This window comes from Hesperophylax consimilis, chromosome 28, assembly GCF_061612785.1.
Source record: "Hesperophylax consimilis isolate HC1 chromosome 28, BYU_Hcon_1.0, whole genome shotgun sequence".
In the NCBI taxonomy this organism is placed as follows: Eukaryota; Metazoa; Arthropoda; class Insecta; order Trichoptera; family Limnephilidae; genus Hesperophylax; species Hesperophylax consimilis.
In genome coordinates, this window is record NC_142863.1 from 22289217 (window position 1) to 22341993 (window position 52777).

Here is a 52777-nt window from a genome sequence, read left to right on the forward strand (position 1 = left end):
AAATATAAGATATAAGCTTAAGTAGACTAATGTTATGGGAGATACAAGTACATTCAAAATATAAGATACAAGCTTAAGTAGACAAATGTTATGGGAGATACAAGTACATTCAAAATATAAGATACAAGCTTAAGTAGACAAATGTTATGGGAGATACAAGTACATTCAAAATATAAGATACAAGCTTAAGTAGACAAATGTTATGGGAGATACAAGTACATTCAAAATATAAGATACAAGTTTAAGTAGACAAATGTTATGGGAGATACAAGTACATTCAAAATATAAGATATAAGCTTAATTAGACCAATGGTATGGGAGATACAAGTACATTCAAAATATAAGATATAAGCTTAAGTAGACTAATGTTATGGGAGATACAAGTACATTAAAAATATATGATATAAGCTTAATTAGACCAATGTTATGGGAGATACAAGTACATTCAAAATATTATATACAAGCTTAAGTAGACTTATGTTAAATTTATATTGATTTAATAGATTTGATAGGATAGTTTTTTTAACCTACCTTCGGTGCAGTTAAACAGATCCAAAACATCTGCGTATCTATTACTAACGTCATGTAATATAGGTACAAGCGAGTGTTTTAAATGCTCAGACCTGGTGTTGTTACATCTAAAAAGGGTTTCATTAAATTATGGCTGTCTATAACATCGTTAGCCGAATAAACTCACCGGCAATACAGGCCACAAAAATATAGACAATAAACAACAATGCTCGTTTGCCAGTGATTTGAATTAATTTGAGCTGAAAAAGTAAGGGCCAGCCCTGATTCCGTGTTGAATGAATAAATTAATAAACAAATAATGGAGTGGCAGCCCTGACGCCCAGCCCATCACTCCGCTCGTTGAACAAACTGATGGACAAGATTGATTCGAGACAGAGTACAGTCTATCCAATAGGAGGACATAATAAACTTTCATTTAATTAATTTGTTTTTTTTATGATTGACGTTTTTTAGACCACTCGTCGCTTTAGTTGGTAATATTTTTAATTAGCGGGACTAATTTTTGGGTTACTATGCCATGTTGCGCTTGCTATTTCTTAAGCTAACGTTTTGGATAGCGTAACAATGTCCATCGCCAGGACATATAAAAAAAAATAATTATTTACTACTTGAAGGTTTTTGCATATTCCTATTGTTATATGTAAGTTGGGTTCCATGATAATTTAACATAGGGACAATTCAACACACCTTTAAAAAGTGATTAGGAACGATGCAAAAAAATTTAAACCTAAACTAACCTAAAGTTTTTGTTTCATCACTTTCCATGACTTTACATAACTTTTTAAAGATGTGATGAATTATCATTTTGATGATTTACCCGGTCACCGTAAGTTGTTCAGGAGTACAATAATAAGTGTATAGTACATAACGTAATCAATTGAGTGTGTACCATATTTCAGGTACAATACGAGCTATCATAGAAAGTTCTGTTGTACAAAGGAGTTCAATAATTGTATATAATTACAAGGTTATAAAATAAGGTACTACAAAAGTAGTTACAGAGCAATGTGTAGTAACTTTGTTGATATTTATTGTTGTGTATAAAGCTTCGGGCTTTTAGACACAGATGGCAGTGCTCTTAGTTTTAGCCTCCGACGACAGAGGGCGTCTCAGCTTCAGGTTAGGTTTCATTTGGAATCCCTCTGGCAGACCGAATCTAGCGAGTTCCGATAAAGGTTGACCAACGCGGTTGTATTGTACACGCGATATTCTGAATAAACCAGTTAATAACAAGTAACCTATCTTATTATATCTTCCATCCAAGGAGTGTTGGAAGTCTGTGGCAAGAAGTCCACGGCTGACTACCCTGAAGGGTAGAACATCACATTTATAAAAATAAACACAAACAGTTTGTTGTAAAGCATGTTTATATTTAGCATAACTTTTTTACACCAGATTTTCGAAATATGATACGGTTAAATATTACTGAAGGGGTCGGGTCAGATTAGCTTAGTGGTGGAGCAAAGCCCCGGCAAGGCTGAGGTCTTGAGTTCAATTCCCGACCGATATGCGACCGAATCTTTTTGTAATTTTTCTGTTTCACATTTTTCATTTGAGATTAGAAAATATTGTTTAAATAGGTACATTTTAGTGTCGGAAAACGGAATTATTATTTTACCTTGTCACCTTGTTTACAGATTCAGTATTCAATACCATGTCTTTAGTTAAATAATACATTTTGTTAATAATTATAATTTTTCGCTTTCTTTTGCTGCCCGCATCCTCGGATGATCCGGGCCCGCGGGCGGGCGGATAGGGGGGTGCTCGGTGGGGGGGCCATTATAATAATATATATAATAATATTATATATTTAATAAGCACAATATTCAATGAGGTCCCGGCCCCTGTTTGCTCGATCGGGTCCGTCCAGAGTGACGAGTGGTGCCCATGTTCAATTACCAGTCAATAAACACTTGTCTTGTTCAATTACTCGACCATTTTGGGAGATTACGGAAATATAAACACTTATCGTATGAAATTACTGACAATTTTGATAGATCACTGTTGTCTCGATCAATTACTTGACCATTTTGGGAGATTACAGAAAAATAAACACTTGTCTCGTTCAATTACTCGACCATTTTGGGAGATTACAGAAATGTAAACACTTATCATGTTAAATTACAGAAGCAATTTGAAAGATCACTTACACATAAACACTTGTCTTACACAATTACTTATTGTTAGAATTTTCTGTAGTGGATTTCTGGAATATCAATAATAACTGTGATAAGTTACCGAACTACTAAAAATTGTCATTGTAAAATTGACGAAATGAAAAACTATCACAGGGTTAAAATACATTCAATTTATGAGCTTCAATAATTTAATACTAATAAATTGTGTCCAGCGCTCGGCAAGTTAGGCTTTTGTTTTGGAAATTTCCTACCTTCTTTAAAAAAAATCACAAATATCTGAATTTTATCATGAAGACATACAGACTGATTATAGTTCTATTTAGCCAATGCATTCACCTTTATTTTGGCATTTATTACGTATTTTTAGGATTTATAAAAATATAGTTAAAATCACAAGCTTTATAAACACGCAAAATTTGAGTACCTATCACTTATTTTGAAATTGCCGTACTTAACACTTATTTGGGTCAACGTTGAATATTTTCTATTTCTGTATATTGTTTATGGCCTACTTGATAATCACAGATACACATATATATATAACAAGTCTTAATTTTTAAAATTTACTCAAAGCTTTGTATAAAAAAATATTTTAAAGAATTTGTGTCAATTTGGGTTCACGATCTTTCAAAATTGAATTCACTAAATTAGGATATTAAATACTTTCTCCACAAAGAACTGGTATTGCTTTAGAAACATACGTTCACTGTATATGATTTTCAGTAAGAATAGTCTCGATTCTTGCTTTATTTACAACGATAAAACGTTTTATGCAGACAGCCATTTACATTGCATTTGACAATCGAAAAAGTGGCAGAGAATTCACACTTTGATTAGATAAACATCGAATAAAAACTTTTTCACGTAAGTTAAAAATTCGTTAGCTAGATGGGTTATTCAATTACAAATTCACTGGTGTGTAAATATGTGATATAAATTTAATAAAACAATCATTTGCATAATTTTGAAAGCCAGCGTTTTAAAAAACCAAATTAGAATGAATAATGAAAGAAATATAAATATACGTTTCCTAGAACTGTCTACTTCAGGCTTCAAACAGCAAATTTCAAACATCTATTAATAAAATATGAAAGCATTATTTCAGCTTTCTACCAATGATATACGTAGAAATATTTGAAAAAAATCAATTTAATGTTTTACAAGAGCCAATGGCATATTTTGACGTGCGATCACTCAAGACGTTTTGCAAAACTTGGCATAATGTGCCGAAAATCACTCGAGAGTGATTTATTCCAGTCTTCATTTTCCTTGTATTCGTCTATTTAAAGTTTCATTGAGTGTTGTTCGTATTGTTTACGTATTGATTAATTTTTAAATGTGTCAGTATTTTGTGGTTCCAGGGTATCTAACACGGTAGATCGATAAAAGATTTATCGATAATTTAGAGAATTTCACATCATTCGCGAGCACGACTGCAGATCGCTAATAACCGTTGTTTGTTCGTTGGCAATCTGCAGTCATGCTTGGGAACGATTTCAAGTTACCGACATTATCGATAAATCCTTTATCGATCAACCGTGGTAGATACTCTGAAGTGTTAAGAAGTCGGGGGCGTCCGAGGCAGACTTAACGCATTAGCTGGAATGAGATGCGGAGTCGAATTAAAATCGACATAATGTAGTTTTTTAACAGTAACAATGTGGATTTTATAATACTACATGAAGTGAATGATTGAAAAAGTCGGAGATGTCCTAGGAAAACATAGAGACCACAACAGAGAAAGGTAGGAGACTGTATGACTTGAAAGAGAATGATTGAAGACATGGCACGATCAAGTGAAACAAGAACTTATTAAAATACAACAATATTGTTTCCACCTCAAGGCGATGCACTACGTCGTTTAATATTTTAAATTGAGCCGCTATCAATAACAACCCTTACGTAGATGGCGATAAGGTTTAAATTCCCGCCTAACACCATCCGCCTGTTTTGATTTATGCAAGAAAAAAACATGGCCAAAAAGTGCCTTTTATTTTATTTTGTGGATGTTCAGGCATAAAGATTTTTTTTTTCGATCATTTTATAAATAACTTAATTTTTCACATTATACAATAAAATCATAACCGAAAATGGGTTTGTAAGTAGGAGATTTTTGAACTTTAAAACAGTTTTCATGGGCCTTTACATTATCTTTTTCTGGGCTTATAAAAAGACTTATCTAAAAAACACTCGATTATTTCAAAGGCCAAGATGTATTCTACTCGCAGTATTTAATTAAAGCATCTGAAACATGTCTAGGCGACCAAATTTTCAAACCAAAAACACATGATTTTGAATTACTACGTATGGCATCGCCTTAAGAACGCACCCAATTGACAGGCACTCTCGAATTAACAATTTAAAAACTTTACCCCGAACCATTTAAAAGTTCCCGAGCGACGCCGGGTACAGTTAGAACATATTAATAATGACTTGAAATATTTACATACTTTTATAACTAATAACACGTCATTGAGCGCACCTCAAATGCTGTGTTTATTGATTTACACGAACTTTGTAAATTACCTTAGCGTGGGCCGCATTTCACCAATGTAATAACTGCAGGTCAGGGTTCAAATACCAGCACTGCATATATTTATTAAATGTATTATTTTTATTATTTGCAGTATATATATTTTTGAGGTGTGGAGATTATCACATATTCATGACGTAGATACTCGTATCTATTGCAGTTGTTATATTGATGTAGTATTAGTACTAGTTTAACTACCCGGTTTCCTCCGAGATTCAAAACGTTTGTCATAGAACAGTTGAAAAGATTTGAAACAAATTATATGTTTTGCGAGACGAAAACGTTGCGTAGTTTTTATTACGACAGAGTTCGCTGTTCTAGAATATTCGCTGATCCTGAAAACAAACGTACTTCCATTTTTTCTTTAAATTATATACATATTTATCACTTTTATCAAAGATGTAATATAAATATGTTATACTTTCTCACTGCAATATACTACATAACATGTTCCTATTGTTAAATTTATTATTAGTTACTTATTGTTGTGTTCGTACAAACAGGTCTCCAACTCGTTTTGAAAGGAGTTTATAAATAAATGGTTCTTTTAGATTAATCAGGGATTTATTAATACTCCACGTATTATAATGGTGACTCGGTAGTCGACCTAACTAGAAGCTTGCTAATTGGAATCTGAAACAGTAAGTTTCTCTAAGAGCCTTACCACTGACCCTGGCGACTACTGGCCACTGGCTCCATCTTGCGGACTTCCACGCAAACTCTATGCACTGCCATCTGTGCGTGCATCTATGAAGCTCTTACTTCCCAACACTTATAACTAACTACTATAATGTACTTTACACTCCTCTTGCAACCACAAGCTTACGATTCCATATTATACCATAATTATAAAATCATGATAATAATACTGAATAAGTGGATCATATAATTATAACTTCTCAATAATTTCAAAATTACCTACAAAAATAGTCATCTCTTAAATTTATTTATTATTTTTTTTTTGTTTTGATACCAATAATGATAATAATTTTTAAGTAAAACTAGTATAGGATGTCTCTTGACGTCCTATCTTGCGATGATCTGATCCTTGGACATTTTTTTTATTTTTTATTTATTGCACGAGAGATAAATCATAAATTTACAGTACCTATATACAATGTACAAAATTTCTTATTTTAACCAAAATTTATAGAAATATTTTTTCTCAAAATTTATAGAACCATTCAAAATATTTACCATTGACACATTCTTCAAGACAATATCAACAAATTATTAATTTGGTGTAATGAAATAGACTTTACTTAAATATCTCAAAATGTCAAATAGTTAAATTTTCTCTCGAGACAATAACACAAATCAAAGACTTTCAATCAAATAAATATCTACTGTTTTAGAAAGTTCAATTCAATAGCACCATTCCTCTCGTGCTAGAACAATTTTTCTGCTGTGTGGTATCTTGAACAAGTCGTGGAGACGACTACTGCCTAAGTTTTCAGTCGCGTACATGTATTATATATATGTGTGTGTGTGTGTTTGCGTGAAAATCCAAAAACCGCATTGTCCATTGTAGCATAGTCAAGAGCTGTTTCTTTATTTTTTAGTATTATGCCTTATTGCGTTTCCTCTTTCTTTAGCGTTACATTATCAGGGTAGGTATATAAGGGTTCCAAGGAGTGTCAGTAATATCGATAACTTTACAAATTCGGATCAATTTTGATACTGCAATAAATTTATAAAAAAACTACTCCCGACCCTCTGGATATCTATCCTAAACTCAACAGTAGAATGCGCTTGCGATTTACATAGGGTCAGCTAACGAAATTAGGCTAAAATCGGTCGAAGAGTGGAAGATTAATAATGCATTACTCGTATTACAATTGGATGGAACTTATCTCCTCTTGAACCATGTCCATTGCAAACAAGCACGGGGGTACCCGAAGGTACCTGTTGTTACCCGGTGGTACAGGTGGTACAGTGTAGTACCACCCAGCCATGGCCTGGTGGATAATGCGCCCGCGATAACATATAATTTCATTAGAGAGGCACTCTATCGCTCAACCGCAGTTTGATCTTTGAAGGAGAAACCCAATACTGTGCCACTCCATAGCGATGCTAATGCTTAAGGTAATTTTTTTAAATTCCACATAATATAGTACAGGATTTTCCAATAAGAGGTGTTATTTTGAATAGCCCGCTATTTCGGTAGATGTTATTTATGAAGCTGTCATTTTTTGACATTTGACAAGTAGAAACTACGCCATTAATAAAAATGGAACGATACACGCTTCAACAACGCTTTGAAATTATTAAAAATCACTATTATTAATTATTAGAATTCCATCGAAAAATCATCTTGAGTGATGAGGCCCATTTCCACCTCGGTGGCTTCGTCAACAAGCAAAATTTTCACATCTGGGGTTCGGAAAACCCAAGAGTTATTGTTGAAAAGTCTCTTTATTTTCAACGTGTGACTGTTTGGTGCGGTTTATGGTCCGGCGGAGTCATTGGACCTTACTTTTTTTGAAAATGAGGCTGGAGCAACAGTTACGGTGAATGGATTGCGCTATCGAGAGATGATTAATGATTTTTATGGCCGTAATTGGATGATATTGATTTGGACAACGTTTACTTTCTACGTGCCACACAAGCAACGAAACCATTGATATTTTACGATTGAATATCAAAATAACACCTCTTATTGGAAAACCCTTTATATATTCTAATCGTTTCCATAACTTTTCGACACTGTGCAGTGACTTCAATCGGAAAACTGATGAATCTACATCACATTTGGAGTCGGTTTAGTTGTGTACTTTTTAAATTTATTAATTTCAATGGTAAAGTTTGTACATGATGTAGGTATAGAGTATAATATAATAATGTTGGTAAGTAGGTTAGCTAAGAACTTCACAGATGCACTCATAGAGGGTAGTGCAAAGAGCTTGCTTGGAAGTCCACAAGATGGCAGCTAGTAGTCAGTAGTCGGTAGGGCCAGTTAGGCTGCTTCAAGACAAACATGGTGTTTGTAGATCTCATTTAGCCAGCTCCTAGTTAGATCGACTATCGAAGTCACTCTTGTAATACGCGAAGTATTAAATAATTCCCTGATTTAATATAAAGAACTTATTCTCTCAAATCTCCTTCCACGACGAGTTGGAGAACTGTTTGTGGGAACACAACAAATAATAAATTCATTTTTTTCTCAATCCTCCTCACTAGGGGTTCCTTTTCTGTAGTTTTTTCGTATTTAGTTTCGAGTTCTCTTTACATCGTCTTCATAATGTTTGTAAGTTGGTCACTTTGTTCTCTCAGTCATGTTTTTACTTTTGTTTTAAATATTTTCATTTCCGTTATTTTTTTGGTTTGACTTGGTAGAGCGTTGTATAATTTCGTAGCATAGAATTTTATATTTCTCTGTAACCAGTATATTTTGGCTTATTTTAGTAGTTGGGTATTTATGTTGGGCAGTGGAGTATTCAGATTTTTTTTTCAAATGAAATATTTTTTTTTATAAAGTTTTTGTATATTGTAGACTTGGAAGTTTAGCTTTCATTTTCTGATAAAGTGAGTCCAAAATTGGATTTTTTTAAAGTAAAATTTGAAAAAGTCGGTCGCCAGGGGGTTAATATATTGGGGTGCATCGAAGCGCATATCTGTCTCCATAAGTTTTTATTTTAAAATGAAAAAAAAAATCATAGTGCTTTTGTTTCTCTAAGTGATGTAGATTTATCAGTTTCCCGTTTTGGTCTAGGAATTTCCGGACACCGCGCATAGTGAAATATTATTAATTAAACTTTTTTAAATTGGTGACCGGATAACTCATCAAAATGACATTTCAACACATCTACAAAAAGTTATATAAAGTCATGAAAAGTGATGAAAGAATGTAACTATTTAACTAGTTGTTGTTCCATCACTTTTAATGACTCTACATAACTCTTTGTAGCTGTGTTGAATTGTCATTTTGATGAGATATCGTGAAAACACTAAAATTATAATAAAATACAATTTAACGTACATTATAATTTCATCTATTTACCTGTAAAATAATTATAAACGTGTTTTAATCAATTTTAATTAGAATTGTTTTGTTGTGTTTTAACTCGATTGCGTATTGCCTGTAATTTATTTTGCGTGAACCGTATTCGGTAAATCCTATCAAGATGGGTTGTGGAGAACCTTTGTTTCTCCATATTTCGCATTTCGTCAAATCATGATGATCAACACTAAGCGAAGTCTACTGTTCACAGGTGTGCTAGTACAACAAATGTTAATTTTTAATTTTTATTAAAGTTAACACTTGCAACACTATACACGAGCGCCGTGCCTTACCGAACAGTTATGCAATATTTATACAAGATTGACCCCGGTCGATTATCTCCGCCAGCTGTCGCTATATGAACCTACCCGCTGCATGTAGCGTAGGCGTATCATTACTGTATATAGCTATACCTATAGCAGGCACTGTAGCCAGACCAAGCATGCAGGCTGTAGAAGCTAGCGGCTAGAGCTGGATAGTGGGTAGTGCATTCCCCGCAGCTGTTTGTGTTAAAAATACCAAATACCTCCCTGTAGTTATGAACTAGTAGTTCTATAAACAGTTTAGACCTCTCGTGCAAATACAGGGTTTTCCAATAAGAGATGTTATTTTGATATTCAATCGTAAAAGATCAATGTTTTCGTTGCTTGTGTGGCACGTAGCGCCGTCTCGTTGAAACTAAACGTTTTCCAGAACAATACCATCCAATTCCGGCCATAAAAAATCATTAATCATCTCTCGATAGCGCAATCCATTCACCGTAACTGTTGCTCCAGCCTCATTTTCGAAAAAGTAAGGTCCAATGACTCCGCCGGACCATAAACCGCACTAAACAGTCACACGTTGAGGATAGAGAGGCTTTTCAACAATAACTCTTGGGTTTTCCGAGCCCCAGATGCGACAATTTTGCTTATTGACGAAGCCACCGAGGTGGAAATGGGCCTCATCACTCAAGAAGATTTGCATTTGATTCACTCAAGTGAATTTTAATCATTTCAATGCATTGTTGAAGCGTGTATCTTTCCATTTTTATTGATGGCGTAGTTTTTACTTGTCAAATGTCAAAAAATGACAGCTTTAAAAGTAACATCTACCGAAATAGCGGGCTATTCAAAATAACACCTCTTATTGGAAAACCCTGTAGTATGTTTATAATTTTCGCTTAGTCAATAAATCGAAACAAAAAATTTCTTCTGACATGGTAAGACTTTGTGAGTGGGTACTTAAATACCTACGTACTTAATAATAAATCACTAGCCGGCGTTGCTCGTGGACTTATAAACGGTTGGGGTAAAATTCTGGAGTACCTGACAACTGGGTGCATTTTTGAGGGGAAAATAATATTAATGTATTGTATATTGTATTTGTTTCACTTGATCGTGCCATGTCTTCCTCGGGCGTCCACGGCCATTTCATCCATTCACTTAATAGGAAGCTACAAGCCAAAAATGTGTATATTCTTGGTATACCTTATATCGTAGGTAATAATAGGCTTTAAAATTGCTTGACAAAAGGAGTCTAGAAACGTTCGATTTCAAACAAAAAGCTGTTTTTTATTTATTTGGTAAATAATTTTATAAGAAAGCAAAAAAGTTAATCAAGTGAAACTGTCACAGATAATCTTAGCTATAATACTGTATTTTTTTAAAGTTGTTTCCTTTACGCGTTCATACATTTCTATTTATTTTTATTTTTTATTATTTAATAAATGTTTACATATTACATTTTTTTTACATTTTTTTAACTACCATACTAGGCTAATGCCCGTGTTGTGGTAGTTATATATGAAATAATAATAAAGATAACATAAAAGAACAAAAAATAATATTTTATAGAAACATAAGTAGACAAGTATGAATCATATATGAAATAATAATGAAAATAACATAAAAGAACTAAAAAAAATAATTACTATTTTATAGAAAAATATGTATGCAAGTATGAATCATACATGAAATAATAGTAAAAACAACTTAAAAGAACTAAAACATACTATTTTATAGAAACATAAGAAAGAAGTAATGAAAAAAAACAAATTTAATGATAAATAAAACTAAGAACAAATATATTAAAATTAATAATAAACTGAAAAATAAAGAAAAATTATATGTATATTTAAAAAGATACAGATAAAAATTTAAAATATTAAACATTAAGATTAAAATTATAAACATGATTAAAATAGATTGTTTAATGCATATAATTGTTTGTGTGAAAGTTTATTTATCATAGGTATTATCTATAAGACAACATGTTTATGTTCAACACTTAATTTTAATTTTCGTGATATGAGACAAGTTGGAAAGAAGTTTTTATATATATATATATTTTTTTTTGTGTTAAGAACTCATATAATCTTTAAAGAAAGGTCGTCCCCTTTCAAATATCCATTGATGTACACGAGCAGTCAATATGGATATAGAATTACTTGACTTTAAGTCGGTACTCAATGCATTGTATATTTTAGGCGCGATGAACCAGAATTGCCGTTGAGCGAAAGAGGTTTTAGTTTGAGGAACCACGCAACCCAGGTTTGATGAAAAGCGGGTGTGAGCTTGGTGTTGTGGAGCCACCAGTAGGTTATTTTTTCGTATGTAACAAATGCTTGCCTTAGTAAATAACTGTCGTATATCTAAGACCTTGATTTTAGCAAAGAGTTCATTAGAGGAATGGGTAGGTTGACATTTAAATATAATTCTCAAAATTAGTTTTTGAACTGTAATAATAGGATTAATAATGGATTCTATATTAATCATGTTTATATTTTAATCTTAAATTTATTGAAAAAATATTTTTTTTAGTCGTTTGCATTTATATTTTTTATTGAGTAATTCATTTTTTTTATTTGTATTCTACTCAAGCGAAACGATAGGAAGAACTTCAATTTATCTAAAGCATATTTTTTTGTGTTCATAATGTACACCAATTCGTTATAAAGATTAATCAAAATAGTGATTTAGCATTAAGCTTCGTCTTTCTTCGTTCTATACTTACGTCTCATTTACCACAAACAATTATTTCATTCATGTCTTCCTTGGGCATCCCAAACTAGTTCTACCATTCACTTCAAATAGTATCTTGAAATCCACATTGATACTGTTAAAAAACTAAATTATGCTAACTTGAAATCGACTCCGTATCTCTTTCCAGTGCAGAGATAATGCGTTAAGTCTTCCTCGGACGTCCCCGACTTATTTTACCATTCAAACCACTATCTTAACACTCCTAGCAATAATAAGAACAAATTTTGAAATTTCAGCCAAATCGGATGATTCATATAGGAACACGTGCTGAACAAATAAAGGATCAATCATTTTTATATACATAAATATTTAACTGTCTTTGTATAAGAATTTAAATTTGAAATTAAGTCACTCACGTATTAGCGGACAAACATTTATTAAGTTATAGTATTTTATTATTATTATTATTTTAAGATGATGTATAACCACAAGACCTAACCTAACCTAAAAGTAAGATGTTGAACATGAAAAAATAATAATATTTTCATTCAAACACGTCGTAACATTAATTTGTAGTTGGTTTTATGTCAGAGAAATTTGACTGGGTTTTTTGTCAGTCACGATCAATGCAGGGGTCCACAGCCAATTATTTAAATTAACTGAATTTAAAGTTTATGTTTTTTATACAAATAGAACGGCGCATATCCTCAAAATTTTTACCTCATATGGGTGATTAAAATGTAACCTGGCTATTATAGACTTAGAAGCGTTGTAGTTTCTCGGCAGCGAAAAAGATTTCTACCTAAAAACCCTACTAAAATTGCATGTTTTGAAGCATCATATTCTTCAGCTTCAGCGAATTCATCTGTGCCTTATTATAGGGATAGAGATTCGTTTTAACATATTTATATAACTCAATGAAGAATTACGTACGATGTATCAGAAAGGAAGGTTATTTTCTTTTAAATAAATTTTTATAAATAATAAACAAACAATTATTCATTTTTTCATAATACGCATGTGATAATTGTTATAAAATTATTCAATCCAGATTTAGTATGATAATTGGGCAAGGAACGTGAGAGACGTATGAAGGAAAATGAGGTGATTAGAGTGTAGAATGTGGTGTTATGATTGAAATTTATTGCAGCTGTAAGGATCTATAGATTTATTTGTGTCCTGAAAGAATGGGGTTGGGTTTCAGTTTTTAAGTCATCAGGGAAAAGGTTGAAGATTTTAGGAGCTAAAATCGTCTTTGCACTGATGTAGTATAAAGTTTCGATACATAGTAGTGTGGATTGGTTATGTTTCTGGTGGCGTGATATTGTTTTTTATTGTGTTTTTAGAAGAAATGTGTTAGCATAAATTTTAGATGGAGATGATATGTATTTAAGACATTATACTCGATGAAGAGACGTATGGAGTAATATTTTATCTGTCGCTTGTTGATAATACGTATTACAATTTTTGTGCTTTTTTTAGAAGTTTAATAGAAGTTAGATCACACTTACCCCAAATGACGATGTTTGAACAAGGATAATTCTAAGAGTTCGAAAACATACGTTAGCTAACGAATGCAAAAATTGACAAAATCGTTACTGGGGCAGTTTGCCTATATATTAAAAACATAAAAACTGTATATTTTCACAATATCTGCGAAAAAGCCTGTAAAAATAACGTTAAAAATTAAATAAATTAATAAATAATAGAAAATGTTGTCGATACCTTCACTGGGCACGAGACAAAATTAGATATGTGATTCTGTTGTATTGACAATATTCCCAAACTTCAATTCATTTATATATGTCAAGAAATCGGGCCCTGTCCGGGGGGTCCAGGGGTGGAGCCCCGACCTGAACGAGATGGATCTCTTTTACATTCATAAGTTCTTTACATCAATATAATTCTTTAAAAATTATTTTCAATGTTTTTAAAAGTGATATTAAATGGTGAAAGTTTGATTTCTTTTATTTCTTGTTACACTATTTTAATATGATATCTGAGTGGTAGATACTTTCAGTATCGCCCTGGTAAAATATCAATTCAAAATCTAAATGTTGCTTGAATTGACTAAAGCCGTGTTTGCTGACCAAATCTGAATAGCAGTTACTACCCAACTTCCTCTACCCCATATACTTCCCCTCCCCATTATTGGTACAGAACAATATGAATATAGTCGATTTATTAAAACCGGTTTAAAAGGGGATTTCAGGCCGTTTCTTGTTAAACTTTTAGTGCAGGTACTAATATAGGGTTTTCCAATAAGAGGTGTTATTTTGATATTCAATCGTAAAAGATCAATGGTTTCGTTGCTTGTGTGGCACGTAGCGCCGTCTTGTTGAAAGTAAACGTTGTCCAGATCAATACCATCCAATTCCGGCGATAAAAAATCATTAATCATCTCTCGATAGCGCAATCCATTCACCGTAACTGTTGCTCCAGCCTCATTTTCGAAAAAGTAAGGTGCAATGACTCCGCTGGACCATAAACCGCACCAAACAGTCACACGTTGAGGATAGAGAGGCTTTTCAACAATAACTCTTGGGTTTTCCGACCCCCAGATGCGACAATTTCGCTTGTTGACGAAGCCACCGAGGTGGAAATATGCCTCATCACTCAAGATGATTTGCATTTGATTCACTCAAGTGAATTTTAATAATTTCAATGCGTTTTTTAAGCGTGTATTGTTCCATTTAATTAATGGCGTAGTTTCTACTTGTCAAATGTGTAAAAATGACAGTTTCAAAAGTAACATCTACCGAAATAGCGGGCTATTCAAAATAACACCTCTTATTGGAAAACACGTGTTCATGTATCTGCCTTTGACCTGATAACACATAATGAAAATACAATGATTTTTATGCCGAAATCTAGATAATACTTTCCTTTTTTACTCAAAGTTTGACAGGAAACCTGTCAATGCATCCGTTAAGCGCCTGCAGTCCCGTTTTTAACCGGATTATGAATAATTTGAAGAGATTTTTAACAAATTAGCGATATTTTATATCGGCAAGTTTTCTCTGTATGGAGCAATTGGGACTCTTGTGTGGTTTAAAGGCGGATTGCAGGCCGTTTCTGTTAAACTTTCAGTACATTCCTGATATATTGGAACGCGTGTTCGTGTATCTGCGTTTGACCTGATAATACATAATGATGAAATGAGAAAATACAATGATTTTTATGAACATCATGTGTTCCGAAATCGCGATAATACTTTCCTTTTTTACTAAAAGTTTGCCAGGAAACCTGTCAATCAGTCCCGTTTTTAACCGGATTATGAATAATTTGTAGAGATTCTTAATAAATAGCAGTTGGGACTCTTGTGCGATACTCACATAATTTAGTTTTTTTTTATTTTCCCAGAATACACCCATGTCCATGGACCTTGGATGATGAATGATGAATGATGGGTAAGAGGAAGGGCGTGGCTGGCGGGGATGACGAGACAGTCTAACAGGAAATGATGCTCCAAATCTCTAATACATATTATAATACATATTCAAATTTTTACAAAACACCACGATATAGTACATTTGATCAACAGTTTTTAGATGTTTTGTATTATTAATTGTTAAATATTTAATTTCAATGTAATATTGTTTTATTTTTCTGTGTCTTATTCTGTTTCGTTTAGAATTATTAGAATTATCTTCTTCTTCAGTAATTTATTACATTGATGAACATGATCTTCAAAAGAAGTTTCAAAAAAAAAGTGGGTGTGTCAAGCCTACGCAAGACAGAAGTGAAACTTCTAGTATTCCTCTCTCTCTATTTTCATTTCATCATCTCTATTTTCTCTCTTAGGTTAGTTTGAAAATTAGAGGTTAAATAATTCAACGACGAAGCATGGATTTGCTTTTTCTAATATTTTCTTATAGATGAATGACGTTCGATTAATGTATAGTTCCAAAAATTTTCAATTTATTCACAAGTATACAATATTACATAAATAACAATATTACAATTAAAAATTACAAAGAAATTACAATGACAATTTACCAATCATGTGCCATTTTCATTGTCAATTTCATGAATATCATTTCCTAATGTCGTGATAATTGGGTTATGGTAACTAAAGTGCGAGATATATACATGAGCACTTAAATCCTTAATGAATCGTGCAAAAACTGCATCGATTGTTGTCCCGTGTCTAGTCGTGCTAGTGTTCCTATCATTAACAATATCCAAATTGAGGGTGTTTTTGAAAAAGTTCAATAACTCTACAGATTCTTCCCTCGCAAAATTAACATTAAAATCTCCCGAAATGATCATAGGAATTTCGTGATAATTCTTATTCAATAGCCTCGAACCACCCTCTGTGTATGGCAGAAGCACATGGTGGATAAAATCTTTGATATCAGTAATCGATTTAGTAATTGCTTTGATTGTAACGACATTCCTACATCATATTTCACTGTTAATATAATCTCGCCAATATATTAAACAATCCTATTCCAACAATACTACTATATTGTGAAATATTTATCAACTCTTATAGGTTATATTTACCTTATGTTAATGTCATCACTGTGTGAATCAGACTCTCCTCTTCTTTGGTGATTCTCAGGGGATATTTCCTCTTGTGCCACTGATGTGTTCATCACCTCTATCTCGTCACTACTCATTTTTAACACTGAAATTCTGTACCAAACCGTATGAACCACAATCAATTACGTATTTCACTCGTATTACACTCACGACGCAGTATACTAACCAAGCAGCTGATGCTTGGCGTGGCGCAGTTCGCTGGTGTCTGAGAGAGAGGAAAGAAGAGAAGAGAGAGAACGTTCGTGAGCGGCTCCCCCACCTCAACAAGCGCATATGGTGAGAGAGGGACAGTGAACGGTGAGTGGTGGTGGGGGTACCCGCATTTTCGTGTCGATCCTGACTCGGTTTTACTCCGTCCCCGAAAATCCATTACGCGCCTAAAGAAGTTTCACTTCAATAAATTGAATATTTATTTAGACTTTTAGAAAAAGTCTATAGGTGTACTATATTGCAGTGTCTTGCAACACTGTACAAGCGGTTCGGAAGTGCTCGGGAAGGCCGAGCACTTCCGAACCGGTCGCATTAACTACAGACGCTGGCGGAGCAACGCCAGACGGAAAACCACCCCACTAGCGAGCACACGTTACCAACTAATTTTGTACAGCTCTGTTGTAATTGCTTTTATCGTAATAAATCTGTAAACGAACCATCAGAGTTGTCAATCATCTAACAAGCCTTGAGCAACAGAAAAGTGTAGTAAACAACAAAAAACACTACAATATAAATAAAAATCGGATAAGTTTATTCGAGACACTCTCTATGTTACAAACGAATTCTTTGGAAATTTGTAATCATTTAATATAATGGCTGCCAAAAAACGGGGGAAATTAGTTGCAAGATGATATTCTTAATAATGTATTAGAAATATGAGATCGACAAAAATGACGAGAGGTTAAATAAGTTGTCCCGGTAAGTTAGAGATTCTGATTTCGATTACCAGTTGAGAACTTAACCTTTTTATTTTTTCTGTGTCATGTTCTGTTTCATGTTTCGTTTAGTTTTATTAGTATTATCTTCTTCTTAACTACTCGAGCGATTGGTGTCATATCATGCGAAACAGCTTACTGCAGTTTAAAGAAAACAAATCCACCTAGATTTCAACGTTCATCCCATATTTTTAGGTTCCATAAATTTAGCACATTATGGCAAGCGATGGCTCAAAACGTTTTGCAAACTTGGCATAATTTGTCATAAATCGCTCGAGTTTTTAAGAGGAAGCTACAAGCCAAAATGTGTATATTCTTGGTATACCTTATATTGTAGGTAATAGGCACTAAAATCGCTTGAAAAACGGAGTCTAGAAACGTTCGATTTCAAGCACAAAACCGGTTTTTATTTATTTTGTAAATAATTTTATAAGAAAGCAAAAAAGTTAATCAAGTGAAACTATCACAGAAAATCTTAGCTATAATATGAAACCGAACACCCCTTGTTGCACAAATTCAAGGGTGTTGCAGATTGGAGGTGGCTGCCAAATTCAACAGAGTGGCGTAATAGCAATTTATACAGGGTCAGCAGTTGTTTACTATCTGCGGGATCAGCGGACCCTCTATATTACGCCCAGCTTCTTTTATTTATTTATTTATTTATTTATTGTTTGAAACATTTACAGAGTGTTAACAATTATTACATTTATATTGTTTCGGTGGTAATGTGCACATATATTAACACCCCAATTAAAAATGTTCACAGCATGCGTAAACAAGGTTTAGTTGATATTAGGCGGAGATGCTAGTGGTGAAAGAAAAAAAAATACAAATATGATAATAATTAAAAAGAAATATAAAACATGAATATTAAGTATGAAATATAAAATGTAGTAAATGTACAGAGAAAGGATAAGGAAGAAAAGTAAAGAAAATAATAAAGCAATTATATAACTGTTCTCCACAACATATCATGGTAGAAGATGGTTGATTTGTTTTTTAAAATATGCGAGACTGTTTGCGAATATATCTATAAGGTCACATTCAACTGTATTGTACAGACGACACATTCTAGATAGTGGATTGAAATAAGCAATATTATTATTAAATATATCAATATGGAATATATTTTGGCTCCTTAAATTATGTCTATTAGGGACTTTAATATGAATATTGCTCAGACAATTAGTGGTAATAAGTTTATCATGAATAATTTTATATAAACATATTAAGTCTGCAAATTGTCTTCTTTTTTCCAATGTCGTAAATTTGAAGTTTAGTAGACGTTCTTCATAAGATTTGAGTGAGGCATTTAATCCAAGTTTATATGATAACAGTCTTAGGAATTTTTTTGCACAGATTCAATACTTTTAGAATATTTTATATAATGTGGGTTCCAGATAACACTCCCATATTCCAATTTGCTTCTGACCAACGAGTTGTATAATGTTATAATGGATTGGGGGTATTTAAATGGTTTCGATATTCTATGAATGAATCCAATCATTTTCATTGATTTACTTATAATATCATTTATATGTACATCAAACATAAACTTTGAATCAAGAGTGATTCCTAGATCTCTTATAGTGGTGACTGCATTTAATCGTACATTATTAATGGAATATGCAAAATCCTTTCGTTTTCTGTTACGAGTAAAAGTAATAATGTAACATTTTTCAATATTTAAAAACATATCGTTTTGAATGCACCAGCTATTTAGTGTGTAAAGGTCTTCTTGAAGCTTAACATGATCAGAATCAGTGGAAATTTTGCGGTAAATCTTGAGATCATCGGCAAATAGAACAAAATCACAGCGTAACATGGGGCCAAGGTCGTTAATAAAGATTAAGAAAAGCAGTGGGCCAAGATTGGACCCCTGGGGTACGCCTGATGTTACAATTATGGGAGGTGATTCGTACCCATTAATAAGTACTAATTGTGTTCTATTTTCTAAGTAAGACTTAAGCCATCTAAAAAGATCACCGTGAATACCTATTCGATCAAGCTTCTGTAGTAGAATAGAATGGTTAACTTTATCAAATGCCTTTTGAAAATCAGTGTAAATGGCATCTACTTGAGTTCTTTCATTGAAAGCATTACAAACATAATCACAAAAGTCAAGAAGATTTGAATTTGTAGATCTGCTGGGAACAAACCCATGTTGATTGATGCATAATTGCGGTTTAAAGTGTGAAAATACAGAAATATATATTATAGATTCAAAGACTTTCGCAAAACAAGATAAAATGCTGATTGGTCGGTAATTTTTCACAAAAGATTTATCACCAGATTTATGTATTGGAACAATATGTGCATTTTTCCACAAGTCTGGGAAAGTTCCTGAAGATAATGATTCATTATATATTAAAAGAAGTGGGTTAATCAGCGCGCTGGAACAACATCTTACAAACAAGGGAGGTATTTTATCAGGTCCTGGGCCTTTGGATGTATCGATTTTTTCTAAACAAGATTTAATGGTTTCCTTGCTAACATTAATTTTTCCAAGATTAAATTGGTTGTTTTGTGAAACTTTTGGCATGGCAGTATATAACAAGGGATTAGATTGAGTATAATTAGAGAAAATTTGAGGATGTGAAATAATTAGAGAAAAGATTGGCAATGTGTTGTCCATTATCTGCAGATATAGAATCCATGTGCATTAATTTAGGAATGCAATTGGTAGTACGCAACGATTTTGAGTATGCCCAGAAAGCTTTTACATTTACTTTTATGCCTTGTTCAACAGAATTTATATATGATAAATAGCATTCTTTTTGCATTTTTTTCGATCTTTTTCTTAGAATACCAAACTCAGCATAGTCTAGCGGGTTTTTATATTTATTGGCCCGCAGTCTTACTTTATTTTTCTCTTTGAGGAGCTTAATAAGAGACTGACTAAACCATTTGGGGTAGTGATTTCTTATTTGTGTTTTTTTTTTCGGGATATGTTTATCAATAATATCCCACAAAGTATCGTAGAATAATCGTACCTTATTGTTGACATTCGAGTTACTGAAAAGTGAGATCCAATTAACATTTGACAGATCTAGACGACAAGCTTCATAATTTCCTTTCTTAAAATTGTATTTAATAGGGCTATGATTATCTTTTAAGTATTTCAGTTTTTCAAATTTTAAAATCATTTCGAAAGGGGGATGATGATTGTCGACTTTTGATAACCCTGTTGTTCTAGACAGATTAATATTAGTTTCATCACAAAAAAGTAGGTCAAGAATATTAGAATTTCCATTAAGAATATAATTGAATTGGTGAAGGTTACACATTGAGGCCAAGTTGACAACACAGTGAGCTTTATGACTAGTGTAGTTGGACGGAGCTAGTGTTTTGTTGTTATATGCTATGTCAGGTGTCCATTTAATCTCAGGTAAATTAAAGTCGCCGATAATTATAAATTTAGATTTCGGATTACTATGTTGTAGATAAATATCCTGAATATTCTTGATTCTATTACAGTAATCATCAACAGATAAATTGGGAGGAATATATAATACACAAATGTAGATAAGTGAGTTAGAATATTCGTGCGGTTTTATTGATAACCATAAATCTTCTCCATCACTTTCCCAAGATGATTTGCGTGTTGTTATTAATTTTTTATCGACTGCTGCTAAAACTCCACCGCCTTCTCTGGATGCTGAACTAGTGGATTCGCGATCTCTTCGAAAAACTAGGTAACGCTCGTCAAACAATTCATTACTAAATATTGATGAATTTAACCATATTTCAGTGAAGCAGATTATATCGTAATTGTTGATTGAAATTTCATTTTTTATGTCATTTGTTTTAGTTTTGACTCCTCTAACGTTTTGATAAAAAAAATTCACTTCCATTTTGTTTTGTTAAGATTTTGATAGATTATACATTCTACAGATAAATTAAATTGGGAAATTTAGGTGAGAGAATCCAAGGAGTCATGATCGCGGATCAACAGTACGTGAGCAGAGTTTTCATTTTTTCGTACAAAGATCCGTCCATTTCGGATCCATACGAATTTATGATGTGTTTCTTTGGCTTTCATCCTAGTAGCTGCATACAGGGCCTTATTTGCGGGAGAGAGATGTTCACTGACGTAAATTGGTGATTTCGTGCCATCGATCCCTATGTGTGTAGAATTTAGTTTGTTCGTCTTGTTTTTTTTATTGAAGTTGGCAACTGCAGCCAGAACTTCATTCTTTACCCTCACGCTTGGAAGCTTCACTATTATTGACTTGGGTCGGCTGGATTCAGGATGGACCTTGGGGACCCGATGTAAGTGAAGTATTTCAGATTCAGCAATGGGACGGGAAATTACGCTTCCAAGTTGTTTGATGATGGATACTAAGTTCTCAGATCTATTTTCAGGAACACACTGAATCTCTACATTGGTTTCTCTGGCCATCTGTTCAATTTGGGATACGCGCGTGTTAAGATTACGCATTTCTGTGTGAAGCCTCGTATTTTCGGCCTGTAAGCTTTTGATGGTGGCTAGTGATTCCGAGAACATTTTTTTTAGGTCCTCGTATTCAGCGGAGATGAAGTTTACGGACTTTTTTAACTCCGGTAGAATGTTGAGTTTGTCGTGAAAAGATTCGAACTCTGATGCAATACATCGTCGAACTATAAGCATTATCTGCTCGACATCCGGGTTCTGAGGCGACTTCATACCGCACGCAGGAGAAGCAGTAGACACTCTGTTCCCGCTCGAAGATTGGTTGACTTTCAGATCATCTTTGCAGTCAATACAGGTCCAGGTATCACGCTTAACACCCATCTTCCTAAAGTTAGTTTCTTTCATGTTCACACAGAAGAAATGGTAGTTAAGCAGACATGAAGAGCATTTAATGCCATCACCGGAGAGTATTTCACTCTTACAGTGTTTACAAGACATATTTATATAAAATAATTTATTGACACGGGATGTTTAATTTTTAGCGCCTGTTGGTTGGCAAACTCCGCCGCACCTTTGATAACTGATACCGACGCCTGTTGGCGGGCAAGCTGATGGTAAGTTTATTTAAAAAAGTGGGTGTGTCAAGCCTACGCAAGACAGAAGTGAAACTTCTAGTATTCCTCTCTCTCTATTTTCATTTCATCATCTCTATTTTCTCTCTTAGGTTAGTTTGAAAATTAGAGGTTAAATAATTCAACGACGAAGCATGGATTTGCTTTTTCTAATATTTTCTTATAGATGAATGACGTTCGATTAATGTATAGTTCCAAAAATTTTCAATTTATTCACAAGTATACAATATTACATAAATAACAATATTACAATTAAATATCTCGTCACTACTCATTTTTAACACTGAAATTCTGTACCAAACCGTATGAACCACAATTTATGAATGTGGGTTCTGTTGGTTTGTCGGTTTCTTACCTTTGTCGTCTGCGCCTCGAGCCGGTACAGCCGAGATGTTCCTGGTCTCGAGGAACTGTCTCACCTTACTGCAATTGCTTTCCTCGAAGGTTCTATCGGAATTATCCACATTTTTGGAGGCAGCACTACTCACTAAAACCAGCAGCAGCAAGCTGAACGCACAACACGTATATTTACACGGCATTTTAAACATATTTTTTAAAGTTTATAACAACTTCCTCGACAGTAAACAATATTTATATACTGGAATACGAATGGAACGGCAAAGCGCGCGACGCGAGCGCTCTCGACGGACGACTAAACCAGACTGAACGGCGGACGGACGGTACAGGAAAGCCCTGTCCACGTCTGTACCACAGCTAAGGCATGCGCCAAACAAAATTATACTACCGAGTAAAAAAGTACTTAAATAAAACACATAAAAACTTTTATGCGCATGCTAATGATTTGTTGCTTTTACTGAAAACAGTGAACGGTGAACGGTGAGCGGTGGTGGGGGTACCCGCATTTTCGTGTCGATCCTGACTCGGTTTTACTCCGTCCCCGAAAATCCATTACGCGCCTAAAGAAGTTTCACTTCAAAAAGACGAGATATTTAATTGTAATATTGTTATTTATGTAATATTGTATACTTGTGAATAAATTGAAAATTTTTGGAACTATACATTAATCGAACGTCATTCATCTATAAGAAAATATTAGAAAAAGCAAATCCATGCTTCGTCGTTGAATTATTTAACCTCTAATTTTCAAACTAACCTAAGAGAGAAAATAGAGATGATGAAATGAAAATAGAGAGAGAGGAATACTAGAAGTTTCACTTCTGTCTTGCGTAGGCTTGACACACCCACTTTTTTTTATATCTTGTCGGTAGAGAACCGGAAAAAAAATATTATAGGGCGGAAGCCCTCGCAAAACACTATCCGCGAACTTAACTTTTCGTACTTAACTTGTAATAAAAATGTATAAACAAACTGAAATATGCAGAGTGAGAAATAACGCAGCCTATGTATCAACTGACGAACTAACTCCCAGTTCTGAGAGACTAATTTGACTTTGGCTTCGATGGAGTCGCCGTGCCTGAGATGGGGTCTAGCACGGTCAAATCGATAACTTAACAATATCGAATCGATGGCCTTAACTGACAACAATTTTATATCGACATCCCGAGCGCGGTTGCGCTGTCGGTAGCCAAACCGATATTGACGCGTAATAAATGAGATATCGAATTACGATAGCAACACTGACGGGTATTGTCGATGGATCCACGTTCCTAAGCGTCGAGCATCAACATTCCACGTAATGATGCAAATAATTAACAATTTGGAATTGAAATATTCACTTAAAGCGATGCCATACGTAGTAATGCAAAATCATGTGTTTTTGGTTTGAAAATTTGGTCGCCTAGACATGTTTCAGATGCTTTAATTAAATACTGCGAGTAGAATACATCTTGGCCTTTGAAATAATCGAGTATTTTTTAGATAAGTTTTTTTATAAGCCCAGAAAAAAATAGTGTTAAGGCCTTTAAAAACTGATTTAAAGTTCAAAATCTCTTACTTACGAACCCATTTTCGGTTATAATTTTATTGTATAATGTGGCAAATTAAGATATTTATAAAATGATCGAATAAAAAATAAATATTTATGCCTGAACATCCACAAAATAAAATAATAGGCACTTTTTGGCCATGTTTTTTTCTTGCATAAATCAAAACAGGCGGATGGTGTTAACCGGGAATTTAAACCTTATCGCCATCTACGTAAGGGTTGTTATTGATAGAAGCTCAATTTAAAATATCACACGACGTAGTGCATCGCCTTAAATATACATTGGATTTCCGCATGTACTTCTTGATACTTCTTCTTCTTCTTTCGTATGGTGGGGGGTCAGAGGGGGACATCTAGGTCTGCGAGCCAGTCTAGGGCCTCAGACGTCGCCATGTGAACCTCATCAATCCCGCCGGGAATTAATGGACCGGGTATTCGTTTACTACATGTTCGGTAGTCTGCACCGCACCACATTCACACATCGCCGACTCTTTAAGGCCCCATCTGTGCATCATGTGGACACAGTGGCTATGGGAGCACCTTAACCTATTGATGGCGGACCAGGCAATGAGAACCCAGGCTGTCTCTTGGTGGGGTCCTGTATGAGATGGGCATTTCCCACGTTGGCCGTTTGCCACTCAAGTTTCCACCTATCTTCTGGGGTGAGAGATAATCGGAGGAGCTTCTCTCATTCCGCCCAGAAGGACTTTCGGGACTTCAAGCGGCATGCCGTGTGGGAGACGACATTTTCGTGCAAAGGTATTGCGCTTTTTTGCAGCGCCTTCTTGTATTCCCTCAGTGTTGCAATTTCTCGCCTAATGTTTGGCGGGGTTATGTTTGCAAGTACGGGGAGCCAAGGAAGAGAAGTAGATTGCATTATACTTGATACCAAAGAAGCAGTAAGGTCTTTAGCCATGCTTGTGATATTTTAACAACTTTCGTTGCTCAAAGCTAGAACGGAATCAATTGATCGCACAAACAACTTCTTTCAATTTTAATAGCTTCGTTCATTAATAAGCCAGTAGTATTGCATAACAAATGACATTTATTAATCAAAGAGTTTTATATATTGACAGTTAACTGACACTCAAGGCCAGGCGGTTTTCTCTGCCGACTGGCGGAATCATCGTGCTGACCGTGCCCGCAAATATCGCCAACTGACCATAGATGACGGATTTAGTCAATATTGTATTGATCTAGGATTTTATCGATAGACCGTGTTATTTGACCTCTCTGGTCGCTTAGTATTACATAAGTATACAATGGGAGTCATGTTGGGAAGATTGCTTTTGTTACTGATACAGTTCGGATTGCTTGGTTGCCACAGTGTTACGTTTTTCTAATCAATAACTACTGGTTTCTAATTACTGGTACAGTTTGGTTTGTTTGGCTGGCTGGTTGACTGGTCGGTACAGGGTTCTCTTTTCCTAGTCAATAACTACTGGTTTCTGATTGCTGGTACAGTTCGGAATGTTTCGTTGTTTGCTTGGCTGGCTGGTTGACTGGTCTTTACAGGGTTTTGTTTTCCTGACCTATAACAACTTGTTTATGATTACTGGTACCTACAGTTCGGATTATTTGGTTGTTTATTTGGCTCACTGGTTAACTGGAGGTCTGGTGTAGGGTGCAGACATTAGATCGTATAGCCACATTCATGAGATGTGTCCGAAGCGCTGTGATCTTAGTGTGTCATTGATGGATGTCCATTGTCCATCGAGCCGGAGGGATGCTGCCAGGTTGTAAGTTTTATTACCTTCGTAAACTTCATATTTTACGTAAAATGGTTATTTTATCTATAACCAAAAACTATAGAGCATTTACAATATAACACCTTCAACTTCTGACATTTCCCATACATTCTGATGGCAACATGCTACACTATCGCCTCCTAGCGGGATGAGTCGTGAGACTTGGTTTACTCATAAATTTTAATGGATTTGTGCACGATTTTGCCACGCTACTACACTAGCAACCCTAGTGGCCAGAATTGCAATCCAATACCTACAAGTAAATACTGCCAATATTTTACTGAAGTTGGAAGTATTATTAATATTCTGTGGTATTTGCTATAACTAAGTACCTACCAAATGTATGTATTTGAATTTTTTGGTTTTAAAAATTTTTATTATCATATTTGTATCCTGCTATATAGCATTCGAATTTAAGTTAAGGGGGGAATTTACAAGACATAAGTGAGATGTAGGTATCTAATCCCAATTTCAAAATTTGATATCTCAACAAATAAAAATACAAGTAATTAATGCAAAGAAAATATGCATTAGTTAAAAATAAAAGACAAGGAAAAATAAAAATAAACTCAAAGTAGGAATAAAGAAATAAAAATGAAATTCATATTAAATTTAGGTATCTGTATTTTTGTAGGTATATGTGGTTAAAAAAATAAAAAGTAATATTAGCCGAAAAAAATAAACAGGGCATAAAACCCCAAAATAAATCATGATAATAATTACAAGTGTCATAATTCAGGAGAAAAATGAGTATGGCTGATTTATTGAAATCTTGTAATAAACGTGATTGCAATCCATTCCCTATATAAAATAAAAATATATCAGAACACGTGTTCACGCGTATGTCCTTTTCCTAATAAATATAGGGAAGAAATTTGACAATTTTATATTTTTTATGAACACATCTTCCGACATCCTAATAACATATTCGTAGTGTTTTACCAACAGATTATTAGGAAACCTGTCAATTCATTCGTTTAAGGAATACGAATAATTTTACTACATTTTTAATAAATTATCATTAAATTTTCTTTGTTCCTAAATATAACATAAAAACAGTTCTATTACTTATTTCTAAAATATGAAAACGAAAAGAGTAAAAGTATTTTTTATTTGATGTATGCATCTACTCTGATTTCTTTGCAACAAATTATTACGATTACGATTCTTAATCGAGTAATAACTTATATTTAATAATACGTTAACATAAATGATAAACTATATAAAATTAATCAAAACATTTTAATAATTCCTGGCAACACCGATCCGCAGTTTTCCCGCTAAAATATATCCGATAACTTGTTTTTTCCTCAGAGTTTTTTTCCCTCCAAGCCATTCTTCACGGTCCCCGCGACAGGCGTGACGCGGCCGCTGTTTTTCTGCCGCCGATGCCAAATAAATACACAAAAAAACACCGATTTGCGATTTTGGAAAAAAAATCGATCGCATAAATTTACCAAATGTGATATAAATGATGGCGATCGTTGGAAAGCGCGCGAAAGGCTCTCTCGAAAAACTTCGACATTTTTGTGTAGGTTTTTCTGATTTCTAATAATAATGGGATAATTTGAATAGCGCCTTTTTATGTACAAACAGAAACGTACAAGTTACTGAACCTGAAAATATCAAATGATAGTGATTTATTTTTTAGGGTTTTATGCCGTGTTGCTTCCCCCTTATTTAGCCAGCATTTCGGTGGCCAACATGAAGATTCACATCTTCTCGGATGATTGACAATGTAACGCTGTCCGAAACGTTGGCTAAAGAAGGAGAAGAAAATAAATTACGATAATATTTTGGCATTCAAAAACTCACTTTTTCAAATCATCCCTTTTTTAATGTATGAAAAAACTATTGAAATAAAATGATTTCATTTTTTTGTATATATGTTTTTCATTATCTACCGTCGACGCTATTGGCTGAAACATAAGCCGCCTTGTGATTGGTCGGCTCGATAAGCCGCACGCTGAATGGTCGACGTGTCGCGGCGGATGTCAACTGTCACCTGTCACCTGTCAGTTGTCAACTGTCAGACACGATTGAGAGTGGTGGCTACCTGCTACTAATCTCAAGGTGATAAACACAAACAATAACATTGAAATAATTAAATATCAGTACAGACTTCCTGAAAGTTTCTGTAACTATGTAATCCTCGATGTTGGTAATGTTTTGAAAGGAAATGACAGTGGATGAATTATGTAGGAAGGTTGGGAGAGGCTTGATATTTAGATCAAGTCCAAAGGCCAAATTCAAAATACACATCTGTTATCTATTATCCTATATATCCCATATTGTAATAAAATAGAGATAATGATATCCTCACTGGGATCTCCTGTGCTGAGGATTTAATTTACATATTAATAAAATTTTGTAGTATTTATAATATAAAGTAATTTTAAATAAATTACATGGTGTTTTTTTATTCAGTTGAGTGGATTTAGTTTCATTGTGTATTTGATGTCAGTATATTATCTATTTCTGATCTTTCCATGTTATGTATCGAGCTTTTTATTTGAGATTTAAACGTTATAGTATGATTGTGAGTTTTGAATGAGAGTGGGATTTTGTTATAGATTTTAGTAACAGTATAGGAAGCTTTTTTGCCCGAATGATTTTGGTTTTTGCCCAAATTTGTAGTTGCTTGTTGTTTGTGTTTTTGACCCTGAAATTTATTGATTCTAATTTACGTGTTAGTTGTTATTGCTAGTATTTTGTATTTGTATGCAAATTAAAAAACGCAATCCTAATTATTGACATGACGTTATTATTATTTTAAAACCTTCTATTATGAAAATAAAACTACGAAATGGATAGGTACATTCAACTCTATAAGGTTATCTGTGCAGGCTATCAAATGAAGAATTAAGAGGAAGCTACATGCTAAAAAATGTGTATATTCTTGGTATATCTTATATTGTAGGTAATAGGCATTAAAATCGCTTGACAAACGGAGTCAAGAAACATTCAGATTAGTTAACTAGTTTAGATAACTAAGATTATGGGAGCAAGTATCTTTCTCCAATGGTCTTCAATGCTCGATCCTGAAGTCAGACGGGATTCTATGATGAGATTATTTCTGCAATGGTTTATCCTTCCCCTCAGTCCTACAATCCTGGTTCTTAACAGAGCTTTAAATCCTGGAACTCGCCCTTCTGTAAACATTAAGGAGGACTGCAGTGCCTGGAAAGTCTGAACATCAATCGGTATGCGTTTAAATTTGAGTTTTTATGTATTTTTGGATGTAAAAATTAAAAAACAAAATTTTGTTGATAACACTTCAACGGCTTCATCTATCGGGTCCAAAACATCATATATTTAACGCTGGAATCAACTACATAAGTTGACAAAATTTCATTAAAATCCGTTGGGCGGTTTCGGAGATTAGCGTGTACGAACACAGTGACACGTGATTTTTGGATTATCGGATATGTAGCATAGTTTCCTACCTGTTGTAAGTATTTATTTGTTTATTCATCGGATAAGCTATCAAGAAGATGGTGAAATATCCCCTATGTATTATAATATTATAATGTTTGACATTTGGTGCAGCGTTATAGGTTATAGTAGAGTAGATTGTATCATCTGCTACGAAAAGCGGCCGCGTGTTTGTTTGGCAAAACGAAGAGTGCTTCTTTATTGGTCACGAGCGGAGATCAATGCTCATTCAGACCGCGAGGAGAGACTATGTATTCGTGGTTGATGCAGATGAGAGAACAGAGATTAGCGTGGAATTAATTGTTTATTAGTTCGGGGGGGGGGGCGGGCAAAAAGGTATAGTTTATGCGTGATTTTTATGCAATTTCACTTAAGAGGAAGCTACAAGCCAAATGTATATTCATATATCTTATATCGTAGGTAATAGACATTAAAATCGCTTGACAAATGGAGTCTAGAAACGTTGGACTTCAAGCAAAATACTGTTTTTTTTAATTTATTTTGTAAATAATTTTATAAGAAAGCAAAAAAGTTAATCAAGTGAAACTGTCACAGATAATCTTAGCTATAATACTGTATTTTTTTTAAATGTTTCCTTTACGCGTTCATACATTTCTATTGAAAAATAAATTGTTTAGTAGTTTACATTTATATTTTTTATTGAGTAATTTATTTTTTTATTTGTAATCTAATCAAGCGAAACGATAGAAAAACCTTCAATTTATCTAAAACATATTTTTTAGTATTCATAATGTACACCAATTCGATATAAAGATTAATCAAAATAGTGATTTGGCATTAAGCTTCGCCATAAGGCGAAGCACTACAAAGAAAAGAAAAATGTGTTTTTTGTTTGATAATTTGATCATATTTTATCACAATTTATTTAACACAAACATACCGAGCATTTATTATTGAGCATGGGCAAAACAATCATAAAATGCTTAGAAAAAATAAACAGAAAAAAAACTGCTCTAATGTTCAAAATCTCGTAGTTACCAACTTACTCTCGGTTATCGTTTTATTGTACAATATGGCAAATTAAGTTTTCTACAAAATAATCATAAAATATTTAAATATACGTCAAAATAAAATAAAACACACTTTTTGGCGATTTTTTTTCTTCTTGCGGAAATCAAAACATGCGGCTGGTGTTAAGCGGGAATTTAAACCTTATTGCCATTTACATATGGAGTATTATTGTTAGAATCCCGATTCCAAATGCTGCACGACGTGGTGCATCGCCTTAAGAGGAATGGTAGTGTGGACTTTTTGATACAAAACTTAATTTTGGATTTGATGACAAAATATGTGGTGGCATATTTTGAAAGCCACAATAAACCAACAGGAAAACAGTCAACCTCATAAAATGTTTATTTTATTTTATATAGGGGTTTACAAGTTTAAAAAAAAATAATATACAGCTATTATTATTTTGAATTGTGGTATAAAATGTATTTTGCAATTGAAAAGATGAAATAAATATTAAATATGTTTTTTTTATGTGAACCTACCTACGGAGATATAAAAAAATATAAAATATTGCGAAAACTGTACATTTGTACAAAGTCCTCAATAATCTCGGAGCCTGTGAAGGACAAACCAATAAATCTGTTCGATTTTTTTTCTGAAAATTAATATCCCAACAATATTCAGACGCCAATATTTCAGTATTTTCTTAAATAGACATCTTTTGTTATTGTTTAAAACACATCAGCTTAACCGACTAGTAGCCGAGTGGACAAATCCGTTGATTCCCACCCTGGCGTCGCGAGTTCAATATAAAAGAAATCTTTTTCCATATAATTTTTCCCTCCCTGGCTAAGTGCCAAAAAGGGTTCCATGATAACTCAACACAGTGACAATTCAACACACCTTTAAAAAGTGATATAAAGTCATTAGAAACGATGAAAAAAAAATAAACCTAACCTACTTTATCCAGTTAATAAAGTTTTTGTTTCATCACTTTCCATGACTATATAAAGATGTGATGAATCATCATTGTGGTGATTTATCCGGTCACCGCCAAAAAGATACACATCGATAACACAGGACTTATTACACAGGAATATATAAAATGTTGGAGGACTTTTAGGTTAGATTGGATGAGGTGAAATCAGGTTAGGTTGTGTTAGATTAGATTAGGTTAGGATAGGTAAAGTGAAGTTGTGTTCGGAATCCCAATTTGCAAGAATTCTAACAGCTGCCAGATCTCATGAAAATCTTAATGCTTGTTTTAATAACAACTCCTCGGAACATTTCTTTCATCCTCGCACAGCCTCCGTCACGTTCCAAGGACGGCCCGTGAAAAAGCCCCCGTCCTTAGTGACCCGAATGTTGGGGCCGCGCCACTCCACTGAGCGCGCCACTGCTTTTTACCATCGCCCGGGCCCATGCCTCGACCGCGGCCCTGCCTTGGTCTTTCCTCCTTTTTCTCGATATTATTTAGGGTTGACGTATAAAAACGGCCACCGAATTGCTTTAACATGCCGTAAGTAGGAAGGCTTTTTACCAAAGGATGTAGGAAGAAGCGTGCTTTCCTTTATGAATGAAAATATTGATAATTATTCATCACATAACAGCAACCGTCCACCAACAGTACACAGTGGCCCTAAGTCCAGAATCAATTCATTTTGTTCCTGATTGCCGAAGAAGTGCATATTTTTGTTAAAACATCAAATTTACTTATGTGTGTTAAACTAATTTTAAATAAACTTGTAAGTAACTTTAAAAGCGTTCTCATTTGATTTATAAGCAACCTCTGACACCCATAAACTGGTAACCCCAGTGTAATATACGCAATATAATTTTTTTTAAACCGATCCCCTTATGGACAATATATACCCCATATGAAAAATTATTGTTTTACACGATCATTATGTTCATACAGACAGTTGCCATTAGAGCGGAATGACAGGATTACGGGTATGACGGGTACTAAACCGTTAACACATTAAACATAACCATAGATCACATATGTTGCAAAGGTTGAAGATGTGTTCGGTGTTGAAAGTAAACCATGTAATATTTATTTATTTAATTATTACAGAAAGGATGTGCGTAAGTTATTTTGATTAGCGCTTTAAAACGTAGCGCGTAGTAGACTGACTGAGTACCTTCCCGCTGTCGCTTATATAAGGTGCCCATACGATTCAAGTTGCACCTAAGAACGTTCCCGAACATTCTAGTTGCTATGGCTACAAACATTGCCACCCGTAACGCTGAGCAACGGCCAAAATTTCGAGTATGTTCTATGACGGCCTGGGTACCTTAGCGCTTGGCGAGTAGTGGCGTACCACAACACATGGTCACATGTGTCATTTGCTTTGTCGTTGCCATCATCAAGTCATTGAAAATACATTACAATTCACACGAAATCTATGATACCGAACAGTAATGCACGTTCACAATCAGTAAAAAACACAAACATGTAATCGTATTTTTATCAATTTTTTAAATATAAAACGAAATAAACGTCCAACATTTGAACATGATATAGTTACGTAAAATAGTGACAGAAATTAAAACACTCATCACAAAATTCGCAATGTTTACTAGTCCCAGAGAGAGGTCGTACGTGACGTCATCATTCTAGTATCTTCTATGTTTTTCGTTTTCATACAGACGTGTGAGAAGAAAAAAGACGATCGTTGATGACGTGCGTACAAGGTCTCTCTAGGTATGTAGGTATGTGGCTATTCAGATCTGGTCACCAAACATGGCTAAAGCCATTTCAAGCAAACTTTCGGTTGAATCTATACAATGTCATAGGCCTCTCCCTCACGGGTCAGTAAGGAATCAACATAAATCGAGTGCAGTAAGAATGTGTTATACGGAGAGCGCTCGGTCCATATATTTCTATTGGCGCCCGTACACGGGTCGGTGCGGTACAAGACCCGTGAGGGAATAATATATAAAAAAATTAAGAATATTTGCAATACTAGCGGTCTCCATGGTAGGCTAGCAAGTTGTGATTTTTTTCCTGTTTTGTAAGTGTCGCATGATTTATAAGCAAATAATAGCAAAGAAAAGCAAAAAAAAAAGCAAATGAAAGCAAACTTCTTTGCAAAGCATTGACAAAGAAGTCTCTAGAACTGCCTAATTGTAAATCGTTATAATTACAAGAATCACATTTCTTGAATTAGGTGAACTTAGGCACTTCGGTACTCAGATACTTAGGTACTAAGTTATTTAGGTACTTAAGTACTTAGACACTTTGTTACTTGGGTACTTAAGCATTTAGGTACGTAGGCATTTAGGCACTTAGATTGTTCATAATATGACATTAAATAGGTTTGGAATGAAACAACGTGCGCCGACAAAGCGACAAAGGCTGACAAAACAAAAGTGAGTTTATTACATATAAGTTTATCATAGACAACTTAAGTTTTAATCAGTACCTAAAAACACGGTGTTTCGAGCATATAATAACATAGATACTTAGGAACTAAGTACTAAGGTACTTAGGTATTTATGGACTTATGTATTTAGGTACTTAGGTACTAAGGTACTTGGGTCAAATTTAGTTAGGATTACGTCCAGACGACGTGCTCCAAACATCGATAGATCTAGCGGACAATCTATTTTAAAAAACATCTTATAAAAACAGTTGATGTCGTGTGTTTTCTCCGACTCTTCTATGTTTCCGCTTTGTTAGCCAACGTTTCGGACACAGTTACAGTATCCATTATCAAGGCAGATGTGTAGATTGTGATGAAGAGTGGATTTATGCATATAGAATTGACACCATGCGCGTTAATCCCCTTAGGGCCGATATTTCAGTTTAATGATATCTAAGTGAAAATTAAAGTGGTTTTCGTTGTTTAGATTTGGTGTAACTGTTGAGTACCGGATACCAGAGAGGAATAAGCAAGTTATAATATTTTATTCGAAAATTCACATTTTTTACTTTTTTCTATGATGGTGACCCCAATTTTTTTTATTTACAGGGTTTTCCAATAAGAGGTGTTATTTGTGAATGGATTGCGCTATCGAGAGATGCTTAATGATTTTTTATGGCCGGAATTCGATGGTATTGATATGGACAACGTTTACTATCAACAAGACGGCGCTACCTGCCACACAAGCAACGAAACCATTGATCTTTTACGGGAAATGTTTCCGGACCGTGTTATCTCTCGAAGAGGTGATCACAATTGGCCACCGAGATCTTGTGATTTAACACCTTGCGACTTCTTCCTTTGGAGCCACGTGAAAAAGAAGGTCTACGCCAACAGCCCAGCGTCGATTCAAGACCTCAAAGATGGAATTCCTGAGGCTATCGAGGACATAAGGCAGCCACGCAGCGATTTGGTTATGGAAAATTTCATGAAAAGGATATGGTCCTGTAGGCGTGGTCGTGGTGGTCATTTGACTAACTTTATTTTTCACTATTAACGGCATACCTTCCTCTATATAATGAAATAAACATTTGATCATTTATATTAAAAAATGGCATTTTTCTTTGAATATCAAAATAACACCTCTTATTGGAAAACCCTGTATTTAATTGAAGGACCAACCTTGCGGATATTACTTCAATGAGCTTTAAGTTTTCATTGCATTAGCAATAAATTAATGTTGCTCGTTCCAATGCCGACGGGTCCCGTGGTGCAGTGGTCAAATGATTGAATCTCATTTCGGATGTTGCTATTAACTTGGAAGCGCCAAAATGTACATCATTGCAAAATATGTAAATATGTTGATAGAGTTGGTTTTCTTATTCTTCTGCAGGTACTTTCCCACCTACATTCCTCTTTCCACCTTCAGTCACAATATACCCTAATTGAGGATGCCATAGTCTCACTGGCTCCTCAGTTGGAACTCTTGTGCGGTATTCACATTTAAACAAGGGTTAAATTTAAAACAAGTTGTTATTTGTAAGGAAGTAAGCGTTCGAGTTTAACAGAGGGCGATGGATTGAAAATCAACGTAATAACAATGAAGAAGATATTCCCACAGCATCCGAAAAGAATGGTTAGATTTCAATACATTTTTGTTTCTTTTACAATACATCGTTGTTCCATTGCACGCCTCTGGTATAAGTATGTTTTAAATTATATTATAAGTTTAGTCGTCGATTAAGTACCCCGTATTACTGCACGTCCCTACACGCTCTGTAATAACCCTTTAGCGACGGGGCGGATTAAATGACACCCGACTCCACCAAGTAAATCCATTGCTTACTCAATACTTGCAATAAGTATTACGTAAATTCAATTTTTAGTACACATGCAAATCTGGAGGTCAAATGGAGGCACTGCATACAAAAATACAGTTTAAAATTTCAATAAAATTGAACCATTTTTTATTTGACTGATTTACGCTGATTTCATTTATATACTAGCTGACATGTACGCATATGAGATAGACATATACCGTTTTAGTCTTTTCTGTAGGCCTTTTTAAGGTATAAATTCCGTAGTACATTATTTTAATGTATCTCACAAGGTTTAGCCAGCGTTAACAATATTAGACAGGTATTAAGAATTTCTATAATTATAATATGTGTGTTTTGTATATACAAACCTTTCGAAAGAAATTTTCTAAATGATAGTGAAAACGCTATCGAAATCCGTTGCGTAGTTTAGAAGAAGTAAGCGCACAAATAGACAGACGCGAAAAGTTACTTTATTAATAAATATAAAATTCGAGAAGCAGTAGACCGATATCGCAGAAAATTTCAAAGTTTGTTCTTATTAGTGCAAAAAGTGCTTAGAGACGAATTGAGTGGTTGGAGAACTCGGGGATGCCTGAGGAACACCTAACGCAATATCTTTGCACCCGAATGAAATACGCAGTCGACTTAAAGTCGATGTAATGTTCGAAAAGCAGTCGACCGATATCGCAGAAAATTTCAAAGTTTGTTCTTATTAGTGCAAAAAGTGCTTAGAGACGAATTGAGTGGTTGGAGAACTCGGGGATGCCTGAGAAACACCTAACGCAATATCTTTGCACCCGAATGAAATACGCAGTCGACTTAAAGTCGATGTAATGTAGTTTTTTAACAGGAACCTTGTGGTATACAAGTAGTGAATGGTGAAAGAAGTTGGAGACGCTCGAGAAAGACAATAGCAATAGCAAAGCATTGCGGGGTTAACTAAATAGTTATATAGAAATTCAATGCAGAAGAATAGTATAATGCTAATGATAATTGTTATTTATTATTTTTTTTTTTTTGGATAAATTAATGTTTTTAAGACAAGATTTTATTTATGCATGGCACAAAGGATAACAATTATTTTTATAAGCAATAATTGTTCTCCTGAAACACTCATCCACATTGAAAAAATCTCCTGATAAAAAATACATGACGCCAACGGGACTCGAACCCGTGTCCATTCGATTTCCGGTCGAAAGCTCTGACCACTGAGCTATGGAGGCTTATCTTTTACCCGCGAAATTATTCAATATATGCTAGTGTTTCATTCAACAATTACTGCTTGTTACATTTTTTTCACCTGAGAACAACCAACTTTATTTTATATGAGAAAGGCATTGTAAGTGCTAACTCTCTCACTAGATGGCGTTGAGACAAATTGTCTACATTTTTAGGTGAAATACTTATTATCAGGAGATTTTTTCAATGTGGATGAGTGTTTCAGGCAAACAATTATTGCTTATAAAAATAATTGTTATCCTTTGTGCTATGCATAAATAAAATCTTGTCTTAAAAACATTAATTTATCAAAAAAATAATACTTTGTGTTGAATATATCAACAACATCTTTGTAGTCATTACCCAAATTTTGTATACGGTGAACGATTATGATATGATTATGCTAATGATAATTGTTATTATTACTGAGGTATATTATTATAGACTTCTTGTAACTATATCCCGTGTAGTTGAACACATGTATTATTTCTGAGAAAGCATTAATTGCCAACTGCATGCAATCTAGGTACAAGCGATGAAATCTAAATGACTCAGTCCTGATGATGTTGCTGCAAATTAAAAATAATTTTCTATCGAGTAGTGCTAGTTGGTATGTTAAAGGTGATTAGGCTCAGTAAATCAGGGCTGTCTATAATTCCAATAAAAAATAAATAAATGTCAAGTCGGAAACGAGTCTTCTATAAGAAAGAATTAATAATTTTAATTCTTTCATCAAGTGGTTGTAATTTACGGGTTCTATTAGTGGACCGATTTTATAGTACAGGGTTTTCCAATAAGAGGTGTTATTTTGAATAGCCCGCTATTTCGGTAGATGTTACTTTTGAAGCTGTCATTTTTTGACATTTGACAAGTATAAACTACGCCATTAATAAAAATGGAACGATACACGCTTCAACAATGCATTGAAATTATTAAAATTCACTTGAGTGAATCAAATGCAAATCATCTTGAGTGATGAGGCCCATTACCACCTCGGTGGCTTCGTCAACAAGCAAAATTGTCGCATCTGGGGCTCGGAAAACCCAAGAGTTATTGTTAAAAAGCCCTCTATCTTCAACGTGTGACTGTTTGGTGCGTTTTATGGTCCGGGGGAGTCATTGGATCTTACTTTTTCGAAAATGAGGCTGGAGCAATAGTTACGGTGAATGGATTGCGCTATTGAGAGATGATTAATGATTTTTTTATGGCCGGAATTTAATGGTATTAATCTGGACAACGTTTACTTTCAACAAAACGGCGCTAAGTGCCACACAAGCAACGAAACCATTGATCTTTTACGGGAAAAGTTTCTTTGAATATCAAAATAACACCTCTTATTGGAAAACCCTGTAGTTCTTCTATAAACACTACGAGCACCGGCCGAATATACATAAAACTTTCGTGAAGGGTTTCTTAAAAGTATTTTGATTATGAAAATACTGCCATCAATTGAAACTTCTCATATTTAATTAAAACAATTTTATATATCATTTTTGTATGGTAGTTTTGCCAACATTGTCCTTAATGAAGAGCCACATTGCAATGTTTGCACATATACCGGGTCTCACTCCTTTTTTGTACTTACTACACACACCTTGCAGGTTCGACAGGACATTATATCGCACATCAGATGACAGCTTTGGAATGGTTCAAGCAGTTGCTATTCATAGAACTATGAAAAAGTTATAATATAAGTCACTAGATGCCACTAAAATGCACATTTTTAGACGGCTTGTCAATCACATGAAAACACGGGACCGAGATACTACGCAAGGTTATACAATCACGTGTTTACACTGCTCCGGGGTACAATGTGTTAATTTAAAACAAAGTATAGTAGGTACATTCGGGTGTAATATTATGCTTGACTCCCGGATTTGACAGATTGACATTGATATAGATATAAAGAAATCAGATGCCTCATGTGTTGTGTGTTAAAACTATGTACAACCGAGTTACAAATGTTGAGATACGGAAGATGTAATGAAAAAAGGGATGTCAACTTCAGAAAAAATACAGTCAATGAAAATATTTTGGGATTTGTTTTTTTATTATTTTTGGTGAAACCGCACAGTAGTGACAACTGCCCCCAACCGTCTGGAGCCGATGATACTATGGCATCCTCATTCGGAGTATGTTGTGAAGCTGAAGGTAAAGGTAGGTGAAGCGGGGGGACTACCTACCTATTCATATCTGGTCACCTAACACAGCCAAAGCCATTTTAAGCAATGTTTCAATTTTGAATGATAGTCTTACACTTGGCAAAAACTTCTAATGTAAAATATTGCGAATTTATTAAGAATCTCTTCAAATTATTCGTAATACGATTAAAAACGGGATTGCAGGCCCTTAAAGAATGTTAAACTTTTAGTAAAAGAGGAATGTATTATTGCGATGTCGGAACATAAAAAGTTCATAAGAATCAAATATTATTCGCATTTCATCATTGCACATTACCAAGGCATGGTGCAAGTGAATGAACACGTGTTCCGATATATTGGAAAGGTACTGAAAATTTAACAGGAAACGGTCTGCAATCTCGTTTTTAATCGGATCACTAATAATTTGAAGAGATTTTTAATAAATCACCAATTACCATTTTTCTCCATGTACTAGGACGATACTGACAACATTTACATTATTGTGAAATAACACTAATTAATCCAATAAAATTAACTTGCGCACTTCGAGTTTGAACCACGACCTCCAGCTTGCCAATCGAGTGCCTTACCCCTGGACCACGGAGGTCGTCAAATTATACGAGAAGCTGTACCGAATTCATCGTACTCGAGAAGCGGCAGTGTTGCCATGGGAGAGTGATGGGAAAAATATGCCAGAAATATGCTATATTCCTTTAAAAAATGCCAAAAAAAAAGCCAACATAAATTTAACTTAGTATTTATTGAGAAATAGAGTGATGGGAAAAATATGCCAGAAAAATGCTAAATTACTTTAAAAAATACCCAAAAAAAAGCTATCATAAATTTAACTTAGAAATAAAATCAGTGAAATAAAATATCAATATCTTCATCTTCTTCTTCTTCATTAACAGCAGCTGATGTGGAAGGCTGAGAGACGGAGTCGTAACTTGCTTTGGTCCCAATGCAGCGTAGTACTTCGTCAGGAACAGTGTAAGAATAACAGCACTTTCCTGCTCTCTTTAGGTCAAATCTCACGTACAAAATGGCATTCAGGGTTCTCACCGCCAAACGATTTCGGAGTTTTGTTTTGACCAGACTCATTTGGCTAAATACACGTTCAATGTCCGCATTTGAATGCGGCAATGTTAAAATAGACATTGCAAACTGACATAAATTACGATAACTTACTTTGTTCATTAAATTTAATAAAATTATCTGATCGCAGAATTATTTCCGATTTAACCTGTTTGTATAAAATCATTAATTCAATGTTTGATACCCCTGATTTATTATATGTAATCTCTTTTCATACTCCATGCAGGTCGGTTTCAAGACAGTACCTACCATATTATTGTAGCAATTCTATGTCAACGTCCCAATATCATACTCCTATGCGACGGATTCAACAGCTAGGAAACAAATACTCAGATGTTGTTGATATATTTAGTACATCAATTTCAATATATAAGCACACCCTATTGAAGTTTTTTTTTTCATCGAGTAGTGGAATATTTTAATAAAGGTATTTAATTTGATTTGACTAACATATAATAATTTTGTCAACTGAAATAGAAAAAAATATTTTGGATTTTTTATATGTTGTGCCTGCATTCTGTGTAGATCAAGTTGAGTGATATTTTGACTTTATATTTATTTTTCTGCAATTGTTTTAATAGTCGTTTCCTGCACTATTTTCATGTATAATTTCGTAAATATTTTTATATATATGTATGTAAAAGCCTTAATAGGCGTGAAATAAATAAATAAAATAAATCACCGAAGGGGTTATTATTAGCTGCATCTTTATATTGCATGACTTCATTCCAAAACTCTACAGTGGAAGTCAAGGATTCCCATTTAATGTGAACTATGTTTCTCCATTGAGACACCAGTTTTTCAATCGTAGGTTCATTTAGTCGGAACTCTTGGGCTATTTTTACAATGGATGGTTTTACTACTTTTAAAGAATCTTGGACTGACAACATGGATATCATCTGAAGGGTTTCCAAATTAAGTGGTAATCTCGAACGTAGTTCTGTCACAAGTTTCAGTGTGAATTTAGTACAATACTAGGGGAATCTTACATACTAGGGGAATCCCATATACTAGGGGAATCCCACATACTAGGGGAATCCTATAGTATAGAGAATCAACAAACGCCCGAAAAAGGACAATGGAGTACAAAGAGTTAATAAATAAATAAGGCTATGGCATCGTATTCAAATGAGGTATATTGTGAGATCGAAAAGGGTTCAAGGGGAAGGAGAAGGAGAAGGGGATGGATTGATATAGGTAAATTAAAAGTATGTTTAAAGCCATTTAAAACAACGTTCCTAGTGTGGTAATAGTGATCTTTCACCGAGACGATTTTATAATTTTCAAATAGTGTTGTCCATAGTGCAAGTGAGGTGGGGAGACCGACAATGTTATCGATATCATTTTTGTTAGTTAAGAAATTGGTTTTTATTTTTTATTTATTTTTTTTATTTTTTTTGCTATTTAACATTATAAATGATAACAATATGCAGACTTATAAATATATTTTTTTCTTTATTATTCTATTTCTCCATAAGTTGAGCAAATATTAGAAAAAGAAAATATTCAATATATGCTAGTGTTTCATTCAACAATTACTGCTTTTTACATTTTTTCACCTGAGAACAACCAACTTTATTTTATATGAAACACTAGCATATATTGAATATTTTCTCGGGTAAGAAATAAGCCCCCATAGCTCAGTGGTCAGAGCTTTCGACCGGAAATCGAATGGACACGGGTTCGAGTCCCGTTGGCGTCATGTATTTTTTATCAGGAGATTTTTTCAATGTAGATGAGTGTTTCAGGCGAACAATTATTGCTTATAAAAATAATTGTTATCCTTTGTGCTATGCATAAATAAAATCTTGTCTTTAAAAACATTAATTTATCAAAAAAATAATAATAATCAAATACTTTTGAAATAAATACAAACATAATATTAACATAGGTACACAAATTAGAAAATTGTGTTTTTAAAGATAATTAAAATAAAACATCTTTTTACAGCTTAAGTAAGCGTGAGGAAATTAAGGGTACAATATATCAAAAAAAATTTAGAAAAATAGTTTTTTTTAAAGACAATTAAATTAATATGTGTATTTTTTAAAGATTGAGTAAGTGTAAGAAAATTAGGGGTACAATATATCATTATCCAATTTGAGGGACTTAATTAACTTTTTGAATTGTTCATAATTCACAGTTTCGGTTACACTAATTTTATTTTTGGACAATAATATATTGTACCATCTCCACAATACTAGGGGTATCATATATCATGTTTCTGTAAAAATAAGCCAAATAAATATGCTATATGCTAAAAGCATAATAGTTATGCTAAACATGGAGTAATTATGCCAAATTTAGCATATAATATGCTAACTTGACAACACTGGAGAAGCCTCGTATATCTCGTCTCTCTTGTTTTCGGGATGAATTTATGCAAATCTTCGAAGCGGAAATAAACCCACTTCCCGACATCCGATCGACCTGAAACTCGGCAGATATACTCATTATCGATGACGATGCATTCTACCAACTTTGGGTGGCAATCACAAACACGCACGCGGACATATGTATACGCATTTCTCTGCAACGAAATAAATGTCGGTTCTACCCGATTGGCATTTGGCGAAGTAGGTAGAGTTGTCAACTCAGGCTTCTGGAAAGGAAGTTTCAATCCTTAACCAACCCAAATATATGTATTTTAAGAGTATAAGAAAAATTTTATTTTTTTGCTTCATGTCTGAGATAATGAAATTATGGAAAGAATGCATAGACTGATATTTTCGATTTAAATTTTGACACATTCAAAGTCAAATTAGTTCAGCACTTTTTAGTTAATGCATGTGCCATATTAATATGTGTGATGTACGGTAATAAGGTTGAGTATTTAAGCGATAGATGGCGCTAGTCATAAAGCTTCCTCCAGAGTCCGTCAGATGCCGCTAGAGTGTAACTGGTACTTGTTAGATGATATTGACATGGAACAAGCTTCTCGAACCAGAGAATTACCAACCCTCGGGTAATGAACAGTGTAGCTAAATCCAGGCCTATTAATTGTAACGTAAATAAACACAATTATATTAAAGAACCTTTTACTTTTTTATAAAGAGTTCCCAACACCAAAATCTGCAAAGTAAGGCAGATATAACAATATCCTTTAGACCATATTCATTTGTTTTAAAAAAAGGTAATTTGTGACAGCGTGCCTGCTTGCTGATCACCACCTCTCTTCGCTTTAATCCCCATTTGTAGTTGGGACTAAAACACAGTTTATTGCAGTCCGGTGGTTTAGTAATGTACGTGACTTTCTTTAATTTTTCTCCGGTTCCAACCTCGCTCGGGTCCCTCATAATTCCCGCCATCGCCATCGAGTAGCGCTGTAAAACTAAATACACTTAAAAATAATAATAACACAAAATAAAACGTTAAATAACGCATAAACCTGTGCTCTTTCAAATAAGAGCCTTTTATGTATATTTATAATTTATTCGTGTTCTGTATTGTTGTGTTCGTACAAACAGGTCTCCAACTCGTCTTGGAAAGAGTTAATAAATAAGTGGTTCTTTTAGATTAATCAGGGATTTATTAATACTCCGCGTATTATAAAGGTGGCTCGATAGTCGACCTAACTAGTAGCTGGCTAATTGGAATCTGAAACAGTAAGTTTCTCTGAGAGCCTTCCCACTGGCCCTGGCGACTACTGGCCAATGGATCCATCTTGCGGACTTCCACGCAAGCTCTATGCACTGCCATCTGTGCGTGCATCTATGAAGCTCTTACTTTCCAACATGTGTAAAATGGTAACGCACCAATATATTACTGAGAAGATAACAAATTTGAGGTAAATGTAAGTATAAAAGTTCATGGGGGCAGTTTTACTATTTTGTGACATATGTCTAAACATAGTTGCTAAACAGAATCGTTAAGGCGAAGCTTAGTGCCAAATCACTATTTTGATTAATCTTTATAACGAATTCGTTTACATTGAGAATACAAAAAAATATGCTTTAGATAAATTGAAGGTTTTCCTATCGTTTCGCTTGAGTAGAATACAAATAAAAAAATAATTTACTCAATAAAAAATATAAATGTGAACTACTAAAAAGATTTTTTTTCAATACAAATGTTTTTTTTTTTTTTTTTTAATTTATTTATTTTGTAACGGACGTAGTTGACCATTTAATTTAATTTCATAAAAATTGTTTTACTTTTATAAAATGTCCCTACTCCACGCCACTGGCAAAATCACCACTCCCCGCCACTGGTCATTTTGTCCAATTTTCGGCCAAAGCGGCTTGAAAACTTTGACTCCGAATGGCTTCGATACCACATCGCCGGCTTACCTGCCGCATGGATCAATGTCCAGCATTTTTTCTATGTAAATTTTACATAGAAAAATCAATTTTTAAACATTGCAAATATGTATATTTTACTTGTTCATCCCCTCGGCGGTAGTCAAATAAACACTATTTTCGATATACTACCGCTGAGGAGATATTAAAAAAGCTGTTTTTCACCCATATGTAAACCCATTTTTTGAACAATATTTTTACCTTTTTTGCGTGTACAAAAATCCAGGAACCTCGTAGCATAGTGAATCTTATCTCTTTCTGAGCGCTATGTTACGGGGGACCTCGGAAAAATACTAACTTAACATATTTTACAAATTTGATCGCTTGAGATCATTTTTACACAATTATTTTACAAACATTTCTTATTTTTTGTCGTATCTTGACAAACAAAAAATCTAGTTGTCAAGATACACATTCCTATAACTACTATGCTTTTAAACTATGTAATTATCATTCATGTAAGCGCTCAAAATCTTTTGTAACTCTCAAATTTAAGCGACTACTCTCACCATTGCTACCGACAAAATGAATATGCAACAGTTTGTCGGAGGCTATAAACGCATTGTTGGCGCGGGTACAACCCCCCACCACTTTTGGGCTCCTAGCCCAATGTCGGGCACGAGTCAGGCTAATTAAATATAAGCAGCCCATAATTCAAAATAAATCAGTTCATCTTTACCACCAAAACCAAGCGTTTTATTTATCAACAAGTGACTCCTGCTCAACGTCTGCCTCACCTCGCCAAGTCTGCTGCTCCAAGATCTTCTGGTGTTACCTCTTCGAGACCAGCCGGCCCTCCTTTGGAAAACCGCCAACACCAGAAGTGAGCAGAGACGAAAGCACACCCAGTGCCCACCATTCACCAAGCCTGGGTGCGGGAGGCAGATTTCATCACCAATATCAACTACAATCATCATCATCGGCCGTATAGGAGCATCTCATCGGTTGAAGACACGGTTTGGACCCGGCGCCTAAATCTACAGTCTTGTGCGGACTCCCGTCCAGTACAAGTGGTCCTTCGAGCCGGGATTCTCACACGCCTTCAACCAAGATGTCTCCAACCTTACGGTCGAGCCGGATCCAAGACGATGGATCCTCAACACCATCTGCAGATGCCCTGGACGCTGGGTCTCAGGCCACGGCTGCGGTTCACGTCACGCCTGACGTAACCCCCATGCCCACGCCCAGCACTACTCCTGACATGGCACCACCTGCACATCATGACTCACCGCCCTCCACATCTCAAGAGGATGCGATGGAGTCATTGCGACAACAGTTTCGCAGTCAAACCGAGCACATTGAGAGACTTAAAGCAGCTCTTCAATCAGCTCCAACAGCAGCAGCCCCAGCCCCTCCTGGACCTTCGAAGCTCCTGGAGAGGTCACCACCATCATGGACGCAGCCCGGCCAATCGAGCCCGGTGCCTCTGGTGGACCAGAGGTATGAGGAACCAGCAGCAGCAGCGCCTGCCCGATCTGGACCCGTACTCCTGGAAGGGTACCCTGCTCAAGGAGGACCCTGGCGCTTCCAAGGGTACAGCCCTGGATGGGTGCAGCCCGGCCAACCGAGCCCGGTGCCTCTGGTGGACCAGAGGTACTCAGCAGCGGCGCAGCCCAGGCCAGCCGGTCCCCCGCCCTCGTCACCCTGGCCCAATGCAGGGTGGCCAAACATGATGCAGCCTGGACCCTCTGGCCCCGTACCGCCCGCCCCTCTGATCGAACAGAGGCAAGCCGTACCTGAAGTGCCAGCCGGACCTGTACCTCTGGTGGACCAGAGGTACGCATCACGAGCGCAGCAAGAGCCAGCAGGCCCTGCGCAACCAGCACCCTGGACCATTCAGGGATGCCCAGTACTGGTGCAGCCTGGACCTCATGGCCCTGTGCTGCCCGTACCTCTGCCCCACCCGGGGTACCCAGCGCCGACGCCAGGATCACCTGCCGGACTGCTGGAGCAGTGGGACGTGCCATGGACACAGCCTGGACCACCTGGACCCTCTGGACCATCTGGACCATCTGGACCATCTGGACATGTGCCGCCCGTACCACTGCGCGAACAGGAGTATGGCGTGCCGGCACGGCCAGATGGCCCGCCCACAGCCAGTACCAGCTCCATGCCGAGATTCCCGCCCCAACCTACGGCGGATGAGACGGCCCAACATACCAGAGCCTGGGTTCAGCATGATGGCAGTCCCATGGCTCAGCTGGCCTCCGCCCTGACAGAAGCCATCAGAGCTTCGAGGGCTCAGGACAGCCCCCGTCCCACAATCAAGGACGATCCACGAATGGCGGCCCTTATTGCCAGACAATCTATGGCCAAGGACCTGCCTCCATTCTCTGGAGATCCACTGGAGTGGCCCACCTGGAGGGCACAGTTTAACCAGTCTACCTCCACATGTCGGATGACCTCCAGTGAAAACTTGATCCGCCTACAGCGGGCCCTCAAGGGGAAAGCCCGAGAAGCCGTCGGCCCCCTTCTGATGGACCCTGCTCAGGTTCCGGAGATCCTGGCAGTCCTGGAGCAGAGATTTGGAGGGACTACCTCACTCGCTGCTCTGATGCTGGACAAGGTGAAGAAGCTGCCCCACCTCACAATTGAGGCTTCTCTGGAGGACATCGCAGACTTCTCTGGCACAGTCCAGAACCTGGTGGCATCACTCCGCTCCCTCAACAATGATGGCTACCTGACGAATCCAGCGCTGCTCAGTGACATCGCGGGGAAGATGCCGCCCACCTTGCGGTTGGCGTGGCTGATGGAAGTGCGGCACTACGAGGCCTCCGCTACCATCTGCCAGTTTGCCGCCTTCCTGAAAACCGTCGCGAACGCCATCCCAAAGTCCGGTTTGGTTGACCCCGCGAGGTCCCGCCCACGCCGTGAACATTCGTTCTCAATAACGGAACAGTTTTCGCGAAAAAACAGTGCTCAAAATCGTGAAACATGTGACGAAAACCGTTTAGAGAACACGTCTGCCGCGTCAGAACAGTTTTGGCGAAAAAACAATGCGCGCCAACGTGATACCTGTGAAAGTTTGATAAATACGTCTGCCGCGTCAGAAAAGTTTTCGCGAAAAAACAATTCGAACAAAAGTGACACTTGTGACAACAGTTTAAACACGTCTGCCGCGTCAGAACGGTTTTTATCGCGGGAAAACAATGTTTACAACAACAATTCTAGTGAAAAACAACATTTCGCGCAAAATAATCGAAAGCCCCAAAATTTGTCTGGTAATAATCGAATGCTCCAAATTTTGTCTGGTAATAATCGAGAAAATAATCGAAGCGGGGAAAAAGTGCAAAACAGTTACAATGAAGTTCGCGAGTTCGATAACCGCGCCGGGTGTGTCGAGTGTGGTGAAAATGGCCACCAACTTAGCGAATGTCGCACTTTCGCCGCGAAAGACTTAAAATATCGTTTTGAAACAGTGAACGACGCCGGTTTGTGCCGATTGTGCCTCAATGGCAAACATTATACTAAACAGTGCAAAGTTAGTGAATGGTGCGGCGTGGGGGAGTGCAGATCCCCCCACCACCGACTTCTTCACAACTATAATAACACTCGTGATAATGACATTACTGTGGCAGATGTTCACAATATGTGACGCCACACCGAAAGTGCCGTGTTAAAAGTGGTGGGAGTCATATTGTCGGGCCCGAAGCGGCAGATTAAAACCTTTGCGCTTCTGGACGAGGGCTCAACAGTAACCCTTATTGACGCCACCACAGCACAAAAACTCGGCACAACCGGACCTACCCGTGAGCTACGACTACACGGAGCAAAAAACATGTCCTCAACAGACATGACGTCCCGCCGCGTGCCAATCACTCTACGCGGCGCCGGAATTGCTGATGAGTTTATCATCAGAGCAAACACCATCAAGCAGCTCAGCCTTCCTGTCCAGAGGTACCACGGTCGCTACATCACCCCCACACTTCTCATCGGGCAAGACAATGCTCACTTAATTGTCTCGAGGGAAGTGCGCGACGTTCGTGATTCTACGCGAATATTATCACGGACGGCGTTGGGGTGGACCACCCATGGCGGAGGGACCTCTGAACAAGTGGATGAAGCTACAACATTGGCCATACGAGCCACAATGTCACCCAGGCGCACTGCCGGGAGGCATTATACAGTGCACCATGGACCATCTGGCCCCGTACCGCGAGCACCTCTGATACAGGCGGCCGTACGAGGAGTACCAGCTGGATCTGTGCCAGCACCTTTGCAGAGAAGACCACCCAGGCACCATGCCCGGTGGCATTCTACCATGCCCCATGGACCATCTGGACCCGTACCGCGAGCACCTCTGATACAGGCGGCCGTACGAGGAGTACCAGCTGGATCTGTGCCAGCACCTTTGCAGAGAAGACCACCCAGGCACCATGCCCGGTGGCATTCTACCATGCCCCATGGACCATCTGGACCCGTACCGCGAGCACCTCTGATACAGGCGGCCGTACGAGGAGTACCAGCTGGATCTGTGCCAGCATCTTTGCAGAGAAGACCACCCAGGCAACATGCCCGGTGGCATTCTACCATGCCCCATGGACCATCTGGCCCCGTACCGCGAGCACCTCTGATACAGGCGGCCGTACGAGGAGTACCAGCTGGATCTGTGCCTGCAAATGGTACGAGAGGATCAGTCGGCCCCGCGAAAGGGTCTCCCAGGCACATTGAAGTAAGGCGCCAAAACGTTGGCCTTTCTTCAACTGTGGCAGAGACACTGCCCGACATCAAGAAATTTTCCTCATTCAATCATCTTATTCAAACTACCTGCCGGATACATCGTTCTATTAAAAGGTGTCGTGGAAAAAGCCACGAACAACCTGATAATCATTTAAGAACCGATGAAATCAAGGAAGCAGAGGCCCGATGGGCAAGAAAATGTCAAGAAGAAACATTTTATCGTGATATAAATGCGCTCCAGAAAGGAGATCCACTACCAAGTGACAGTCGGCTCAAAGCCTTGAGCCCCTTCCTTGGACCTGACGGCCTACTGAGGATGAACTCAAGAATACGAGCCCTCAGTAACGTGCCCCAAGCAGTGCGGACACCAATAATTTTGGATGGTGATCATGCATATGCGCGACTTCTAGTGAAATATCATCACCAGGAAGCCGATCATCCGAATAAGGAGAGAACAATGGCTGAGGTGCGAGGCAGCTACCATGTGCTGCGACTGCGAACAAATATTCGCAAGATCGCCCACAACTGCCCCACCTGCAAGATGCGCAGGAGCAAGCCAGCCCCCCCTCTGATGGGGCCCTTGCCGCCATCAAGGCTAGCCCACCATGTTCCTCCATTCACCCCTGCTGCAGACGGCCGAGTGAGGACCGCCCGGATCCAGACGAGCACCGGATTTTACGTCCACCCCGATGTGAAGCTCGCTGTAATCCTGCCGGCCCCGCCTACCGATGCAACATCAACAGTACCACCAGCCCAGCACCATCCCAGAGGGACTGGCCGCCGCGGGCTGCAACGTACCAACAAACGTCCTATTTTTTAGTTCAGCATAGCTAAACGGGGGGAGTGTAACGGACGTAGTTGACCATTTAATTTAATTTCATAAAAATTGTTTTACTTTTATAAAATGTCCCTACTCCACGCCACTGGCAAAATCACCACTCCCCGCCACTGGTCATTTTGTCCAATTTTCGGCCAAAGCGGCTTGAAAACTTTGACTCCGAATGGCTTCGATACCACATCGCCGGCTTACCTGCCGCATGGATCAATGTCCAGCATTTTTTCTATGTAAATTTTACATAGAAAAATCAATTTTTAAACATTGCAAATATGTATATTTTACTTGTTCATCCCCTCGGCGGTAGTCAAATAAACACTATTTTCGATATACTACCGCTGAGGAGATATTAAAAAAGCTGTTTTTCACCCATATGTAAACCCATTTTTTGAACAATATTTTTACCTTTTTTGCGTGTACAAAAATCCAGGAACCTCGTAGCATAGTGAATCTTATCTCTTTCTGAGCGCTATGTTACGGGGGACCTCGGAAAAATACTAACTTAACATATTTTACAAATTTGATCGCTTGAGATCATTTTTACACAATTATTTTACAAACATTTCTTATTTTTTGTCGTATCTTGACAAACAAAAAATCTAGTTGTCAAGATACACATTCCTATAACTACTATGCTTTTAAACTATGTAATTATCATTCATGTAAGCGCTCAAAATCTTTTGTAACTCTCAAATTTAAGCGACTACTCTCACCATTGCTACCGACAAAATGAATATGCAACAGTTTGTCGGAGGCTATAAACGCATTGTTGGCGCGGGTACAACCCCCCACCACTTTTGGGCTCCTAGCCCAATGTCGGGCACGAGTCAGGCTAATTAAATATAAGCAGCCCATAATTCAAAATAAATCAGTTCATCTTTACCACCAAAACCAAGCGTTTTATTTATCAACAAGTGACTCCTGCTCAACGTCTGCCTCACCTCGCCAAGTCTGCTGCTCCAAGATCTTCTGGTGTTACCTCTTCGAGACCAGCCGGCCCTCCTTTGGAAAACCGCCAACACCAGAAGTGAGCAGAGACGAAAGCACACCCAGTGCCCACCATTCACCAAGCCTGGGTGCGGGAGGCAGATTTCATCACCAATATCAACTACAATCATCATCATCGGCCGTATAGGAGCATCTCATCGGTTGAAGACACGGTTTGGACCCGGCGCCTAAATCTACAGTCTTGTGCGGACTCCCGTCCAGTACATATTTCATCAAAAAAATTACAGAATATATATAATATATCATTAGTAAGTTGTATAATTATATGTCAGTTAGAAACAATGAAATTGTTGAAATAATAATGTTACAATAATACGGCAGTTTCTAATATAAGAAAAAATATGTATGAACGCATAAAGGAAACAACTTTTAAAAAATACAGTATTACAGCTAAGATTATCTGTATGTCAGTTTCACTTGATTAACTTTTTTGCTTTCTTATAAAATTATTTACAAAATAAATAAAAACCAGTTTGGTGCTTGAAATCGAACGTTTCTGGACCACGTTTGTCAATCGATTTTAATGACTCTTACCTACAATATAAGGTATACCAAGAATATACACATTTTTGGCTTGTAGCTTCATCTTAAGCAGTTGAGTCACTCTATTGATTGGCGCGTTCTGATAGGCAGAAGTCCTCGCTTTCGGAGTATTAAAAAGTGCATGGTTTAAATGTGTATTTGTTAGGTACATATAAGTTAACCTCTTTTAATATGAGTGTATTAAGTATGGTTAAAGAGTTTAGTTTAAAAATATTTTTCGTTGTGCTTCTAAGGTGTGAAAATCATAAGCATACCTGTTAAGAACAAGGATGGATATAGGAATGAATAGTTAGTATATTATATCAGATATAGATAACGCATAACCCTCTTTTGTCCTTTTTCTATTTCTAGGATATGGTTTTGTTCAGAAGGGGCTCAAATAATGGAACCATCTCTGGAATACTGGTAGATTATGTGACACCGTAAGTGTCGTAGTTTGAAGCCCGTTGGATTACTCATGTGTGTGTTTTTTATTTAATCGTTTACTTACGAGTATATTGGGTTTTTACAGAAGATTTCACTTACGTGAGAACAATTCAGTTATAAAAACTTATATTTGACATTTAAATCTAAAATATGCTGGATACAAAACATAGGGAGATCAGAAATAGATAATATATTGACACCAAATACAGACTGAAACTGAAACCACTGAATGATTATATTACTTCATATTATCCATACGATACTATTTGACTCATATTAAATGAAATCCCCAGCACGGGAGATTCCAGTGAGGACATCATTATAACTATTTGTTAAAACAACATTTTTTTAATAAAACACTTGAATGGTTGAGTATTGGAGAGTTGAGCTTGGAAATAGACGGATTTATGCTTGCCATTTAGGATAGAGTCATTAATACTAAAAATTATAGGAAGCATATAATCAAAGATACAAATCAAATTGATTATTTATGTAGAAAATGTTTGGCTTTTCCGAAAACTATAGAACATATTATATCGGGATGTTCTATATTAGTACCGTCCGAGTATACATTTAGGCACAATCAAGTTTTAAAAATAATTCACCAAAGTTTGGCAATT

General features: G+C 36.2%; 1 protein-coding gene across 1 annotated transcript; it reads right to left on the reverse strand.

Annotated features, from left to right (window-relative positions):
- Positions 1 to 21552: 21552 nt before the first annotated feature.
- On the reverse strand, positions 21553 to 26204 carry LOC149410373 (uncharacterized). The gene is made up of 3 exons (XM_089649002.1): positions 26170 to 26204; positions 23020 to 23171; positions 21553 to 22370 (listed from the first exon to the last, which is right to left on the reverse strand). Exons 1-3 carry the CDS (start codon positions 26202 to 26204, stop codon positions 21553 to 21555), a joined length of 1005 nt encoding a protein of 334 aa, XP_089505128.1.
- Positions 26205 to 52777: the final 26573 nt, after the last annotated feature.

Excerpts from the sequence above, each read along its gene's own strand:
- LOC149410373 (XM_089649002.1), bottom strand. The coding sequence starts at position 26,204 with ATGTCTGCACCCTACACCAGACCTCCAGTTAACCA. Across the intron at positions 23,172-26,169 it reads ACCAGACCTCCAGTTAACCA|CTTGCTGCTGCTGGTTTTAG; the intron begins GTGAGCCAAATA and ends TTGTGCGTTCAG. Across the intron at positions 22,371-23,019 it reads TCGAGGCGCAGACGACAAAG|ATGATCTGAAAGTCAACCAA; the intron begins GTAAGAAACCGA and ends TTGACTGCAAAG.